General features: G+C 49.2%; 1 protein-coding gene, 1 long non-coding RNA gene and 1 other non-coding gene across 3 annotated transcripts; 2 read left to right on the top strand and 1 right to left on the bottom strand.

The window, feature by feature from the left end:
* The first annotated feature begins 9,666 nt into the window (after positions 1–9,666).
* On the top strand, positions 9,667–11,169 carry LOC120238737. Its single transcript, XR_005530301.1, has 2 exons — positions 9,667–9,852; positions 10,523–11,169. It is a non-coding gene; the product is annotated as an uncharacterized LOC120238737 (long non-coding RNA).
* Positions 11,170–23,656: 12,487 nt separating this feature from the next.
* On the bottom strand, positions 23,657–66,319 carry LRFN2 (leucine rich repeat and fibronectin type III domain containing 2). Its single transcript, XM_039242679.1, has 2 exons — positions 64,917–66,319; positions 23,657–24,947 (listed from the first exon to the last, which is right to left on the bottom strand). Exons 1-2 carry the CDS (start codon positions 66,317–66,319, stop codon positions 23,969–23,971), a joined length of 2,382 nt encoding a protein of 793 aa, XP_039098610.1. The 3' UTR covers positions 23,657–23,968.
* LOC120238745 lies at positions 38,811–38,915 on the top strand. Its single transcript, XR_005530305.1, has one exon. It is a non-coding gene; the product is annotated as a U6 spliceosomal RNA (small nuclear RNA).
* Positions 66,320–71,004: the final 4,685 nt, after the last annotated feature.

The raw sequence follows: 71,004 nt of genomic DNA, 5'->3' as shown, positions 1-71,004 counted from the left end.
CTCTCTGTCTCAAAAATAAATAAACTATAAAAAAAGAATTAAAAAAAAGAAGTGTGCTTCCTTAGACGCCACCTGTCAGCATCCATGTCCACACCCTCTGCTTTCTTGCCATTTGGAGTAAACAAACTATCTGCGCTCCCATCTCAAACCAGTCCTTCTACTTTTCTACTATGCCCCACCCCTTCTCGCATGTTCAAGAACAGTGGTATCCCTAAAAATTGGAGGGAACAATGAAATAGAACTAATTTTTTATTTTATTTTTTAACATTTATTTATTTTTGAGAGACAGAGAAGGAGTGGGAGACGGGCAGAGAGTGAGGGAGACACAGAATCTGAAACACCCTCCAGGCTGAGCTTTCAGCACAGAGCTCAGTGCAGGGCTTGAACTCACAAACCGTGAAGTCACGACCTGAGCTGAAGTCAGACACTCAACTGACTGGGCCACCTAGGCACCCCAAGAACTAATATTTTAAAAACAGAATTCAAGAACACTTTATGTAAATAGGAGAAAGCCTAAATTTATGTAAAGGTCAACCATGTGCCTCAACAAATTGAGAATGATCAACTCAGAAATATAGCCTACAGTTATTAGACTAGAAAGACAAAGAAGCAATACTCAAGGCCTCCAGACACAATAGTCATAATATCTCCGAGAGTATGAAAATTCTATTGGCATTAGGAAATTCGAGAGCAACCTGCAAAGCAAGGCAAGAATGGAGCATTATATTCATATGATCAACAGAAAGGAAATGAGTTGTGAGCCAAGGACTTTGTATGCAATATAGCTATCATTCAATTATCAAGGCTATTGAAAAATTATATATGCAAAGAGTGAGAGAATTCTGTACACGTGAGCCCTTTTAAGATAACCTGCTAGAGGATAAATTTTGTCTGATCATGACATGACTGGAGAGTGGGGGGAAAAGAGAATGATGGTGAGTATGTGCTGTATTTAAAGTATATTTAGAGCATGTAGATCTAGTAGTTAAGGACTGGGGACAAAGGTGGAAAATAATTTGTAAATGTCATAGGTTCTGACCAAGTAGAAAGCATGTAACTTAAAATTTGAGCCAAGAAAGAAGACAGAAAGATGACAGGTAGGAATCAAATGATAACATTTAGAATTCACAATCTAGACAGGGCAGATAGTTCATAGTTGAGAAAAAAGGTAAATAAGGGTATTTTATTTTATTTTTTTAAAGGTTGAACTTTTTTTTTTATGTTTTATTTATTTCTAGGAAAGAGAGAGAGAGACAGCGTGAGCAGGGGAGGGTCAGAGAGAGAGGGAGTCACAGACTGAAACAGGCTCCAGGCTCTGAGCTGGCAGTCAGCACAGAGCCCGACGAGGGGCCCGAACCCATGAACCGCGAGATCATGACCTAAGCGAAAGTTGGACGCTTAACCGACTAAGTCACCCAGGCACCCCAAATAAGGGTATTTTAAAAGATATCAGCCAAAGGTAACTAGTAGAGCAAAGATGTACACTTTTGTAAATATCAAAACAATTTTTATTTAAAAAACAAAGGGGACATATAGAGAAAGAAACAAAGTAAATGTAATGAAAAATTGACACCAATATATTAGTCATCTCAATAAATGTGAAGGAGAGGGGCACCTGGGTGGCTCAATTGGTTAAGAGTCTGACTCTCGGTTTCGGCTCAGGTAATGATCTCACAGTTCATGAAAATTGAGCCCCTTGCCAGGCTCCATGCTGACAGCACAGAGCCTGCTTGGGATTCTCTCTCTCCCTTTCTCCCTCTGCTCCTCCCTTCCCCGCCCCCCGCCGTCTCTCTCTAAATAAATAAAAAATAAATAAATAAATGCAAAGGAGATTAACTTGCCAATAAAAGAAATAGATTTTCAAAATACCTTACAAAGCAAAATTCCAGTCTCTTCTATACAGAGTAGAAACATTTAAAACAAAGTGATTCAAAGGCTAAAAAATAAAAGAGGACAGGAAAAGTTGTGCTAGTTAAATAGAACAACTCTAAAGAATGGTAGCAAGCTTAATATTAGATAATGCAGAATTTAGGCCAAAAAGCATCAAACAAGACAAATAAAAACATATAAGGCAAAAGCCACAGTCTACAATAAAATATATCAGTTATTAATATCTATGTGCCAGATTACGCAGAAACACTTATCTATGAAATAGAACTGACAGAAATGCAAGGAGAAATAGATAGAAATAATAATAAGATAGTTTTACACACCACTCTCAGGACAAGAAGGGCATGTGAACAAAAAATAAGTCTTAATGGAGAAGACTTAAACCAACATTAATGATAAATTAGATTAGATAAATATGTATTAAATGCTGTACACTTTAATAAAGAATATACTTTCTTCTCAAACAGACATGAAATATTCATCAAAATTGATCATATGCTATATCACAAAGGAAACATAAGTAGGTTCCACAGTAGGAAAAGTAGAATTCCTTGATTACAATGCAGTAAAATCAGAAATAAAAAGTGAAAATTTAAAAAGCCCTTCCAGGGGTGCTTGTGTGGCTCAGAGAGTTAAGCATGCAACTCTTGATTTGACTCAGGTCACGATCTTATGGTTTGTGAGATTAAGTCCCGTGTTGGGCTCTGCGCTGACAGCACGGAGCTTTCTTGGGATTCTCTCTCTCTCCTCCTCTCTTTGCCTCTCCCTCCCCACAAAATAAATAAACTTAAAAAAATAAATATATAAAAAGTCCTTCCAAAGATGGAGAAAAGGGGACTGACTTCATTCTCCCTCCTAAAACAATAACAAAATGTGTGAACAAAATATCTGAAACAATACCTGACATCAAACCATGAAGGTCAATGATCCTGAAGGCTTGGAAACAAATGAGATGAATTCTACAATTTTATCAGTTTAGTGCCTGGAGAGAGTTCCAGGCCCAGCTCAGGGAGCCCAGTGGACTGCCTGCCTGACTGAAGAAGTTGAGAGTCTGAGGAGATCAAGGTTGCTGCAGTTCACAGGATAGAGTCCAAGAGAGAGGAAAGCTGCAGAGGGTTCCTCTTGAGTATTCAACAGAGTGTTCATCAGCACATTTGTGTGAGGAAACTATCTATCTCAGTCCATTCAGGCTGCTATGACAAAATACCATTACTGGGCAGCTTATAAACAACAGACATTTATTTCTCACAGTTCTGGAGGCTGGAAGCCTAGGACCCAGGTGCTGGCATGGTTGGGTGAGGCCCTCTTTTGGTTGGTGGCAGACTTCTCACTACTGGAAGAGGCCAGACTGCTCTCTGGAGCTTCTTTTATAAGGCACCAATCCCATTATGAGAGTTCCATGCTCATGCCTTAAGTAGTCCCCAAAGGCCCCACCTACCAACCCATCATTTTCTGGGAGCTAGGATTTCAACATATGCATTTTGAGAGGAAACAAACATTCAGATCATAGCACTACCCCAAACCACAAAAAGAACCTCTTAAAAAGATAAGCAGAAACATTGCCAGATACTCACACAGGACCAAGAGTAGTGTCTGCTCCAAGCAGCTGAACTAGAAAAATGTCATAATTCATGCAGAATTGTGTAGAGTACTCAGAAGGATCTTGCCTCAAAGGTGGGACATAATTAGCCCTAGACTAAACACTGCACTGGCTCTATCTGACAAATCTTTAATGCAAAACCTGAAAAGAATGAACTCTTAACTCCATTTGAAAACAAAGTTCAGGAATAGTTATAGGTATACAAAAACAAATTAAAATTCATAAATGCAATAAAAAAACTACTTGGCATGTAGAAAAGCAGGAAAATATAACCTATAATGAGGAGGAAAATCAATTAATTAAAACAAACCAGAATGGAACCCATTGTTAGAAGTAGCAGACAACGACATTAAGACAGTTATTATAACTGTAATTCATCTGTTCAAAAGTTAGTATAGAGACAGAAGATTAAAAAAAAAAAAAAAGACCCAAATTGAACAGCTAGAGAGGAAAACTACAATGATTGATGTGAAAGTCACACTAGATGGGATTAACAACAGATCAGAAACTAAAGAAGAGAAGATTAGTGAATTTAAGACAGCAATAGAAACAATCTAAAATGAAATACACAGAAAACATCATAATAAAGGAAATGAAAAGAGCATCAGTGAACAGTAGTACAACTTCATGCTGCCTACTACATCTATAATTGGAATCCCCAAAAGAGAGGATAGAAAAGGGAGATACCAAAAAAAATCTGAAGAAATATTACCTTAAAATACTCAAAACATGATAAAAATTAACTCACATACTCAAGAAGGTTAACAAACTCTAAGCACCAGAAACACAAAGAAAACCACTCTAAGCCAAACCACAATAAAATTACTCAAAATCAGTGATAGAGAAACACTTAAAAGCAACCAGAGAAAAATACACCTTACATAAAGAAGTAAAAAAAAGACAAGTGTGCTAGCATATTTCTAGTAAGAAACAATGCAAGTAAGAAGACTGTGAAACAACGTCTTGAAAGTACTGAAAGAAATAAACTGTCAACCTAGATTTCAATACCTAGTGAAAACATCTTTCAAAAACTAATGCAAATAAATAATTTTTTTAGGCATGCAAAAAAAAAAAAAAGAATTTATGCTTGCAGAACCATGCTAAAGTCTTGTTAAAAGAAATCCTTTAGGAAGAGGGAAATGATACCAGATGAAAATATAAAAGTTCACAGAGGAATAAAGAGCACTGAAAATGGTAGGTTTATGGGTAAAAATATAAGATTTTACTCTTATTATTTAAATCTCTTTAAATTAGTTACATTTAAGAGAAAAACATTGTAGCATGGAGTTTATAATATATGTAAAATTGAGCTGTGTGGCATAGGTAGCATAAAGGTTACTAGGAGAATAATGGAAATACACTATGGAAAAGTTGATCCTTATGAAATATATGATGTAGTATAAAATCACTTAAAAGTAAATTGTAATAAGTTAATGATGTATACTATAAATCTTAAAACAACCACTAAAATGGCAAAACAAAGAATTGTAGATCATAAGCCAACAAAAGAGAAAATAGAGAAAAATGTTCAAATAATTTAAAAGAAAGCAAGATAAAGAGGAAAATAAAAGCCCAGCATATAGAATGGATCGAAATCAAACTGCAAGATGATATACTTATACCTAACCATATCAATAATCTCATTACATGTAAATGGCCTAAACACTCCAATAAAAAGGCTGAGATTGTTCAAATGGATAAAAAAAGAAATCCCTACTATTGCTGTCAACACAAAACTCACTTTAAATATAAAGATACAGATAAGTTAAGGCAAAGAAATAGGATAGGAAGGGGCATCTGGGTGGCTCAGTCAGCTAACTGTCTGACTCTTGGATTCTGCTTGGGTCATGATCTCATGGTTCGTGGGTTCAAGCCCTGCATCAAGCTCCACACTAATAGCTGTGGAGCCGGCTTGGGATTCTCTGTCTCCCCCTCTCTCTGCCCCTCTCCCACTCACTCTCTCTCTCTCTCTCTCTAAATAAATAAACATTAAAAGTGTTTTATTTTATTTTTTAAATGTTTATTTATTTTTGAGAGAGAGACAGAGTGTGAGCAGAGGAGGGTCAGAGAGAGAGGGAGACACAGAATTTGAAACAGGCTCCAGTCTTTGATCTGTCAGCACAGAGCCTGATGCAGGCTCGAACTCATGGACCATAAGATCATGACCTGAGCCGAAGTTGGCTGCCCAACTGACTGAGCCACCCAGGCACCCCTCAAAATTTTTAAAAAGGTAAAGAGGGGCGCCTGGGTGGCTTAGTCGGTTAAGCGTCCGACTTTCGCTTAGGTCATGATCTCGCGGTTCGTGGGTTCGAGCCCCGCGTCGGGCTCTGTGCTGACTGCCAGCTCAGAGCCTGGAGCCTGTTTCAGTCTGTGACTCCCTCTCTCTCTGACCCTCCCCTGCTCACACTGTCTCTCTCCTAGAAATAAATAAAACATTAAAAAAAAATTTTAAAAGGTAAAGAAATGGGGGAAGATAAACTGTGCTAAGACTAATCAAAAGGAAGCTGGAGTGCCTATGCCAATATGAAACTAAGTAGATTTCAGAACAAAGACTATTACCATGGATAAATAATATATATGAGAGGACTAAAAGTACATAACACCATTTAGACTCAGGATATAAGCTGCTGGTTATATAATAGTATAGATGTTAACTTTCCTAATTGATAACTATCCCATGCTTGTAGAAGAGAATTTCCTAATTCTCTTATAATAATTAATTATGAATAAGTAAACAGGCACAATGTAATACAACTTACTATGAAATGAGAGGGATAAAGCTAAGGTAGCAAAATGTTAACCATGAGTAGATCTGCTTTAGCATATATAGGAGTTCATGTACTATTACTGCAACTTTTCTATAAAATTTGCAATCAAGACAAAATAAATGTTGAAAAATTGTATACACACCACTCCCATAAATATAAAAATAATATCCTTATATAAAATAAATATCCCAACTTCTTTATTCCATAGCACTGCTGAAGTTCTAATATCAAGTCTCTATTAAATGTTTATTATGACTTTCCTTCCATAAGGGATATGAATCATTGATATTTTGTACTATGAGGTAATCTTGAATCTCTAGAATTATACCTAGCGCTTAGTAGATGTAGAATTAATATTCTTAAATGACTGAATAAATGTTACAATTGGATATAACAGACTCTAGAGTCAGATGATCTGTGTCCAAATCCTTATTCTTCGTGTTACTGCACACAACATGGGCAAGTTACTAAGCTTCTCAGGAACTTAGCTCCTAATGAGTAGCTACCTAAAAGGGATATAGGGAGGGTGATGTCAGTAAAAATGGTGGCGTATGGAGCTTCAAAAGTCTGTTCCTCCACCAAAGCAATGAATAATCTGGCAAAAACTGTGAGAATCAACATTTTTGGGACTCTGGAATCCAATCAATGTCATACAGCAAGTGCGGGAATGATTATTCAAGAAAAACACATAGGAGTCTCAATAAAATAAGACATTTTAACGTACCTGGCACTATCTCCCACCCCTCAGCTTGGAAGTGGCCTGAAGGCAACAGTTGGTATTTCCAGGATGTACCTGGCACCAGAGGGAACAGACCTTATTCTCAAACAATTGTGGGTTTTGTCTTGACCTGTCTGGTGGCTCCTGGAAGAGCTGTCTCAAAGAGCTGGCTGTATTTCACCTAACTCAGAACTATCCCAGGGTTGAAGCAGCCACCCAGGGAGAATGTGTCAAAAATACTTAAACTCAAATGTGTGAGCTGCTGCTTCCCCAGGCAAGGAATAACAGTTGGAGGAAACAATAGTCCAGCCAAAAGCCTGGAAAGGAAACACTAGGGAATGAGAATAAGGATTTTTGGAACGCTGCCGCATATTTCTGGGAATCTAGGAAGCCATGCAAATACCCCAGGCTCAGAAAAGACCTGAGAAGGCCCTAAGCTCTTATCTCTGACTAACCTTCAGGCACTGCACAAGCAGGAAGTGACGGCTAAGGTACAGTCGTAAGCTGTCTAGCTGAGTGTTGAATACCCAACACACACACATATGCACACACATGCCATCCATCAAGACTGGAAAGTTTTTGGTTTTGTTTTTTTAGTTCCAAGTATTTAAGGAAATTTCTGTGAAATCACTAGCTGACCATAAATCTAACAGAACAGACTTCAGTGACCACACATGGCAAACTGTCATAGGATACAAACTGTACAAAACTAGTTTGGAAAAGTCATGCAACAAATCAACAACAACAAAGGAAATGCAAATCAAAACCACAGTGCGATACCACTTCACACCTATTAGGATGGCTATAAGCTCTTTTAAAAAATGAAAATAACTAGCATCGATGAGGAGAAACCTGAACTTTCATACATTGCTGGCAGGAATTTAACATGGTATAGCCACTTTGGAAAGCATTTTGGCAACTCCTCAAAAAGTTAAACGCAGGATTGCCATATAACCCAGCAATTCCACTCCCAAGTGTATATCCAAAAATTTTGAAAATATACATTCAAACAAAAAAACATCTATACACAGATGTTTATAGCAGAGTTATTCGTGAAAACCAAAAACGTCCATCAACGTGAATGGATAAACAAAATAAGGTATATTCATGTAGTGGAATACTCTTTAGCCTTAAAAAGAATGAAGTACTGGTTCATGCTACAACATGGAGAAAACACTATACTAGGTAAAAGAAAGCCAGACACAAAAAATCATAGGTTGTGTGATCCTATGTCCGTGAAGTGTCCAGAAGAGGTAAATCCATCAAAACCAGAAAGTGGCTTAGCAGTTGCTCTGAGCCAAAGAAAAGGAAGAATAGGGAGTGATCGCTTAGCTTGGATGGGGCTTCTTTTGTGGGGAGTGACAAAATGCTCTGGAATTCAAAAGTGGTAATGGATGCACAGCATTGTGAAGGTAGTAAAAGTCATTGAATTGTATACATTAAAATGGCGACTTGTAGGGGCGCCTGGGTGGCTTAGTCGGTTAAGCGTCCGACTTTCGCTTGGGTCATGATCTCGCGGTTCGTGGGTTCGAGCCCCGCGTCGGGCTCTGTGCTGACAGCCAGCTCAGAGCCTGCAGCCTGTTTCAGAGTCTGTGACTCCCTCTCTCTCTGACCCTCCCCTGCTCATGCTGTCTCTATCTCTCTCCTAGAAATAAATAAAACATTTAAAAAAATTTTTAAAAAAAATTAAAAAATAAAAAAAAATGGCGACTTGTATGTGAATTCAGTTGATTTTTTAAAAAGGAATATGGGATGCTCAGGTATGATGATGCATGTTGAATTTTCCAGGAGGGAGTCTTTCAAAATAAGTGCCCAGGAAATATTAACAGATGACCCCCTCCAACTAGCCTCTGCGGGTGTGAGTGAGAAACTGGTTCCCCAGGCCTTGCAGCAGGGAGAGGGAGACAATGGCAAAGCTTTCTTCAGGGGTCCGAGGCCCCATGAGCTGGATGAGCCTGGTCAAGCATTTCTCTCTAGTAGAGGGTCTTTGGTCGGTTGGAAATGTCAGAAATGGCCGTAGTAGGGTCTGAAATGCAGCTGTGCCCCTAACTCTTGGGAGACCTCAGGCCAAGTGCCTTCTGGATGGTGCTTTCCTCTGAAATAAGATAAAAACCAAGGGGCGCCTGGGTGGCTTAGTCGGTTAAGCGTCCGACTTTCGCTTAGGTCATGATCCCGTGGTTCGTGGGTTCGAGCCCCGCGTCGGGCTCTGTGCTGACTGCCAGCTCAGAGCCTGGAGCCTGTTTCAGTCTGTGACTCCCTCTCTCTCTGACCCTCTCCTGCTCAACTGTCTCTCTCTCTCTCTCCTAAAAATAAATAAAACATTAAAAAAGAAAAACACAAGTGAGGACTCAGGAAGCAGGAAATCCTGTGATTCCAGGGCCTGGCAAATATAAAGCAGGAGACCCTGCCCAGAGAGGCCAGGCTGGGGCTGACCCCCGTTCCGGCGTGCCTGGGGCTCTGTCTCCTTCCACTTGCCACACCTGCCCCGAGGGCGGACGTTCCTAGGCAGCCCCCTCACCTCGCGGACTCCAAGCCCTCTTTTCACTCTCACGCTCAACTGCCAAATTCAGGACCGTTGTCAGGCTGCGGACTTTCTGCGGGCGGAGCGGGTAGTGGGAGGGGCTTGGCCTCTGATTGGACGAGGGCTTCGGGGGCTGGGAGATGGGCGTGGCCAACGGCCAGAGCCCAGGCAGGTGGCGGTTGATTTCGGGCAGCGTCTGGCTTAGTTACTCCGGGATGCATCAGAGTTGTCTCCCCTGACAACCCGGCTTATACGCACCCTCCCTGTCCAAGGAAGATCAGGACTGCCTTAAGGATGCAGGAAAAACCCCGAGGCCCAGGATGTGGGGAACTGGGCGCCCCCTCCCTTACCTCAGGTTGGTTGCAGAAGCTGCGGCCTTGGCGTCGCCAAAGCCACCGCTCTGCCCCGTCAGGGCGTGGCCCCCGCGTAGCAGGGCTGAGCCCCCTCCCCTCGCAACTCCGCCCCGCTTTTTCTCCCTTTACCTCTATGTTTGGTCTCCCGCGAAAGGATTCCATTCTCCCCTTTCCGAGGAGTCGCCCCCTGCAGGCGGTGGAGGAGCACAGGACTCCGAGGGCTGGGACTAGCCTGGCAGAACCGCGCCCTCCCCCCCCCCCCCCCCCCCCCCCCCCGGGGCCGGGCGAGGACCCCAGCAGCCCCTCTCATCTCATCTCGTAGACTGGCTCCCCCGGGGTTTGACGGACGTTCCTTCGTGGCTCCCTTCCCTATCCCGTTTCTCACCTCCTTTCCCAGCGTGAGGGGTGGAGGCTTGGGGTCTGGAGACCACCTGGGCAAGGTCAGGGGCTCCCATCTAAGCTGGGTGGGGGAAGGGGGGGAAGCCCTTGCAAACATTTGCTCTCACCTGAAACGCGACGGAATAGTAACTCCTAAGTCAGAACCTCCATGCGAATGGGAGTGTCTTTTGAAAGCAGGTGTTGCATGCACTGCTTGTAGTTTTAACTTGGCCGAGTTTTCCGCCCACCGGCCGCCTTTCTGTACATCAAGTTTATTTCCTTTTGCCTTCACAGGACTGGTCACTGTCGATGATCATCGGTCAAGCATAACCAAGAGCCTGGACTCTATTTGTGCACGCGGTCGTCTTCTAGGAACTAGAAAGTCACCTTTCAGGAGTCTGCATTCCCAGCGGGACCTTCCTCGCTCGTGCCTTCCCTGCCTTCACCCATGTGTTAGCTACCTGGAAGAGAGTCTGCTAGTAGGACCCGTTGCCGCACTCGTCTCCCCCTCAAGATGCTCAGTATTCTCCCTTCACTGCGGAGAGCGGAGCTTGGTCCAGGCAGCAGGAGAAGACAAAGACAAGGCCCTCATGGGTCAAGGTCCCTTCAAGGTCGAGGCCCACAGGATCCCTAAGTAGAGAGGGCTGGGCGTGAGCAGGAACCCCACTGCGGGCTCTTGTAGCAGTGAAGAGGATGGGTCCCGTGCCCTCCTCAAAGCTCACTGCGCACCCAAAGGCTCTTCCATTTACCATCAACGTGGAAACTTGGCTCTTCCCATGAGTATATTCTCCCTCTTTTTGTGCATTATCTTGTTCCTTAAAACTGCCCTTCCATGAAGAAGGCCTGTGGGGTTAAGGGGCCTGGCCAGTCACGCAGAGGTGACTGAGCCCCTCAGACCTCAGATTGGGTAGACAGATTTAATAAAGGCGTTATGACCTTGACTGCCAGGACTTGTGTGATTGGTGTGCAGGGTCAGGAGATTAGGATGGTCCTTTTTTTTCCTTCCATCCAAACCAGGTGCACAGTATTTGTGCCACAGACAAGTGGGCAATGAGGGGAGGCTGGGGTGGAAGGCGGGATTATAAGGGGTATCCCTGGCTCCCCCCCGTTCCCTCTTTGAAGAATGCTGCTCAGAATCTCAAGGAGGGACCTGACACCAGTCGGTTTGCTAGACACCTGGCAGGGCTTTCTCTGAGCTTCCACATGGGAATAGGGCAAGAACCAAAGGGACAAATTTACCCTCCAGAAGGTCAGGCCATTAGGGTGGGTGTGAAGGGGGGTAAATGATTCATATTGAGGTCCTGGGATCTCATTACTATTTTTGAAACTTGGTTCTCGTAGTCCTTGACGAAGGATAATGGGAAAATTAATAAGGAACAGATTACCGGTGGGAGGGGGTGGTTATCCTCAGAGTGGGGACCCAAGATTTCAGGTATCCTGTCACTAGGCTGGGCTGCGCAGCTGGCAGAGGGTGGGCAAATTTCCTGGATCTCACAGTTGGTAGTGAAAGTCCTTGAGGAAAAAACATTCACTTGTCGGGGCTCTGGAGGTTGCCCCATGCCCTGTCCCCTCTTCCTGTCTCATTTTGCCCATGTGCCATGGAGACCAGAACTGATCTGGCAAGAGAACAATCCCTAGGCCTCCCATGTTGGGGCCCTTGCTCTGTGCTTTTCTCCTCCAGTGAGGACCATGGAATATTCTGGGAGTTGTTTTCAGTAATGACTCTGGGGTCTCCTAAGGAGCAGGAATGGTAGAGCCTGTACAAAGCTAGAGCCATAATCATTAAGCACCGAGTTCATCGGGGCACAGGGAATGAGTTCATGTGTTCTTGTTCTTGGAGGACTTATAAATTAAAAGTATGGAATCATTTGTAATCAGAATAATAACCCCCTGGCAGGGATATTGATGAGCAGAGGAGGGCTTACTTGGAGACCTCTGATCTTTCCAGCCCCAAGACTCTGGGCCTAATACCTGCATAATCATTAGTGTTCTGTAATTTACAGCAGTGTTACCATTGATCCATGTCATTAATCATCATGAATTGGTGATTTCTCAAATGCTGTGGGTTGTTTGTGGAGCAACATAGAGCTCTGCGATTTACAAACATGGATATCCTTGGAGGTAGAGAGATGCCATGGCCATTTTACAGATGAGAATACTGAGGAAGACTCCACTCTCTTGAAGGAGAGGTATGCAGTGCGCTTGCCCTATTGGGCCTGCTGGCTTATTCCTCTCTCCAATCCCCACATTTGAGCAAGCAAAATCAAAAAAATTACGCCTCAGTTTGTCAGGATGTTTAAGGGCTTAGGGGGCAGCCTTCTACTTTTCATAATACAGACACTGAGACAGGCACAGAGAAGGCATTAAATATCTGTTCAATAGATTTCTCCATGTCTTCCATTTTTTAATGTTATGTGTCCTTTAACCCTCATAGCTTGCATGTTATGATTCCTTCCAGATAATTCACTGAGATTTTTTTTAATGTTTTATTCATTTTTGAGAGAGAGAGAGAGAGACAGCATGAGGAGGGGAGGGCCAGAGAGAGAGGGAGCTACAGAATCCGAAACAGGCTCCAAGCTCCGAGCTAGCCATCAGCACAGAGCCCGATGCGGGGCTCGAACCCACGAACCGTGAGATCATGACCTGAGCTGAAATCAGACACCTAACCGACTGAGCCACCCAGGCGCCCCTAATTCATTGAGATTCTAATGGCTGCTGCTGTTGTTAGGTAACTTTGGGCAACTCCAATGATTAGATTACCCAGCTCTTCCCCTAACTAGTTCTATGACTTGCAGCACATTGTTTATCCTCTCTGTGTCTCAGTTTTCTAGGTGGTAAAATGGGTGACCTAACCTTGTGTCATGGGTGAGGATTATGAAGAATAGCACATGGATGCTTACTGCTCTGTTTGGGAAATGACAGGAGTTTCCTCTTCCCTGCTTGGACAGTCCTTTGGATTCTTCAAAGAGCTTTGCTATCCATGGCGTCTCAACAGCCAACAGGGGAGAGCCCTGAGTCTGCTCTTCCCTAGCTACTTCAAGGCCAACTCAGATTCCGTAAACCTTCCTCAAAGACTTCTCCTCTTCTGTGCAACAGCTCTCCCCTCAATAAATTTGCCCTGGAATAATCTGGAGGGCCAGGGGCTCACCACCCTCAGTAATTCTCTACTCATTTGGTGTCCAGTCATCCCTACATGAAAACCTGTAAAAGACAAGTGGATTTGATGGTGGGGCTATGCCTTAGAGCCTCTAGTGCTCACGGAGAAGCCTGTCCTTTCCTCCTTCACTAAGTTTTGATATCCCAGCGAACCTCTCTTCCTCTATGGGGCCAGGTGCCTTTGCCTTCCCACAGGGAAGAATAAGAGCCTCAAAACATATACAGCACAAACACTCAAATCCTGAAAAGGACCTCAGAGTGTGGGGGCAGGGTGGGGAGCTGCTTGCCTCCTAGCTTCCCTAGGGAGAGGGCCCACAGGGACACTCCAGGTGGAGCCCCATCCCGGGCCTCTGCTCTTGTGCCCCCTTCTAGATGTGGATAGAAGATAGGCTGGACCCATACCCTGGACCCGTACAGCTTTGTCCCCCCAATTTTTCCTATGATTATGCCCCTCACCTCTTCCCTACTGGTGCTTGCCTGATCCCTCTCACCTCCCACTTCCTTTGTTTAACCAATAGCAGACTATGGTCTCTGACCCCTGTCCCACCTGGTCTGGCACTGGAGGGCTGATAGAGCCTTATACTCTCTCATGGAAAATTCCTGGCAAAGCCACCCTTCTCAGCCTCATGCTGCAACTCTCTAGAGCCCTATATCCTTTGTGTCTCTCCCAGACTTGACTGTTCTCTTGCTGTGTGGATATTTTCTTTCCCTCCTTGGCTATCTTCTCGGCCTCACTTCTATTTTGTACAGCAGGCAGGCATCACTGTAATGGCTGAGTGCGTGTGTGTCGAGGGGGTTTGGTATGATGGGAACATCAGTTCTGGGGTCTGAAGGTTTCATCTGAGATCCCCTTCTGCTCCATAAGTTTTATAAGAACTTGGAAAAAAGACCAAATAAACAACTTGCATCCTCAGGTTGGAAAATCTCTAAACTGGGGAAAGTTCTGTGTAAGTCTGAGTTTTTAGGTAAGGAATGGAAGGCATGAAATGCCTGGGTGGCTCAGTCGGTTAAGCATCTGGCTCTTGGTTTTGGCTCAGGTCATGATCTCACGGTTTGTGAGTTAGAGCCCCGAGTAGGGCTCCATGCTGGTAGTTCAGAGTCTGCTTGAGATTCTCTCTCTCTGCATCTCTTTCTCTCTCTCTCTCTCTCAAAATAAATAAATAAAACAACTTTAAAAAGAAATGGAATGGAAGTCAGGATAATCTATGCGAAAGAATTTACCTGAAACAGTGGGATGCTGTACAATGTCCCTGGACCTGCTGTGGACTGTATATATCTCAAATGATTCCACTTGCCTTTCTCTCCCACACTCTGCAGACAAAGCTGATGTAGGGAATAAAGCCCAGTTGGCCACCCCTGGAATCAGATACTCTGGTCTCAGACCCCTCTGTCTTGTTTTCTACCCCAAACCAAAGGTGGAGGGGCTCAGGCAAGAGTATCTTGTTTTCTCATACCTGGCACAGACCTCCACAAGAGAAAACGTCCCAGAAAAATCCCAACCTCTGCTTCCCTAATGATACTAGACAAGGCTGAACTAACCTAACCCTGTTTGCAAGATTCCTCAGAAGGCAGAGTCTCTTCAGAACCCCACAAAACATGTGAGGATCAAGGAAGAATTAGACTCCTTTACTCGATGGCAGTTAGGGTCCTCCACACATCCTCCCAGACCTCTGGAGTGACCCACAGTCCTCTCCATGTACTTTCATCATGGAAGCCAGGCTCTTTGCGTGGAGGTCACCCTATCCCCAGCCATGTGTTCTGTTGTACCTCACTTCTCCCTGAAGCAACTGTGAAGTGTCAGCTCTACCCAAGGGGCCTGCCCAGCCATGCACCGCCGGATGGAGTGGAACATTTCTCTAACATCCTTTCTTTATTTCAGCTGGGACTAATGTGAGAAGTAAAGACCAAACTGGGAGCCACTCCTCATCATGTTTGTGCTGGAGAAGACCTGGATGTTAAGGAAATATGGAGAGGGCTGGTCAATGGGCTGCCCCAAGTCCTCCTACCACCCCACTGGGAAGAGCTCACCCCTAACTCAAGTGATCCAGCCTGTCCCTGGGTGATTTACCTGGCATCTGGCAGAGTCTTCCCATGAGCATTTATATCCTAGAAGGGAAAATGTCTGTTAACCCCAAGAAATGGAGGAGATGGGTGGGAGGGCTTGGTGGTGGTATTTATGTCATTCCAGATCCCCCTTGTTAGATTTTGGCTTTTATGCCAGACCTGGAACAAGGATAAAGGGTGCGCAGGGATTGGGGAGATGATAAATGAGGGAGCCCGGGGTGAGGTCAGAGGTCAGAGGTTTTTCAGGTCCTCCTGGCTGCTGATGGGATTGAGGATCTTGGAACGTGAAGGAGCATTAGGGGCTACAGAAGCTCCCATGTGCTTCCTGCCCCTTTCCTGCCTCCTGCTTTTTCTCAGAGTCATGAAGACCAGGGCTTATTTGTCAAGGGAACAGCGTTCTCCCACTCTGAGATTTTCCCAGCCAAAGTCCCGGCTCTGTACCCAGTTTCCTACCACTATTCTGGCCACAGCTGCTTTCTGTCTGGCGTCTGGATTTCTTGTGAAGGCAGAAATGATGACTCCACAAGGGCCCTCCAGGAACACGGAACCATAACCATTGGGCCTTGATCTGATTGGAGTTCAGGGAGCCACTTCCTGCCTGGGGTGAATTCTGAAATTCATCATGCACCGTCTTGCTTATAATAAGATTAATAACAGTTTCCATGGATATTGAACAGGAGATTCTAATACCCATTGAGGGAGGCTCGAGTGGATGGCATCTGATAGCTCTGGCAGCCCTGAGATTCTCTGAGTCTGAGATGTCTAATATCATCACTAATTCTCTGTAATTTACACTAATGTTTTCAACGATGCATATCATTAATAATAATGACTATTATCACTCTGCCTTTTCCAGTCTGAGGTGTCATCTGTAGAACTACATGGTACTTCTTGGGCATACTTAGCAAAGTCCGCACTTACCATTGAGACTACCAGAAAGGAAATGGGAGCCAAGAAATGGCTGAGTCCAGTTCCTCCCACTGAATGGCCCCTCACCCACAGAAACAATTGTACTTGCCTTAAGTTACTCAGGACCTCTCCCCCCAAGTTCTCTGCAACTGCCCCTCTTTAGGGCCTGCTTTGTTCTCTCCATCCTGCTTCCCACCCTGCTTCAAAAGCTCCTGTGAGAGCCACTTGCTTCCTTCCACCCTTGCTTTACAAGAAACAGGATTTCATTCCTGACTTGGCACCTGTTTGGCCCAGTCGGTCACTCCCCATGTCAGGTTCCTTTGGAACTTACAATCTAGTTAATTCTTCCAGCCAGAGATGCCACTTTGGGCTTATGGCCCTGGCCAATCCATTCGTCCATTCATCCATCCATCTCCTCCTGGATAGCGGGTTCCTCAAAGCTATATATCATCTTAAAATAAATGAAAACAGACCCATCTTTGTAAAATCAGAGATCCAGAAACTAGCTCATGTCCTTGTCCCTCAGGGAAACATGGAAGGCCCTCAAGGGCATGCACAGTGTCCTGTCCTTTTATTTTTATTTATTTTAAAACCAGGCACAGTGTGGGGCACACAGCAGGTCAGCAAATGCATGTCGAATCCACGCAGTTCTGATTTATCCACCTCTCTCACTTTTTCTGCTGGATTCAGTCTTCTCAAATTCAAGGTTCACACACCAGGATTCAGGCCTTTGACATGGAATCCAGCAAACTGTGTTTCTGTTCACCTCTGCAGCTCTGCAGGTAACTTCAGTGCAAATCCATTTATTGAATGTTTATCCAACTCTGCCACTCACTTAACTATGTGATGTTGTGCAAGTTATTTAACCCCTCTCTACCTTAGCTTCTCCAATGGAAATGTTAATAATAATACCTACTTCACTGCATTGTTTTGATGGTAAATTGAGATTATAGAAAAAGCTCTTAGAACAGTGCATGGCACATAGGAAAATGTCAGTAATGTCAGTTATTGTTAGCAATTTAATTTTGCAGCTTAATATCCATTTGGAAAATGCTAACCTTGTATCAACCTAATGAAGGGATAAAACTTTCCCATAATTAGTCTGGGTAGGTAAGGCAAAAGGCCCATCCTCGGTAGATGGGCAGAAATGATGGGCAGAATTATAATCCTCCAGAGATCCCCAGAGGACTGGGTGGAAAGGGTGTAACAGAGAACCCAGGAGTAAACATTCAGGATCACTGGATGTAACTGAGATCTCAACCCCCTTCTTCTTCATAATACTCCTTCTCAGTCAGTGAACAAGATACTTCTTCATATCAGGACATGCCCAGTCAGTGATGGAGGTGTAAGGCTCTGAAGTTTTCCTTCATAAAGTGGGAACAGTATCAGGAAGTTCAGCTAACAGAGGTAACTACGGTTAAGGGCTATCTCCATTACAGCACAGGGGATGTCAAAGGGAAAAAAAAAAAGCTCACTTCTGCAACATGTATAAATGCTAGACTCGCTGCTGGGTGTGCCAGGGAGCACCCATAAACACATGGTACAGAGGAGGTGGTAAAAGAAGAGGGGGTGTGCTCATCATCACTTAACCAAATGGGCAGCTGGACAGAGCAGCCTGGGGCTGTGGGAGGCTGGTCAGTGGGCTGACTGGCGGTGGACCAGATGGGTTTGGGGATCCCATGGAGATGGGTGAAATTCCAGCTTCACCCCCTCATCACTAAGAAATGAAGTAGGTGCCTGCAAGATCCACTGACAGCTCAGAAAGGGATGAGAGAATGAAATCTCTCTTGCCCCAGCCCCACAGAGACTCCAGATGCTGGCAGAGAACCTTGGCTCTCGTTCACATTCGACTGCTGGCTGAAGGAACCAGAAACTCAAGGATCCCAACAAGACCAGGAAAATAGCCAGGCAGGAGCCTGCCACCTGGGGCCAATTGCCTAGAGTTGGTGAGCTGATGAAAGATGCCAAGCTTCCAAAATGAGGCCGCCGGGCAAGATGGCTGCACCCGTCAAAATATGCTAAATGGCCATGAGGGACATCACAGGGTAGCTTGAGACGTAAAGGCAGGCTCTGCTCTACGGTTCGTTGGGAAACATGGCAATTCCCTCTTCCAGAGGCTGCAAGGAAGAGAAACCCTGAGTCTTGTAGTAAAACACTGACCAGCTGTGAGGTGGGAAAACTTAAATAGATCACAGAAGGTCAGAAACTAAGATCTTGAGTTTAAGGCAAAAACAGTTACTTTTAAACTGTGAAGGGAGCTGGGTTCCTTTTAGGTGTTGGGAGAGCAACGTGGATGGGTCTGCTTCTATCATGCAAAGGTAGAAATCTCAGGTGTGTTCCCGTGAGAAGCCTTGTCACAACAAACTTCCTGCTGCCAACCGCATCGTAGGGAGCGGCTGGGTTTGAGGATCGAGGTGTGCTATTTAAAACCATGTGCTGGGTTTTCTTCCGATGTCTGCCAAGTCTCATCTTTTGAAGAAGGGTGTCGATTTTACAGCAGCAGTTTGTAGCGATCACAATGGCAGCAAGAACATAGGAAGCCCTTGCCTGGCTCAGACCCTCCCTGCAGACAGATAGACAACACAAAATAGAAGACACAGAAGGACTCAGGTCCTGCTTAGGAAAATTCAGTACCTACAGACTTTGGGAGAGAACTTATTACTGGTTTTCAAAGGGGTAAATCTGAGACAATGACCTTCCTTTTACCTGGCTGGAAATGATATCCCTTAAAAAAAAAAAAAGTATGTGTGTCATTTCTTTTGGAGTTTCAACAGTGTTTTGATGGAAAAATGAAAAGTGTCTCCTCTGAGGGGAAACTGATGAATGGAAGCTGAAGAATGTAGCATTATCACGAATTTGGGGAGGGGCACCTGGGTGGCTCAGTCAGTTAAGTGCCTGACTCTTGATTTCTGCTTAGGTCATGATCGCTGGGTTGCTGAGATCGAGCCCCACATCAGGCTCTATGCTGACAGCTCAGAGCCTGCTTGGGATTCTCTCTCTCCCTCTTTCTCTGCCCCTCCTCTGCTCGTGCATGAGCACATTCTCTCTCTCACTCTCAAAATAAATAAACATTTCATTCTATTTTGTTTTATTTTATTATTTTTAATGTTTTATTTATTTTTGAGAGAGAGTGAGCACGAATGAGGGAAGGGTAGAGAGAGGGGAACGTGGGATAGGAAGTGAGCTCTGCACTGACAGCAGCAAGACCAATACAGGATTTGAACTCACAAACTGTGAGATCATGACCTGAGCCAAAGTCAGACACTCAACCAACTGATCCACCTAGGCACCCCAATAAACAAACATTGAACAAAAAAGAATTTGGGGAAATGGGGGTTGGACTATTGGTCAGAAATCTTAATAATTTGGTTGGGCTGAGAGTGTATCAGCTACCTTTTCTTTGCAAAACATCCAAGAACTGAAGTTTTTCTCTATGAGAAAAAAGGACCTGGGTGGGTAAGCCCTTCTCCTGGTAAGGACTAGAGTTTAGGAAGAGGAAGAGGTGGAAAGATAGGTGTGGTCATTTGAGTGAGCTGGTGTGAGGCTTTCTGTCTTAGGAGGATGAAGTTACAGATTTTCATGGCAGAGGGGACTAGGTGACACTGGAGGTGGGAAGTTGTTAAACAAGGGGCCTCCTGGAAGTCACCAGGTCAGGAAAAGGGGTGATCACCAGGGTGGTCTGAGCAGGACCTCTGAAGCCTGGGGAAATCTTCCTGGCCAGTGGAGGGAATGTGTCATAGGCCGAGAAGGGCCCGAAAGGCCAGTGCAAATTCAGTGGAAACCTCTTAACAAAGGGGCCCTTGCCTGGAGTCAACATTCTGAGAATTTTACCGGATGTGGAGGCCAAACCAAGAGCTTCCAGATTAGGCTGTAAATCTGAGTACTTCCATCATTCTAAAATACAACCTATAATGGATTGAAGGGAGGAAAAGAGAACATCGCTATGTTATGGAAAGAGCGAAGGCTTTTCAGCCAGACTTAACTGTGTAACCTTGGACAAGTTACTTAATCCTTCTGTTAAATCAGCATCATAACATCTACTTGGAGAGGCTTCAGTGAGGCCTCAGTGAGAAATGCTGTCAAGTACCCCCTACAGTACCTGGAAACCGTAGGTGCTCAATAACTTGTTAGTTTCCTTCCCCTTCCCAAAGACGCACTTGAAAGTCAATCATTACATGTCTAGAGTCACACTTTTCAATACGGTGACCAGTACCAGCCACCTGTGGCTCTTAAGCACTTTACATGTGGCTAGTCTGAACTAAGATTTATTCTGAGTGTAAAAAACACACTAGATTTCCAAAACTTTGCTTGGGGGGCGGGGTGGGTGTGGGAACCAAACGTAAATGTCATATTTATAATTTTATAGTGATTACACATTGAAATAATAATATTTTGGATATACTGGATTAGCTAAAATATATTATGACAATTGATTTCACCTGTTTCTCTATACTTGCTTTAGTGCAGCTACTGGAAAATTCAAAATGACTGTGGATCACACTTTATTCCTAGCTGACGGTGCTGATCTGGCCATTAGATGTAGCTAAGGTTGGGAAGCTCTCTTCCAGAAGTTCATTCATTTCTATACTTTGAGTTGATGCTTTGGTTTATGGTCCCAGTTTCCCAGTAAAAGACCCTTTTGAAAAAGTGTCATTCAGGGCTCCACCAAAATGGGTGGGAGGGATCCGTGCGCCCCTAGTGGCTAAGTGTGGTGGTGGCCACAGTTAGGAAAAAAGAGGCAGGGTATTTGAGGTCCGGAGAGGTACCAGGTGGGACAGTCAGAATAGCTGAGGATGGACCATTCCTTCTTCTCCTGGAGCTTCACTCCAGATCCCTCAACCATTCTTTAATTCAGAAGGACGACCCCATTCTTTCTTATTTCAGAAGACTCCCATCATATACATGAACTTGGGAAGCAGGCTCCCACCAGGCAGTAACAGACACAGGTGCAAAGAGAAAATGCCACTTCAAAACCACCTTCAGAAAACCCCAGTTTCCAGAGAAATGAACAGCAGACATTCACAGATATGAGAATGTTCTTTTTTTTCTCTCTCTCTCCCAAGAAGTGTAGTTGGTTTTGTTTTTTTAAACTGTACATTTTACTGTACATTTTTTATAAGCAAAGAAAGTTGGCATTTGTATTCTGACCACAGGGATGTTGCTTTCCAAAAAGCCCGAGTCAGAAACATGACAAACAGAAGTGCAAGTACATATCATGTCACGACAGAGCTTGGGGTCACTGACCAGAGTAGACAGTTGGTTCCTCCCCTTCCGGTGCCCACCATTTTCCCTCTGGGTGTCTGAACCCAAAGGCAAAAAGCAAAGGTGGTATTTGGAGTCATGTCCTCAATGGCTACATTTAGAAAGACTGAAGGAGGAAGGTACAGAGAGAAAAAGGAGAGGAGAGAAATTCGGGCAGGGAAAGAGGGAGGGACGGAAAGACTTCCTTTCAAGTCACCCAATTTTGTGGTTGCCACCGTGATGGGGGAAGGCATGTGCTCTGGCCCCGGGACTGGCCTGGAAAATTAACTTGTCTTGGGAAGAGACTGGTCTGGTCTGTTAATGACTTTTTCAGGACCAGAAAGGGACTGGGGAAGGCAGAGAGTCGCAGGGAGAACAAGAATGGAGACAAGAGAGTAGAGGGAAGAGAGAGGAGGCAGGAGGCATCTGGGTTGGGGGAGAAGGACAAAGACAAGGGATTTGGAGGCTCCTGGGATGGAGCCAGAAGGCAATCCTGCATAGACAGTTCCCCACCAGCTCCTTGTGTGTTCCAGGTGGGGTTGGGGGCCGCCAGCTCAGCTCCAGGTCTGAGTCCATTGGAACTCTTCAGCAGAAGTGGACTCACCTGGATGTTGTACGTGGTGTGGTTGGCAAGTGGAAGAAGGGAGAAGAATAAGATAGAGGCTAGAGATCAATGGCAGAGACTCAGAAGAGCAAAGAATGGGTTGGGGAGACGGAGGGAGAGGTAGTATGTTGGCAGTGAGGAGAGACCTGGAAGAGATGGAGACCAGGAGAGACAGAGATGCAGGGGAAAGCCCTCCAGATGCTTCTAATGCCTGGCCACATCTCCTCTGCCCCCTCTTGACATGGTCTGTGGTGTGGGGGTTAATCCCCTTGTGGAAAGGAGCCCATGTGCCCTTCCCATCGCCATCTATCATTTCCATGGATGGAGGAGGCTCAAGGGTGTCATCTAGGAAAGGCGTCCTCCATGTCCCACCCTGAGCCACCTTCCTCAGGAACACACAAGGGATGGACTTTGGACACAGAAATGCCTGAGCCAGGGTGTAGATGCATAATAAATCCCAAACAGCATCCTAGGAAGTGGCCTTGGCCCCCTCCCTGACTTGGTCACTAACTCACTGTGTGACCTTGGGCAAGTCCTTCATACTCTGGGGGAAAGGGAGAGAGGGCTAAGGATGAGATGATTGCAAACATCTCTTCAAACTTCAAAACCCTACCATCCTAAAAAGATTCAGATCCTGTCCCCGCCCCCCCCCCAAAACCTCCAGTAGACTCCCTCTGTGTCCAGTAGGAAGGACAGGGACACTTGACCAGCTCATGCTACTGGTACTGCTGATCTGGAAACCATAACATCTAGAGGCATGGAAGAGTTCATTGGTCCTTAGAACTTAAAGGAATCCCAAGAGCTGATACAATCTAGTGTTTTGTGAATTAAGAGACTGAGGTCCAAAGAGGAAAAGGGTCTTGCCCAGTGTGATCAGCTGGTTATCTGGTGGTGGCTCCAGAGCCCAAAGGGAGAGCACTGGACTTGGAGTCCAGTGCTCCTCTGGCCACCCCACTATGGTTTCCTCAGAAACCTTCTTGGCCTATCACATGCCCGTGGGGACTTTCTGTCCCAGCTTACCCCCAAGAGGTAAAAATCCTAAGGCAATTCCACAAGTTAACATTCTTTATGCCCTTCTCCCTTTCCCACATGTAAGAAAGTCCTGGCAGTTACCCTTCTGGATTGAGCTGATGTGATGGATGTGGGGCATCATGTTTGAGAGAGGAAGCTGGGTCGGACATGGCGGTGAGTGCCCAGCCCTCCCAAATACATGGCTGGTTGGGAATAATGAGGCATCTGGGCAAGGGACACTCTAGTCTTCCCTGCAAACAAGTGTGGGACTGGAATTGCTTCCTTCCCTTGTCAACTGACAGTAGATGGTCTCCCACTACTGGGGTCGCTGGGAACCTACTCTTGTTTGAAGAGTAAATTCTCCGTGATCTGTGGGAATGAAGAGGAGGAGTCTAGGAAGTGGGAAAAATAAATTAAGGAATAAAAACAACACTGAAACCATAAGCAATCCACAGCCGCTTGCTTATACGCTACATTCGTGATTAGAAAGGAGGGAGTCCGCCTTTCCAAACACTCAGGGCTCAGTCCGGCATTGTAGTGATTGAGTCCGCTTTCCCTGAGCCCACCCCGGCTGGGTGGTGGGGGACAGGCCTGGAGGGGGGTGTGGGTGGTGATGGGGGGGGCATTGACAGGGAGACGAGACTGTCCCTGGATGTAAACATCACCATGGAAACTCCACAAAGACTTGCCAGTACAGATTCTTTCCCCTTCATCCACCCTGCAGTGGTGAGAGGGAGGAGCCCCCCACCCCAGGCTTACACGGTGCTCTCCATCACCCACTCGGAGCTTCCAAAAGTTCCCCGGGCCCCCACCAGGTCACTCTCCTCAAAGGGCAAGAGCATGCCGTTGACAGAGAGGCTGCGCTTTGTCCAGATGTTCGAGACCCTCCGAGGGGGGCTGTAGCCCCCTGGGGCGACTCCTCCGGCTGCCGCAGCCGCAGCGGCAAAGTCCCCCATGTCAAAGGAGTGGCTGCGCTTAGCCTTGCCCTCCAGGGGCAAGGGGAGCAGGCTCCTGGCCCGGGTCGCAGGCGGCCCCAGCAGTGGCTCTCGGTCCGAGTGGTGGCCCCTGGCCGAAGTCCCAGACCCTCTCCCGCCTGGAGTCCTGGAGTCCAGCAGCTCCTCCTTTCTCTGACTCTTGAGGTCCAGGGAGGCAAAGGCCCCCATCAGGCGGTCAAGGTTGGGCTTGGGGCGAGGGGCAGGGGGCGGGAGCCTCCAGGGGCCCCGTCCCAGCCCTGCGGCTTCCCCGCTGCCCAGGGAGCTGGAGGAAGAGGAGTCGCTGCCTCGAGCCAGGCTGGCACTGAAGTGAACGAGCTCATTGCGCACCACCACCTTGGGTGGCCCCGGCACGGGCGCCCCACTGGGTGCGCTGGCCAGAGGGGGCGGTGGGGCCCCGTTGGTCTGCGAGTGCACGTTGCTGACGGTGGCGGCCGCCAGCTTGCCCGGAGCCTCCTGGTTGCAGACCTTGTAGCGCACCATGAGGATGACGATGAAGACCAGCAGCGTGGCCACGATGATGCCGCCGATGACCAGGATCATGGTGCCTCCCAGGATCTGGCTGTGCATCGACTGGCACTGCGGGTAGTCGGCCTTGGTGAAGAACTGGGCGCAGCCCACGATGTTGGTGGCCGTGAGCGTCGTGGCCGTGTCGTCCCACATGGCCAGCACGCACAGGTCATAGCCGGTTCCTGACACCAGGTTGTTGACCACAAAGGCCTTGTTGGAGGCTGGGATCATCCTGGGGTGGGTGGACGCAGAGGGGAGGACGGTGAGGGTTGGTAGAGGAGGTAATAGAGAGAGTGATGGAGACAGGAGAGTTGGGGGGAGGGAGAGACAGACACAGGGACACAGAGGGAGTGAGGTGGAGCAGAGAAGAGAGGGACAGGTGAAGAGACAGGAAAAGGAGTGGAGGAGAGACGAGAGGGGAGGGAAGAGAGGAAGGGAAGGGACGGCAGGTGACAGTAAGTGGTGGACAGGAAGTGGACAGGAAGTGGTGAAGGAGTCAGGTGGGAGGAGAAGGGTGCAGATAAGGAGCCAGAGGGGGACAGGTGGGGTGAAAAAGGCAGTGACAGAGATTCAGGGGGTAGAGGGGTCAGTGAGACATGCACATGCAGACCAGGTGCAGAAATACAAAGGCCAGGAGTGTGGAGGGTGGTAAGAGACGGAGGTACAGAGAAGAAGGGGGATGCCTCGGGCAGAGATGGGAGAGGAAACACGGGAGGAGCAGAGGGAGAGACACGGAGAGGCAGAGAAGTTAAAGGCTGCAGAAGCAGAGACTAAACAAAGGGACCCTCCCCCCACCATGTCTCCCTCAGATTCTGGGAGGTGATGGGAGCCAGGCCCACCCTGGCCCTGCTCCAGCCCGCCAAAGACTCCGTCCACCCCTTTTTGTGTCCTGGAGATTTGTCCACACTGCCTGAGCCCCTCCCTGGGCCCTGCGCTGTGCAGGGTCACAGTCAAGGTCCTGCCCTCAGGAGCCCATGTCATCCTCTCTCCTGCAAATGGCGTTCTCATGCCTGGCAGGGAGAGCGTTAGCTGCTACAAACTGGGTGGGAGGGGCTAAGCAGAAGAGAACTAGAAGCAGGGAGAGGGTGCGGATGGAGGTGCAGGGGGCAGCGCGATGTCGAAGATGGGAGGGGGGTTCTGCTTCCCAGAGAGAAGGGGTGGTTCCTCCGTCGTGGACATGGCGGGCCAGCCTCATTCAGAGAGCTGGGGGAAGAGATTCTCTGCTTGGGGAGGCCTGGGCTGGTCCCTCGGCCTCAGGGGAGGCTCTGGTGAGGCAGCAGTCCCCACGCTGGGGCCTGTCCACTCTCCTGGGCCTCTCCTGCCTGGCCCCTCAAGCAGCCTGGACACACACCCTGATCTCCGAGGCCCTGTCTGGGTATCATGCCTTGTGGTATCTCGGGAGACCATGCCTGTGTCCCCCCCCCCCCCACTCTGACTCATGCAGAGACAGTCACCTCGGCCTGGAGGGGCCAGGTCCCTCTCTGCCTTCCCCACCACCCCTCCTCCCAAAGAGCCCTCTGTGCTCCAGTCCCCTACTACTCAAGGGCTCCACCAGCGCCCGTCAACCCCTCAAAGCCGGAGCTGGGCAGCTTAATTGAGTTCTCAAATATGAAATACCGGAGCCTGAAAACTTCCACCAACGAACTCCGCGTGCAGGATTGGAGCTGACAGGCATTTATTGACATCCTGTCAGTGGGCAGCCCCTGAGGCCGTTGCCTTCTTCCTCACCCTCCCAGCCTGCTCTGCTGATGAGAAAGTCACAGGGGAGGAAACTTTGCCCCCTGCCCCACCCCCAGCCCATAGTTACAAGAGGTAGAGCCGTGGGGCTGGCGCTGGGGCTGGGGGGTGGGGGGATCTGCCAGGGCCTGCAGGCCAGCCCCTTGGGTCTGTCTGTTTCAGCTGGGCATCACGGTAACCCTGTGCTCTCATGACACAGAGGAGGAATGGCCAAGACACAGAGAGGTGTAGCGACTGGCCTTAAGTCACACAGCTAGGATGGCTAGGATGGGCCACTGGCCTTTAACACTAGTTTCTAGGTCCATAGTCTGGGCTTGCTCCTCACCATGTGATAAACATGAGGGCGTTTTTCCTCAGGTCACTGAAAAACCCGCCCCTGTCCGTGGCCTGTGAGCTACCCCTTCCCTGGAGCAATGCCCAGCACACCACCGCTGCTCATACTCCTCCTGCAGCAGGGTCTCTGGTGTGCTGCCCCCCCCCCGCCCCCTGGGCAGAGCCCAAGGAGTCCTATGTGGCCAGCACCACGTGGGGCCCACTTCATTTCCTTTCGGAGCTAATGACGTAAGTTGGAGAGGCAAGAGCGATCCACACCCAGAACAGAGACAACAGTAAGAGCAAACGCCACGTGTCAACTGTAAGCCAGGCCCTATTTTATGTCTATTAACTCCCTTAGTCCTGCAGCAACTCTCTGAGGTGGCCACTACCATGATCCTTACTCTGCAGACACGGAGGCAAAGGTGCGGAGGTAAGAGGCAAACACATAACAGCTAGCATTCGGCTCCAAATCGGCGCTGCCCAGTACCTTGCTGGGACCTGAGTCATATAAGAGCACATCCATTCGAGGAGGGGATAGCGCTGCTTGTTTACTGAACTCCTATTGTGTGACCAGGTTTCCACATTCGGGTTTGCATTTAATCTTTGCAACAATCCCAGGACACAGAGGCTGGACCATGAGCCTAGAAAGCCTATTAGTCTTTGGCTGTCTTCTCCTGAAAAGCAGACACTACCACTACTGCTAATTAATAATAAAGAAGAGGAGCTAACGTCAAGTGCAGGGTTACTATGTGCCAGGCACTGTTCTGAGATCTTTAAGGGGATTAATACTCCTAATAACAATTGTCATCTCCATTGGACGGACAAGAATTAGAAGCACAGAAAGGTTAAGCTGCCTCCCCAAGGGCACCCAGGTAGTAATTGACAGCACTGGGATCTGACCCAGGCAGTCCGGCCTTAGGGCCTCCACTCCTGACTACTGAACCATCATGTTTCTCAGACACTGGTCCTTTTCCTGAAGCCTCAGGGCAACTTTATTTGTGCAGGACCCTGCCTGGCCCCTTCCCCCTTGCTTCCCAAATCGGGGAAGATTACAATGTGATGAAGCCCCAAAGGGCTGTGTTGTTGAGAGAGACGCAATAGAGCGAGGCTGATCCCTGGCACCAGGGATCAGAGGTCAGGCTGGGAAAAGCTTTGCACCTTCACTGGCCCATCAGAAACAAGGCTGGAGGAAGGGAAGCAGCTCCTGGTTCCTGTGTGTGTGTGTGTGTGTGTGTGTGTGTGTGTGTGAGAGAGAGAGAGAGAGAGAGAGAGAGAGAGAGTCCTTACAGGAGAGCCAAAGCCAGCTGGCTCTAAATAGCTTTGGCAGTCAAGTCTGCCTTTGCCAAAAAAAACACAAAAAACAAGAAACCCCAAAAAACAGTAATAGCCGAGCACTAACCTTGTGCCTGGAAGTCTGCGCATATTTTCTCACTTTACCTTAAAGGCAGGCCCTGGAGGGAGTCATTACCATCATTCCCAATTTAGGGGAGGGGGACACTAAGCAGTTGTAGCTTTCCCTTGGGGGAGAGGCGGAACTGAGACCAGATCTGGATCTGCTGGGACTCAGCGCCCACACTTCTACGCAAGACTGCTTCCCACCCCAGGCAATCAAGGAGACAGACCGCGCGAGAAAGTCATGTGAAATGGGCACTATTCAAACTCTAGTGACAGAACCAAACTCATCTCTGGCCCTGGTGGCCCTGCCCACCTACTCTCACTCCGCCAGGCAACCAACTGCTGACCCTCCAGGCAACATGTGGAGAGCCTGTGTCCCCCTCACTCCTGTCCACACCCTACAGGCAGCGTGGTGGCAGTTTCTCCCTCTAGACTTCCCCCTGTCTCCTCTCTCTACACCCACACTATTGCTTAGGTCCTACTGTCTCTGGTATGCCTGAATGCAGCAGCCTCCTAACAGCCTCCCTGCCTCCACCTGTGCTCCCTTAAAGTCCATGCTCAGCACTGCCATCTCCAGAGGGCTCCTCTGAAACAACTCCGGTCATGCCCCTTGCCCACTGAAACACTCTTCAAGGGCTGGCCATGACCTACAGGAGACAGGGCTAAGCTCCCGAGCTGGGCTCCCAAACAGGGCTGCCCATCACACTCCTGTCCTTCTGTTCACACACCCTCTGATTCTGCCCACAGTCTTTAGGAAAACACCTCAGAATCAGCTGGGCTCTTTAGGGGCAGAAGGCCCTCTCTACAGAGAGACCCATTACAAGGACCTCATTACAAAGGGGTAGATTTGGGGACGGGGGACCTCAAGGGAATGAGTCATTACCCAGGGTTGATAGCAGCCAAGCTGTTACCCGATCTAGCCCTGAGCATATCAGGGGAGGTCACCAGGCTCAGGAAGGAGAAAGACCCGTGCAGCTCTTTCCACACTCTGAGTGTGGCCCACAGGTGGGTGCTGGTCCATGAAGAGACAGTACAGAAATTCAGAGCAAGCATTATGAAAGTTTTCTAGCAATTTGACATTGGCGTGACACCCTAGTGTGTGATCATTTTTTTGGTGATAATTTACTTCCATTATATTCTTATAAAAGCACTGGTCTGCAACAGATAGGGAAACAGCGCAAATCCCTCACTATGGCCAGCTTGCGAGGTACTGATCCAGGGTAGGGATTCTCAGCCTCAGCACTGATGACACTTTGGGTTGAAAATTCTTTGCTATCGGGCTGTCCCGGGCACTGGAGGATGTTTGCAGCACCCCTGGCCTCTACTGATCGGACGTGAGTAGAATCTCCAGTTGTGATGACTAAAGATGTCTTCAGCCATTGCCAGATGCCTTCTGGGGCCGACACACCCCCATAGAAAATTTGGTTGAGGGACAGAGGCACCCGGGGGCAACTTATAGCATGGGGACCAGCCAAATAAATACTCTCTTCTCCTTCCCTCCTCCCCATCTTCTGCTGTTGCTCTCCTTGCCTGACCCCAACCAAAAGCTGTGACTCATGGCTGCACACTGATCAGCCTTCCAGGGCACACAGCAGCATAGAAGAGGGGATCTGGAGAGGCCAAGGGCTATATCTGGTACAGCTGTCAGGTCACAGCCCTCCTTGTGAAAGACACATGGTGAAATCCTCATAGGTTTTTCTCCATCGTGTAAACCAGCGACATCTCTGTTTGCAGAAAGCATGAATTGCTATTTTAAGTTAAGTTGCTCCAACATGTTAAATGTAATTAAGCTCATGTCTTCTAAAGCACAATTTAAGGCTGCAACCCCAAGCACTTACCCAGGAAAAACAAAACAAGCGTAAGTGGCTGCTCCTGAGTTGTTTTTTTTCTTTTTCCCTATTAATATTCACTTGGCATTTGTTCATTCAGCTTACTACTACCCAACTCATCTACAGCTGTTGTCTACAGCTGATGCTGGAGGTTTAGGAGGAAATCACAGGAGCATGCTGGTTACCCGACTATCAGCTCTCAGGTCTGTCTTCCCTTATACCCGCCCCCACTCTGTGTGGCAAGGAACTACATTTCCCAGTCTCCCTTGCCTGTTCCTAGGCTCCTTAGTCTGGGGCTTCCAGACAGTTGGTCAATGGGGCCAAGGAAGTTGGATGGCAGGCAGAACAGGAGAAGCCAGCTGTTTCTTCCTCTTTTTCTACCTGTAGTGGTGGCTTCCCATCAGCTCCTGAGCCCCTGGGGTTCTGGTTCCTGCCAGATGGATTTGGATCTTAGGCTCTGGTCATTCCATCTCCTGTGCTTCCCACCACTGGGTGGTGGTGGGCGGGTGGTAGTGGCTTCCTGCTGTAGCTAATCTCTGGATGCCTCACTGTGCCCAGTGGTTGATGCCCCCCACCCAGTGATTCCATCCCTGTGTAGCCCAACCCCTGTACTGAATCCCCTCTTACATCTAAAGCGTGCTTCTATTCTTCTGAATAAACCCTGACTGAATCCTAAGTGGCACAGGAGGTAACCTTTCCATGACGCGAATGTTCTGCCTGTTACCATTTTCCCCTTGCACTTTGGGAAAAGACCGTCATGGCTTCCTGCCAGCGGCGGCACATCTTGGCCTAACTGGGTGGAACTCCAGCTTCGGGAAGCAGTTTGCCACCTTCCCTGAATGACTCCCCACACCCCCACATAAGCCACCTTGACCCCTTTGCATCTAGTAGCTCCTCTTCCTGGAAATCTCCTATCTTTCTCCACCTGCTGACCATGTCCTGGAGGCCTGACCCAGACGTCATGTCCAACCCCACCCCCACAGGGCACTCCTCTGCCCTCCTCTCCCAGGGCACTCTCTGCATTCCTCCCTTAGAGCCCCTCTCTGTTTATGGGCTGGCTTCCTTGAGGACAGGGGCCACGCCTCATGTCTTACTTCTATCCCCACTGTCAATCATGGCTTCTGGCCCAGAGTCACTGCGGAGTAAATATTTACCCTATGGTTGCATGAATGAAAGAGAGCTATGTTAAATGTTAAGGCCTAGACAAATACGAGAGAGAATCTTATTTAAATAGGACAGCTGGCTAATGGTGACTCTCAGACACCATTGGTCCTGAGGAGATCTTTCCGGAGAGGCATTTTACTCTACCCTTGAAGCTCACCTCATGGCCTCCTGGCAACCTTTATTGATGAGCATGAGTATGTCAGTGCGAGCGTGGTGGTGCACGTGTGTGTGTGTGTGTGTGTGTGTGTGAAACAGTGTGTGGGACATGTCTGTGTGTCTCACTTCCATCTGAGAGCTGTGTGTGTGTGTGCGTATGAGTAAGTGTTCACATATACACAGTACGTAAGGGCTCTGCCCTCTGACGCCCAATTCTCACCCCCTTCAGACACCCTTGCATGCTCCCTGACACTTCTGAGGTGACTCCCATGCTACCCTTCCCAGAGACGCTTGCAGGTCAGGCCTGCTTTTTCCTAACTGCTCCCATTAAAGGCACTGGGGCATCAGGGAATGGGGACAAACTGGATAGATCTTGAGTCTCTGTGTGGGCCTCAGGGCAAAGCCTGCGGCGAACTGACTACCAGAGACCACTCCCCACTCCCTGGGCTCGCTCCGGGCTACATTCCCCAATCTCCCTTGTGGTTAGAGGAGTCCAAGTTGCATGTTCCGGCAAACAAGATGTGTGCCACCCCTGGGCCAGGCCTTCAAAGAGAGGAACTGCCTACTCCACCTCTCTTTCCCTTCCGCGGTTGACCTGCCCTGACCGTGCAAGTGACCGCAAGGCCCGAAGGGTGACAGAAGCCAGGGCCTGCATCTCCAGGTGAAGAAGGCCTCCTGACTAACCCGGTTTACTGTCCTAGACTCTTAGGAGAGTGAGGAATCAAATTTGACTGCATTGGAGACTTTCTGTTTGCAGCCATATGCAATAGCATTAGCTTCTCCTGATTAGTACAGGCCCTGCAGATCGGACAGGGAGGGCCTGGGGGGCCTTCTACCCATACACAGGTGATGGCCAGAGGACTGAGTGTGCATCTGTGTAAGAGGAAGACATTGGTGTTGGTCTGGACACAAGAAACACAATCTGCTCTCCTGGAGCTGTCAGCAAATTCACCTCTTTTGTCTCCAGCCCCTCAGCTCCCCCAGCTCTGCCAGCACCACTGCTTTGCCTAGGTGCATGTCCCCCTCATCCATGATGCACCACGGCTGCCCGCTGAGCCCCGACACTAATTTGGAGAAGCCATGTCAAGCTGCCTTACTCCACTTCCCCAGCTCTGCACTCTCATTACCAGCTCTTCAGAGAACCTCCAGCCTGCCAACCTCTCTGGCCGGCTGAGAGATCTCGGGGCACATAAAAGAGCCTCATTAAACCGAGGCAAGCGGCCCCAGCTCCCCAGCCTCTCCATCTTCCCACAAGCCCCCAAAGGGGCCTGTCTGCATCCTGCACAAACTGCAAGGTGGAAAGGAGTCATGGCTGCTTCCATCCAGCACACAACTTACGGAGTACTTACCACGTGCTGGGCACTTGACAGGCACGGTCTCTTTGATTCCATGCATGGACGCTCTAGGTGGGAATAATTCTCCCCACATAACAGATGAAGAGACTGAGGCTCAGGCAGGTGGGTCACCTGCTCAAGTGCACACCGCCGGAACATGGCTGTCAGGCCACGGAGCATGATCCTCCCTATACTGAATTACCTTGAACTGAACTGTGTAGAATCCGATTTGGGCAAGAAGCAAGTCTTAAGAGTCAGGCTAACTGACAGCAATAAAAAATATCGTGTATTGCTACCATGACAGCTACTATTTATTGAACACTCACTGTAGGTCAACCACTGTTCTGAGTATGCTACATATACTAATTTAATCCTAATGGTAACTCTGCGAGGGAGGTATGCTATGAGTATCCTCCATTTACAGATAAATAAATTGAAGCTCAGAGAAGCGACTTGCCCAAGGTCTCATAGAGAGAACGTCTGCACCTAGCCAAGGCTTGAACTTGTGCTCTCACATTATCTCAATCAATGCTGTGACAGCCCTGAGATGTACCTTTTATAATTATGCTCCCATTTAAAAAAAACCTTTTTTAATGTTTATTTATTTTTGAGAGAGAGAGAGAGAGAGAGAGAGCGAGAGCACGAGTGCGAGTGGGGAAGGGGCAGAGAGAGAGGAAGACACAGAATCCAAAACAGGCTCCAGGCTCTGAGCTGTCAGCACAGAGCCTGACATGGGGCTCAAACCCACAGACCGTAAGATCGTGACCTGAGCCGAAGTTGGATGCCCACTCGCCCCAATGCTCTCATTTTAGAGAGGTAACTGAATTTCCCCAGGTTTGCATAGCTAATTAGAGGTGGAGATGGGCTTTCAAAGAGGGATGAGGGTTGTCTGGCTGCTTCCTTATGCTCCTGAGAGGTCGAAAGACTGTGAGGGAGGCACGTGGATATCTCTGGGCAGTTTCCTCACAGGGGGAGCTGCCAGTACAAAGAAGACCCTGAGGGAGGAAGAGTGAGGAAGCTGGTATGGCTGGAATAGAGTGACAGGAGGGAAGAGTGATAGGAAATGGGGTCATCAAAGGAGTAGCCGGGAGCCAGGCTCTGGAAGGCTTGTGGGTACGTTCAGTGCTGTGTTCCAGTCCTGAGTACTGGCTGGGTGCTGGGGTTGAGAAGGATCCGGAGGCTATGTTCAAATTCCGTGGGACAGAGCAGGGTCAGGAAGAACCTGTGTCTTGTATTTGTTGTTTACGGTCTAGGGATCAGAGAACAGTTACGGAGAATTACTGGAAGTACCAATACAAGTGGTAGCATCCCTTCTTCTGACATCTCTTCCTAAATGCCTGGCCCTGAGTGGTAACAGGAGAAGGCACAGGGCCGCTCTTTAGGATGGGATTACCATGGAGCTGGCGTGACTGAGTGAGGGCTCCAAGAATCAGAAGCCTCTTAACTAACTTCTGACAAGGGCCAGGGGCCAGGAACCAGGCTTTGTCTCTGCCTTTCTGCCTTTGCCCTGCTGAGAACGCAGCCTCCCCCGGTGCCCTGAGGCCCTCTGCAAGTAAAGAAGCCACATTCAAGGTCACTAAGATTCTGAGGCAAAGCCCCCCACTATCCATTCCCACCACACTTGTCCTCAGGTGAGCAGGCAGGGTTGGAGACCAAAGCCCTTGTTTGATTGGCCTCTGGGTGAACTCCCTTGCCTTCCTCCCCCTGCCTCTTCTGTGACAGCAGCCAGAGGATCTTTTTAAAAGCCAGTCAGATCAAGCCCTTCCTCTGCTCATTGCCCCCAGTGAGGCCTGTCTCATGTGTCAAAGTCCTTGCATGGCCCACAGGCTCCATGTAGTCTGCACTTCACCTCTCTAATTTCCTCTCTTCCTACTCACCCTGATCACTCTGCACCAGGGCCTGGCCTCCCTGTGATTCCTCAAATGTGCCAAGGGTGTCCTGCCTCAGGGTCTTTGGACTGGCCTTTGGCCTTACCTCAGTGCTCTTCCTCCAGATGTCCATATGCCCACTACCTCACCTCCTTCGATTCTGCTCTAATGTTACCTTCTCTGATCACCCATTTAACACTGTGGGCTTCCCTTCATCTCTATCTTGGGTCCCCCCATGCCCCTTACTCTGCTCCATTCCCCCCCCCCATTCCACTTGTATTGCCCGAAAGATGCTATCATTTGCTTAGTCACTGTGCTTACTAATTTTTAGTGTTTACTTATTTATTTATTTATTTTGAGAGACAGAGAAAGCACCCATCAGCAGGCGAGGGGAACAGAGAGAGGGAGAGAGAGAAAATCCCAAGCAGGTTCCACGCTGTTGGTGCAGAGCCTAACGTGGGGCTCTATCTCATAAACCATGAGATCATGACCTGAACCAAAATCAAGAGTCGAACGCTTAACCAACTGAGTCACCCAGGCGCCCCTTTCCTACGCTTATTATTAATTATCTTTTCTCTCCTTCCACTAGAATCTCAGCTCCTCTTCTGGAGATCAAGGTTTTTTGGGGGTTTTTTTCTGCTTCTTTTGTTCACTCATATCTCCGCAGCCTTTAGAACAACACTTGTCACAATGTCAGCCCTTAAAACATTTGTTGGGCAGGTGAAGGAAATGTATGCTCTGTATCTGCACCAGCTAACAGTAGCTACATGTGGCTATTTAAAGTTAACTCCAAATCAGTTAAAATGGAATCAAAGAAAAGTTCAAGTCCGCAGTCATACTAGTCACATGGGGCTAGAGGCTACCACACTGGACAGGGCAGTTGGATGGTGCTCTTCTAGAGTGTTCTGGGCAGCCTTGCTACATGCTCCAGGAGGGGACAGGTGTTTTCCTGTGTGAGCCCGGCACCCCAAATGCATGGGGCCGGCCAGGGGACACTGTCCGGCTCAGAGTCTGCTCCTAAAGGTCTGTGCTTCTCTTTCTCCCCACAAGGTCTCTCAGCGACTTTAGAGACTTTATCCTTTCTTTCTGGTTCTTCCAGCTTTTCTTGGCTCCTTGGACCTCAGGGTTTAGTGGGGGTCCTTCTGGGGTTCTCCTGGGCCTGGCTCAAACTCATCTGCCCCGAGTGCTCGCTTTGCCTCGCCAAACTGAAGCTTGGGGCCCCCACTCTGGTCCTCTGTTTCTACATCATTGTTCCTGTTTTCTCACTTTGTGCTTGTTAGTTACAGTTCTGTTGCATAAGTCTCTATTAAGACAAATCCAATCCCAGTGATCAATGTCACCCCTCCCTGGAATACCTGTCATTAGAAAGAAAGAGAAGTTTCACAGACAGCTGGATGCAGTGGTGACAAGCAGACCCCAGAGCCAGCCTCCTGAGTTCAAATGCTGGCTCGGCCGTTTCCCAGCTATAATGACTTACCATGGGCAATTTCTTAACCTGTCTGTGCTTTGGTTTCCTAAAAATACCCCATTACTGTAAAATGGGGGATTTATAAGCTCTGCTTTATAGGGTCTCTGTAAGGTTTAAACGAGTCATGATTCACAAAGAACCTAGGTCGGTGTACGGCACGGAGTAAGCTCCTCTTGAGGGCCTGTTATATAAAGGAGTTGGTGATGCCTTGGGGATCCATGGCTAGCAAACCTCACACAAGCTAGAAAGCTGGGGACCTGGACTGGGCCTGGGTCCTGGCTGGGTCGGCAGGGAGGCATCATGCCTGCAACACTCACTGCAGGACACGTGCCCCCCCAGTCATGTGACTCCAAGAGTCTTTTCCAGAAGACATGTGGTGACAAGTGTTCATTAAACCCTGGCTGAGTGACTGCAGAGATTACTGGAAATCAGGCCAGAGGGAGCCAAGCCCCAGCAGGTTGCCTCTGTACTCCCCTCCCTAGAGACAGGGCTTACCTGGTGACAGGTGAGGGGAGACCCTTCCTTCGCTCCCTGCCTCGAGAAGCGTGGCAGATCCTGCTGCCCAGCAGGGTATGAGAAAGCGCCCAGCCCCGGGTTTGGCTGAGACTACAGTGTCAGTGAGGGAGGCTGGCCCTGGTCCACGGTGCTCTTCTTCATGAAGGGGTTACAGTGCTGGTACTGGGTCATCAGGGTTCCAAGCCAAGCACCACCACTCACAGACTGTGTGACCTTGGGCAAGCAGCTCAACCTCTCTGTAAAGGGGGAGGGATTATAGGGCTTTCCTCACAGGGTTGCTATGACGACCAAAGAGTCAGCACCTATAGTCCACCGGTGCTTGGCTCACAGAGAGCACTCCGCACGTGCTAGTTGGTAACTGAGCAGTCCTCTGGTCTCAAGGGGGACAGAGAGATCAGGTGCCAGCCAGCAAGGCAGGCACACGGCCAAGCTCAGAGGTGGCCGTCTGAGACCCGGGGGTCTGTCCGTGCGGCTGCTGGCCCAGCCTGGTGCTTCTCTAACTCACTCCCCCGTGTCGGCTGGCCTTTGCAGCATCCCCTGCCATCTCCACAAACAGACCTCGGGAATGCTGCTTGTGAGGGGCCCCGTTCCTCTGCAACAGGCTCCTCTGGGTGTCAGCACTGTGCTTGCCAACATGGACCGGCCAGGCAGCCCATCCAGCTTCTCACAACCTCAGTGGAGGAGAGTCCCGGTCCACGTGGGTTCTTCCCTCAACGGTCTCCAAGCCACGCCCCCCCCATTATTTTCTGTTGACACATCGGTGCTTCTCAGACCGTGCTTTGCTCTTCCATCCCACCTCGAGGTTTTGCTTCTCCAGAATTCACATTCCCACGCCTCCTGACTTCCCCGGGGCCCCAGTTTCCACGTGCAACCCAGCCCCTCCCCTCTAGTCACATGCCAGTACGTGTTTGGCCCTTCTCTCTGGGGCGGTCTGAGCATAGAGAACAGAGTCAGACCCCACCTTCCCCCAGTCGGACATCCCCCATCTCCTGAGCCTCTCCCCATTCCCACCCAAGACCCCATCGGACTTTCTGGAAGCGGCATCCCACGTGTGGTGGCTCACACCGGAGTGTGCATTCAATGGAAAACACCCTGTGATTTCCCCCGGGCTGCTTGTAGGCCATGTTGTTCCCATTCTGTTACCCAGAAGCAGCGTTTCTACCAAGGCAGCTCGTTTCTACGACTGCAGCGACCAGGCAAGCTCCCGCCCACGTCAGACCTCTCTCTGTGTGTCTTTAACTTTCTCTCCATCTCCTTCATCCAAGTCTCTGTGGATGGGGGACCTTCTCCTTTGCTCCCAGCCCCCAAGGACTGGCTTGGCGTGTCTCAGAGGAACAAGAGTGGGTTTCAGAATCAGACAGAAATCTCTCTTTGAAGGCCGTGGGACTCCAGATCACTTTCTCCCTCAGAACCTCTTTGCTCACGTGTGAAATGGAGATGGCAGGAAAGCCTCCTGGGTGAGTATGAAAATGAAATGCAATGGAGATACTCATGGCCACCCTCTCCCCGGGCCACTGGTTACCCCAGTGAAGATGACGACGGTAGCTGCCTTTCATCTCCTTGAGGAGCTGAGAAAAGCTTGCTCGCTAACAATTCATCAGTTACAGAAAACACGCAGAAGGTGTCAGACCAATTACACCTCACTGTAAACACAGGAGTGCTCAAACCGAAGATTCCCCACCAGCTGCGTCCAAAATGCACCAGAGCAGCTAACTGGCAGATCCGAGGTCAGTGCCACCCAGTGATGTCTCTGATTAGACAGTTCCTGAGTTGGCAGATCCAAAATTTCATGGGGGCGCCACTCAGGGGCAAAGTCACCTGTGGCACCAGACTTCTTAAAAATGTTATCACACGGGGTACCTGGGTGACTCAGTTGGTTAAACGTCAGACTTCGGCTCAGGTCATGATCTTTAGGTTTGTGGGTTTGAACCCCGCATCAGGCTCTGTGCTGACAGCTCAGAGCCTGGAGCCTGCTTCAGGTTTTGTGTCTCCCTCTCTCTCTCTCCCCTCCTCTGCTCAAGCACTCTCTCTCTCTCTCTCTCTCTCTCTCAAAAATAAACAAACATTTAAAAAAAATTTTTAATGTTATCACAGGGATGCCTGGGTAGCTCAGTTGGTTAAGCATCCAACTTGGCTCAGGTCATGATCTCAGGGTTCACGGGTTCGAGCCCCATGTCAGGCTCTGTGCTGACAGTTCAGAGCCTGGAGCCTGCTTTAGATTCTGTGTCTCCCTCTCCCTCTGCCCCATCCCTGCTCATACTCTGTTTCTCTCTCTAAAAAATAAATAAATAAACATTTAAAAATATTATCACAGTACTCACTTCAACTGCACATATACCAAAGTTGAAATGATACACAGATTAGTAAGGCCCTTGCACAAGGATGAACATGATAATTCATGACACATTCCATATTTTTCTGAAATTTTGCTCCATGCTACCCCATGGGTGAACTTTGAGGACGTTCACTCAGGGCAATAAGCCAGATATGAAAGGACCAAAATGGCACAATTTTACTTATATGAAGTTCTGAGAGTGGTCAGGATCATACAGACAGGAATTAGAAGGGTGGCTTGGGGAGGGGAAAGGGGAGCTGGTGTTTAATAGGTGCGGAGTTTCCATCTGGGAATAAGGAAAGTTGGGGGATGGGTGGCGGTGGCACAAGTGTGGATGTATTTCGTGCCACAGAATTGCACACTGAAAAATGGCTAAAATAGTCAATTTCATGTTATGTATATTTTGGCACAATGAAATAAATGCCCTCCCCACCCCCCTCTGAAAAATGCCATCACAAAGTGAATTCTGCCAGGAGGGTAGGAGGGAGAGAGGTTGTTGATGACATAGATGCCATGTCAGTGTGGCTGATGCACACTTGGGTGGCAGTCATCATTGGCAGGGCTGTCTTGGCTCGGGTGTCCATGGGCTTGGTTGCCCTGACAGATCAGGGATAGTAGGTAGCATTTTGGGGAGAGGGGCCTGGGGCCATCTGTTGGCACCTCTATATCCATCCTAATGGTTGAAGAACAGCGAAGTTCTAGAACAGTACGTGGCATCAATCAGATGTGTGAAAGAGGCTGCAGAAGGAAACACACAGTGGTCCACAGTATCTGCTGTGGGGCCAGCTGGGTGTGGGTTCAAGTCCCACTCTGCCACTGATTAGCCGTGTGACTCTAGGCAGAATATGTGGCCCTCTCTGCCTTGGTTAAATAGGAATGCAAGTACCTGCTTTGTAGGAATACTGTCAGGATGAAATGAAGTAAAGTGTGTCCAATGCTGGGCAGGATGCCTGAAGAGTAAACACGAGGTTTTCTTTCAACAACAGTGCTAAAATTAACACTGACCCCTGATGCAAGAGATCAAGATGACATGAAGTCCTCAATCATTTCATGGGTGAGTTTTGGGGCCCTGCCTTTTCCCCCAGGAGTAATCTCCTCTCTCTGTCAGAGGAGAAGCTCTTTGAGGAAGGGAACTGAATCAACCCCTCGGTCAAATCTGTGCTATGTGGAAGAAAGCTCACTGACCGTGCAGTGGAGATGAGTCACTTCACAGCACGTCTCCGGACCTCACTTGGTTTTCTTGGTTGCAAAATGGGTTAATAAGAGTGATCGTATGGTATCTTTGTGAGAATTAAATATGATACTTGCTCAGTACTGAGGACAGCGCTCGGAACTCCAGTGTGTAATAATAAAAAGCAGCCATGATGATGCTTGGATTTGCTCTCAGAAGATCAGGTTCATTTTTGGCCTGGCCATCGGCTAGCTGAGCCATTGTGAACAAGGGGATCTCACTCCTGAGAATCTCAGCTTTCTTGTCTGTCAAATGGGGACGATAATACTGATGGGAAAACCTAGGAAGATGTGAGTCTCCTTGGGACACAGCATACTAAGTGGTAAGGTGGTCACAAATGTGAGGTGGTGTTTTTTTTTTTATTATGGGGACACTCGGCACCGGTGCGCCAATCAGTGATCTAGAGACTGCTTGGTGCTTCCTTAAGGGCTGCTCCAAGCTGCATGCCTGGGGGCCAGACCCCACAACCAAGTGGCGTACTGGACACCTGGCTGGCCAGGCATCATTCTGCTGCCACCTCGCCCCGTGGAGAGATGTTCTTTCCAGCAAATGGGTGGGAGGAGCCCACTCAGCACTTCTCCCGGCTGTGTTTCTGCTGATCCTCCCCTGGACACCTCTGTCTCACACAAGCAGGCTAGCCAGGAAGGAATTAAACAGGGGTAGGGAGAGAATGACATTTGCAGTGAGACCTTTGTGCAGTGCGGAGGCTACTCTGCCCAGCTGATTCGGAGCGGGGGCGGGGGGGAAGAGCTGCCCCCCGCTGTCAAACAGCCTCAGGTCCAGGCTGGATGGACAAGGCTCTAACCCTGGCTTGGTCACAGATTTGCTGTGTGGCCTTGGGCAAGGCACTTTTCTTCTCTGTGCTTCCATGTCCAATGCTGACATTCTAGAACTCTACAAGAATATCACCAGAAGAGGGTGACAGGAGCCAGGCGGAGCAGGAGGAGGCAGGTGGGGTACAGCCAGCAAGAGGGGCGGGAGCTCGGGAGCCACGTTCCCAGCTGTGAGTGCACAGAGGATTTGGCACGGAGTGACCTGGGCTATGAGCTCACATTCTGACTCCCCAACTTACCGGCTGCCTAATCTTGACCCTGTTACTTCACTTCCCAGAACTTCAGTCTTCTTGCTTATAAAGGCAGTTTGCAAATCTAATTTGCAGAGTCATACAAGGATTACTAATAACATGTGCAAAACACTGGCATGTAATATACACTCAGTCATGTATAAATATAGTGAATGCTTACCTGCTTTATCATGTCTCTCATCTCTCTGTCTCTCTATCATCTCTATCTCTGTCTCTGTCTCTGTCTACTGATCTTCAGCAAGAGCAGCATCTTTTTCATAGAGAACAGTAACACCATCTAACCTATCTCCAGGCAGGAGCTCTTGAAGTGGCAGAAAGTGCACTGTCTGGGGGCACTGGTGGGCTATCTCAGGGGTCAAGGTCTCAGCGCTGAGAAGATGAGCCTTACTGTGGAATTTATTCATTAGCCAGAAGCTCTCAGGTGAGGCCGGCCTGGTCTAGAGGTGCCCTGTCCTGGTTCTAACTGGGAATATCCAAAAGTAGAAGTATATATATTTTTAAGTTTATTTATTTATTTTGAGAAAGAGAGGGAGAGAGAGAGCATGAGCGAGTGGGATAGAGCAGAGAGAGAGAATCCCAAGCAGGCTCCATGCTCAGCGCTGAGCCCAAAGCAGGGCTCAATCTCATGACCCTGAGATCAGGAATTGAGCTGAAATCAAGAGTCAGCTGCTTAACCGACTGAGCCACTCCGGTGCCCTTAAAACCAGCAATATTATTACCCTCTCTGTCCCCACCCTCCCCAGGCCCCTGGACAGCAGTTCCTGTGCGGACAGTGAGCACAGAACGGAGCCTCTAAATGCACTTCGGTGACCCGCAGGATGCCCATGTGGGTCTGATCTTATATGGAAGTAACCATGTGAGTAAATTGTGTGTGAGCACATCACAGACTTGACGTCTGTAATTTTCTGTGCATCTCTCCAGCACTGTCTACTGGGGCGTATGGGTCTGAAGGCCCAGGAACTGGCTTGCCTTCCTCCCTCACCTGGCCTGACTGTGGAGAGGCCCAGGCTGGGCTGCCGACGGGGCAAGGCTGATGAGGGCCCCTCCTGCCCTTCTTCTGCACACACAGGTAGGATGGAGAATGAAGCTCCCCACGGGGTAGCTGTGTAAGTGTGTGTCTGTTGGTCAGTGTATGTGCGAGTGTGTGTGTCCGCTGGACAGTGTGAGCATGTATGTGTCCATTGGCTGGCTTGTGTGTGTGTCCACTGGCCAGTGCGTGCGTCTAAGTGTGTGTCTCCTGGCCAGTGTGGAAGCACCCTCAGTGTGTGAGCAGAGAGGAGAGGAGGGTGCTGGCTTGAGGCTGCGAGCACATGTGAGCTTTTATGTATGTATGTATGTATGTATTTTTATTTTTGAGAGAAAGAAAGAGACAGAGACGGAGAGACAGCGCAAGCAGAGGAGGGGCAGAGAGAGGGGGAGCACAGAATCTGAGCAGGCTCTAGACTCTGAGCTGTCAGCACAGAGCCCAACGAACCTGTGAATCCTGAGATCATGACCTGAGCCAAAGTTGGACGTTCAACCAACTGAGCCACCCAGACGCCCCTGTGATAACATTCAAAAAAATTTTTTTAATGTTTATTTACTTTTGAGAAAGAGAGAGAGAGAGAGAGCAAGTGGGGAAGGAGTAGAGAGAGAGGAAGACACAAAATCCAAAGCAGATCCCAGGCTCGGAGCCTCTTGTCAACACAGAGCCCGATATGGGGCTCGAACTCATGAACCTTGAGATGGTGACCTAAGCTGAAGTCGGACTCTTAACTAACTGAACTACACAGATGCCCCACCTGTGAGCTTTTAAGTGAGGCGAGGATGTGAATGAGTCAGAGCATTTGAGAAGGGTCCTTGAGGGGGCCTGTAAGGCCCCCGTCATCTGACCCCACTCCCTCCCTGCCTCATCTCCTAGACTCTGCTCCTCACTCTCCCACTACAGTCACCCAGGCCCCTCACTGTTCCTCAGACGTGCTCTGGGCTGCGGCCTGGCCCTGGCTGTCCCCTCTGCCTGGAACTCACTCCCTGCACACCTCCGCTTGGCTCACCTCCTTCAAGCCTCTGTCAGGAGCCCTGCTCGGGCCACCCGAGGCCTGCAACTCGGCCACTGCCGCGAGCCCCTCACCTTGCTCTGCTCTACCTGCACAGCATGCATTGCCTCCCCACACCTATATAATTTACCCGTGTATCGTGCTTGTGAGGACAAGGATCTTTCGTTGTTTGGTTCCCTGATGCCTCCCAAGCACCCAGAATGGAAGCATTTATATCCTGGCATATTGCCTCTGGTTTCTCATTTGTGACGTGTGGACGATAATAGAAAGCTCTCCACGCCATAGGGCTGCCGGGCAGATTAAAGGAATGAATACCGAAAAGCACTGAGAACAGTGCTTGGCACACAGTTCAGTGAATGTTGGCTATTATTATTACACTCCTTCACGGCGTGGGGTCAGAACGGGACCAGCGGTCCACGGAAGGAGCCGGCACGCTGCTGGCCACCAGGTGAAAGTGTTTCGTAAACACCTCTCACTGTACGCCCAGCCACCTTGTAAGAGTTCCCTGACCTCCCGCACTCACGGAACCCATGTTATCGGACCCCCTCTGGGTCAGGAAGTCAGTTATCAATATATCCATTACCTTTGTTTTAAAGTAAAAAAACCGGGGCACCTGGGTGGCTTAGTCGGTTAAGCGTCCGACTTCGGCTCAGGTCATGATCTCACGGTTTGTGGGTTCAAGCCCCGCGTCGGGCTCTGTGCTGACAGCTCAGAGCCTGGAGCCTGTTTCAGATTCTGTGACTCCCTCTCTTTCTGACCCTCCCCTGCTCGCCCTGTCTCTCTCTCTCTCTCTCCTGGAAATAAATAAAACATTAAAAAAAATTTAAAGTAAAAAAACCTTTTTAAGTTTATTTATCAGAAAGAGAGAGAGCGAGAGCGCACATGCATGCACAAGTGGGGGAGGGGCAGAGAGAGAGAAAGAGATCCCAGCAGTCTCTGCACTGCCAGTACAGAGCCCTATTCAGGGCTCAAACTAATGAACCTCAAGATTCTGACCTGAGCCGGAGTCAGATGCTCAACCGACTGAGCCACCCAGGTGCCTCCTCCGCCCCTGCTTTTTAAAAAAAAATCAAGACGGGGGCGGGGGGCGCCTGGGTGGCTCAGTCGGTTGAGCGTCCGACTTTCGCTGAGGTCATGATCTCCCGGTTCGTGGGTTCAAGCCCCGTGTCGGGCTCTGTGCTGACTGCCAGCTCGGAGCCTGGAGCCTATTTCAGAGTCTGTGTCTCCCTCTCTCTCTGACCCTCCCCTGCTCACGCTGTCTCTCTCTCTCTCTCTCTCTCTCTCTCCTAGAAATAAAAATAAAAATATTAAAAAAAAAAATCAAGACCGGAAGCAAGGAAGCCTCAGCCCATCCAGCTCCTGATCCCACAGGCAGTTAACAGAATGTGGCGGGCAAGCACATCCTCCGATGGATGTCAGTGCAGATCAGACCATGCAGAACCCCAGCTCTGGCCCAGCGGGTGGATGCCTGGATTCTTCCTCCAGTCCTGCAACTCCTAACGGCCATATGACCCCAGGGCAAGTCCCGAGCCCCGGCTGGGTCTCTGGTCTTCCTGGGCACAGAGAGGGGTTGGGATCAGACCATTTCTAAGGTCTTTTCAGCCTGGTCCATTCGCCCAAGAAATGTCTGCAGAACACCGGGGACAGCAAGTCCCTGCCTCGTGGAGTTGACATTCTGAGCAGCGTGAGGGCAGAAAATAAATATTACACATAACTGGTTAATGATTGAATATGTTATAAAGCGGAACATGCTATGGCAAAAAGGAAAAGCCTAGCAGGTTAAAAGAAGGTAAGGGTCGCCTGGGTGCCTCAGTCGGTTAAGTGTCCAGCATCAGCTCAGGTCATGATCTCACAGTTCGTGAGTTCAAGCCCTGAGTCAGGTTCTGTGCTGACAGCTCAGAGCCTGGAGCCTACTTTGGATTCTGTGTCTCCCTCTCTCTCTGCCCCTCCCCTGCTCATGCTCTGTCTCTGTCTCTCTCTCCGAAATAAATAAACATTAAAAATTTTAATAGAAAAAAGAAGGTAAAAGTGTTGGTGTGGGGAGGTGGTCAGAAAAACCTCCTTAAGAAGGTCATGTTTGCAGTGAGGGACATCTTATAATCTAGGAACCTATGAACCTCAGTGATTCTTGGCGCTTCTGTGTTCCAGAGAGAGCACCGTTTGGGATCCCCTGGAGACCCCATCTCTGAGCACACTGACTCCCAGTTTGCCCAGTGTGTGATGGGGCCAGAAGACAGATCGGCCAAGTTCCCAAGAGTAATGAGTGATTTACCACCGTCTTGATTCACATTCGGATATTTTATAGCTCCTGCAGCTCTGATGGAATAAATATGACCTTTTATTCTTCACTTTGCTTAAGACTCAAGGTCAACAGACCAGCTGTGATCCATCGGCTGCTCCCTCCACCGGACATCCACGAGCCAGGGAGCCCCGTGGCTGTCAGAGATTCACGGCACCATCCTCCAGCCCCACACCCCCACCTGCCCCTTGGCACTGGTTCTGGGCTTCACCCGGCTGGGAAGGCAGTGCCCGCGGTGGCTCTGGGGGATGATGGCTCATTAAGGGGAGAGACCAAGCCATAAATCTCCTCCCTCTCTCCTGAGTACACCCTATCACCAGGGTTGAACCCATGACCCGCGTTTCATTTCAGTCCCGGGAGGAGGCAGCCATGGAGGCCGAGCGGCCACGGTTCAAATGGCAAGTTATAAATTAAAACGCCCCAGGGCACGGCCATCACTTTCCTCAGTGTGGAGAAGAGGCGGAAGGCCTGCACATGTCAGCTCGCTGGCCTCGCATGGAATCTTCCAGGCCCCGGATGCAGCGCGGGCCTCCTTCTGCTTTCAGAGAAGCTAGGGTTTTGTTTGTTACACATCACCAGCACTGCCTGGGAGTTCTCCTACTTGTCTAGCCGAGACCCCTCCCTCAGGCACCCACTTGCTTTCCCTTGTTTCCCCTGTGTTTGGATGGGTGGGATGTGTTGGCCTGGCTCAGGCTTCCCCTTTCTCTTCACGGTGGTTCTGGGAGAGAGCGGGCTGGTGGTTCTGGGTTTGTTAACAGAGTAGGTGGCTGGGAAAGGGATGATCTGGAAGGAAAATGGGGTCACTGGTCTCTGTTTTTTCTTATTTATTTATTTATTTATTTATTTATTTATTCATTTATTTAATGTATGTATGTATGTATTTATTTAAAGTAAGCTTGAAGGAAGGAAGGAAAGAAGGAAAGAAGGAAAGAAGGAAAGAAGGAAAGAAGGAAAGAAAGAAAGAAAGAAAGAAAGAAAGAAAGAAAGAAAGAAAGAAAGAAGTTAGTTAGTTTTAAAGCCCCAGCATGGGGCTTAAACTCACAACCCTGAGATCACGAGTTGCGCGTTCTACTCACTAAGCCAGCAAGTTGCCCTAATTTTAAAAAAATTTTTGAACATATATTTATTATCAGGAAACAGAGAGAGACAGAGCATGAGCAGGGGCGGGTCAGAGAGAGAGGGAGACACAGAATCTGAAGCAGCTCCAGGCTCTGAGCTGTCAGCACAGAGCCCCACGCGGGGCTCGAACCCAACAAACTGTGAGATCATGACCTGAGCTGAAGTTGGACGCTTAACCGATTGAGCCATCCAGGTGCCCCCAGATGCCCTAATTTTGAACATACCACCTAAGACTCCAAGACATCCATCCATGTCACTCCTCTCCACCCTAACTCATGCCCTGGGAGGAAGAAGAACGATCAGGAACTCTCTGGAGTATGGCAGGCCTGGGTTTGAATTCTGGCCCTGCCACTTCCAAGATGGGAGGCCTCGTGCAGCTTACCTACCTTCTCTGATCCTGGAGATCTCTACCCTGTGAAGTGGGCATAATAGTCAGGACTGCCTCTTGGGTCACGGTGTGTGTGCCTGGTGCAGTGGGGAGCATACAGCAAGCACTCACATGCTAGCTGTGGATTATCAAGGCATCGAGGTGCAGACCCTGGAGCCAGCATACCTGGGTTCAAATCCCAGACAGAGCACCTCAGGAAAGCTACTTAACCTTTCTGCGTCTGAGTTTCCTCATCTGTAAAAAAAACAAGATAACAGTACCTTGGTCATCGATGTGTTGAAAGAATTAAATAAGCTAATACATGGAAGCCACTGGAATCGTAACTGGAACACAGTACCTTCTCAGAAAGGTTGACTCTTGGGGTGTCTGGGGGGCTCAGTCGGTTAAGCATCCAGCTTCAGCTCAGGTCATGATCTCACAGTCCATGAGTTTGAGCCCTGCATCCGGCTCTGTGCTGACAGCTCAGAGCCTGGAGCTGCTTCAGATTTTGTATCTCCCTCCTCTCTCTGCCCCTCCCACACTCCACACTCATGCTCTGCCTCTCTCTCTCTCTCTCTCAAAAATAAATTAAAAAAGAAAGGTTTGCTCTCACTGTCATCATCATTACTGGAGGGAAAAAAAACCCTGCATTTACTTGGCACTTTTGACCTAATCTCCATCAATTGGTTTTGTGATTTATAATCCACTTAATTTCCATCCAAAGATCTAAGATGACTTGCCACACAAAAGCACATAAAATAAGACAAGTAAATTAAAAAAATATATATTTCATGGCAGATCAGAAGAGGAGGAAGGTTTGAGCTAGAGACCCGGGGACCCCAGGGTGGTTGGTGGTGCCCACAAACAGCCACGCAGCCCTGGGTCATTCTGTCTTGGAAAGAGCCTAGTGTGGAGGAGGGGCTGAGGTGGTCTCAGACGATGGGGCCTCTAGTCTGTGTGGGACTTGGACCACAGGAACCAAGGCTGCCTTCAGATGAGGGCTACCCCCAGCCCAGGAGGGGCTGCCTCAGTCCACTTCACCCTGGCCAGGCCACATCCAGCCCACTGCTCACTGGACCCCACACATGTAGAGGGTGGGCACAACCTGGCACACTTCCAAGGCAGGGGAGCAGGAGACGCAGCACAGAACGTACTCCAGGTCCCTTCCTGCTCCAGGGACAAGCATGGCAGCCCTTTACTTGAATCACCTCCTGTGTCTCTTTACTGGCTGAGCTCCTATTTGGCCTTCTGGGTCACCTCCTCTGGGAAGACTTCCCTGACTTTCCCAGGACCCGCTCTGATGTATGCTTACGCAGCACTTATCCTAGCTGTAGTAACTGAATCAGTTACTACTCAAGTAATGACTCCTTACATGTCTGTCTCCCTAGGAAACACGAGCTGCAGGAGGGCAGGGCCGCCCTGCTCATGGCTGTTTGCCCTGTGAGTGGCCCAGACCTGACCGTAGAAGCATAAACTAAATACCTCTTCAATGACTAAAGGTGCAAGGCAAGAACAGAGGAAGTCAGGGAAGGAGGATATTGAATCTGAAAAAAAATAGCATTAGGCAGGCAAGCCGGGAGAATTATCTACAAATGTCACATGGACATATTTTGAAACAAGAATTCCTATTATTCCTGATGTGGGTGAAGGCAGAATGTAAGGGCAGGAGGCGGAGGCAGATGGATTTGGGGGGCCTGTAATAAGACCTTTTTAGCTAGAGCTCCCAACAGTAGTCGGGGCTCTTGGGGGAAAAAAGAGGGGGTAGTTTCTTGTATGTGGGAGTTCTTCCCCTATGCGGCCAGGTAGCATCCTAAGGTGTGCTGGGAGGTGGGGTGATAGGTGGGAGAAGGGGTGGGCATCGTGAGGATTCACGAAGAAAGGGGAGGCCTGGCCTGGATGACCTTGAACTATCCCTTCCTAATTCTGGACCTTTTTCAATCTGTGAAAGTAACAAGAACAAGGCTCATTTAAAGAAAGAAGAAGAGAGTCCAAGACAGTTGTGACAGATAAATAGCTGGAACCATCTCAAGACCGTGGCTTTCCCTCCGTCTCCCTCGGCCTTCTCAAGCCCTTGAAAATATGTCCATACGGGGGAACTGGGCTCTGAGGTTGCCTATGATCGCACCCTGACCCCGTCCCTCCTCCTGCTGCCAGGACCTCCGCTGTGCCCTCCATCATGTCCATATCCTTTGTTGACCAGTCCCGGAGGAAGCTGCTTCAGCATCACCCAGGCTTTGCCTGTGATAAGTACAAAGAAATGCATCTCTAACAGTAGAATTTCAGGCTCTCTGATCTTCCATGAAGGAGGGGCCTCTAGATAGAATGGAAGAGAGTGGGGTTTTGGTCTAAATCTTGGCACTTATGCCCTGGGAAGGCAACTCCCACCCACTCACTTTTGCTGTTGGACAGAAGCTTCCTTCCAGCCCCTGCTGGAGAGAACAGACTGCTGGGCACCAGCCTACCCAACCCGGGAATTTTCAAAGTCTCTCCGTTTCACTCAGACCTTCCTTTGAGCGACAATCAAAGGCTGGGGGAGGAGGGCAAAGCAGCCTTGGGAGGCAGCCCTTGGCACTGGCTCACACACGGCGGCATTTTGACGGGTGGTAAAAATATCTCTCTGGCGTTCAGTGCCGGCTGCTGCCACCGCCTCAGCTTCCAAGATCCTGTCTTCATGCCCGGGGCCTCGGCAGCCTCTCCACCTGTCCGCAAGCTCCAGGGGACAGAACGCAGGTCACCCAGCCCCCACCGCCGGCTACCCCCACATCTGCAACTGCAGCGTCCATCACTGCGGCCAGGCACCAGCAGAAACGCACTTAAGAGCCACTAGAGGAGATTTATTATCAGGAATACTGCAGCACATGCCTAATGAGCTAATTAAACAAGAACATAAATAATTACTCCCCATCAGAGTGAGAGGGCTGGGGTCGGAGAGGGTGGGGGACGGGGTGCTGAGCGCAGAGCTGGGACAGTGATGTGAGAGATGTCTGCTCTGCGGGTGGACACAGGACCCCCTCTCCACTCCAGGCTTGTGCTTGTCCACCAGCCGGGAAGGTTCAGGCCCACGGATTCCACCAGAAAAATCACTCCTTAATTTCCCTGCCTGAGTATTTCTACTCACTTGCCCACACCCTGATCTCCTTCTGCTCTCATACAGAGCCTGAGAGCAAGAGACGGACGGGATGCTTCTCCCATTTTCTGGATGTGAACATTAAGGAGCAGGAAGGTCTCAAGACATAGCTAAAACCTCGGCAACCATCTTGCAACTGGTCTCCCAGCTTCCACCCCAACCCCCTGAGGTCTATTCTTCACCTAGCAGCCAGAATCTTTTTTCTTTTTTTAATTTTTAATGTTTATTTATTTCTGAGAGAGAGAGAGAGAGAGAGAGAGAGAGAGACAGCATGAGCAGGGGAGGGTCAGAGAGAGAGGGAGACACAGAATTGGAAGCAGGCTCCAGGCTCTGAGCTGTCAGCACAGAGCCCAACATGGGGCTTGAACTCATGACCTGTGAGATTATGACCTGAGCCCAAGTTGGACACTCAACCAACTGAGCCACCCCAGTGCTCCCAGAATCTTCTTTCTTAATCACAGCACTCTCCCATGTTCAATACCTAGTGGCTCCCATCTCTTTCAGCATAAAATCCAAGGCCTTACCTTGTTCTGTGGGGCCCGCCAGGACCCAGCCCTGTCCAGTCCTCTGATCTCATTTACTATTACTCTTCCTCCAGATGCCCTGGAGTCCTTGCTGCTCCTCCAACAAGGCAAGTTGTGCCTACCCCAGGGCCTTTGCACATGCTATTTCCCTTGCTGGACTCTTTTCCTCCTCCACTGAGGTCTCTCTTCCAATGTTACTCCTTAGAGGGGCCATCCCTGACCACCCATATCAAACAGTAGCCCCTCAGTCTGTGTCTCCTCATAATAATCATCTTCCTGGTACACATTAAATTTTTTGTCCCCTTCTCTCATAAGAATGCAAGGACTTTGCCTGCCTTGTTCTAACCCTGGGGTCTTGACAGAATCTACCCCAAAACAAACAATATTCATTGACTGAATAAATTAAAATTTAGCTATCAAACATCAAAGTGTGGTTTGTGCCTAGACCAGCCAGTTCCAAATCCAGACTTTTCTCTACCACAGGTCATTCCTTCTCTTAGAACTTGACTTGACTCCCCATTGTCAACTGGTGAAAGGCTGACTTTCAGGACAGGACAGAGCACTGGCTACAAGCTCCATCTCCACCCTTTCCAAGCTGTGGGGCCTTGTCAGTCACATCACCCACCATGGCTCCGTGTCCTCATCTGTCAAATGGGAATATCACACTTCACATGATTAATGTACCCATGAAGAGAACACACAGCAGGTTTTTAGGACAGTAACTGGAAGGCAGTAAGTGTTCAGTCAATATAGCCATTTTGTGTGGCATTCAAGGCCACCCACAGGCTGACCTCTCCCATCCTCTCTCCACAAACCTCCTGTTATTTTCCTAGACCAGATCTTCTTGAAGTGTGGTCCCCAGGCTGACAGTATTGGCAGCCCTGGGAGAATGTATTAGAACGGCAGATTGCCAGACTCCGCTCCAGACCAGCCGAGTGAGAAACCCAGTCGGGTCCCGCATCTGGGTGCTGACGAGTGTGCTAGGTGACTCAGATGCACGCTCAGGTTTGAGAACCTGCCCAGGGACAGCGCACTTCCACGAGGCAGCCCATGCGTGCTGGACTGAGCTGCCCGCCCTGTTCCATCACTTCCCTGTGATAACCTAATACCTCTGTGGCCTTGCTGGCCATGGCCTGATGGTGGGCGAAGTGCAAGCCTTGCCCCTTGACTTTGGGCTTGGCCAGGCAACTCTCTTTGGCCAATAGGATTTAGTGCATGTGATGCCACCAGCGGCTTGGCATGTGGTTCTTCTGTTGGGCTGGGCCTCCTGCATTTCTGCTCTCATCAAAAGAAGAAAGAAGAATATCCTCTGAACAGCTCCCACCCCTAGCTGGGCTGCAGAATGAGGTAGGAACCATCTAAACTGCAGCCCAGCTCAGCCCAGCCCAGCCCAGGCAGGCCAAGACCAGCTGAACTGCAACAAACCTGCAGACACAGGAGTGGGAAAAGGAAATGTTAATGGCTGTAAGCCGCCTAGATTTCGAGGTTCTTTGTCATGCAGCACTACCATGGCAGCAGCTGACTAATACACTAGCAGCCCTTATAGGTCCTTGACCAGGACTTGCCTCTGCATCTGTCTTTACTCCTTCCACCTAAAACAGTTTGCCTTCCCCTCTTCCCTTGAATCCCACCTATTTTCTAGGATACACCTAATACTCCATTCCACTTGTTCCCAGAAGCCCCCCCACCCCCCACTGCCCCAGAACACACCCTCCTGACCCAGGCATGCAAATTCACTTCAGTTAGCTCATGAAAAAGCTCAAGTGGACAAATTTCATGAAGCAATTCATTTATACTTTAACCTTTTAGGTGGCTAATTACTACCCTGAAAGGCCTCTTAACTTAGTACCATCGCTAACTAATTACCATGTTACAAGGTTAAGTGTTTAATTGTTCCCTGTGGTGTTTAACTCCTGAACACTCATCTCCTTTCCGATGCAACAGAAGTTAGTTCCCACATCTGGATCAGTACTCCACCCAAGCACTGGCCCCGCAGCCACAGAAGGAGTCGGAGCCCATCTCGGGAGCCCACCCCAGCTAGAAAAAGCTCTCCTTCCTGAATACTGAATGAGCTCGCTCACCCATGTTGCAAAGTCTCGGTGACCCTGCCTTCGCCCTAGACTGGCACATCGCAGTCTGCGGTGCATGTGACCCTGCCCACTCGCCACGGCCCCCCACCCCACCCCGCCCCTACCACCTTGGCAACTTTGAGGATGATGGGCGTTAATTTGGCTTCGTGTCCCGAGCCCTCCTGTCACCCACAGGGCGCCCACTCCCATCACACACGCACATGCCAGACCACAGGCCTAATTGGCAGGAACTAAGACATCCCTCTTTGCTGCTCTCCATCTCACTGTCTCCAAAGATGAGAAAAGAGCACTCACAGAGCAGCAGAAAAACAGCCTGGATCATCTTCTTTCCCAGGCTGGCCTCAGCTACATGTTGGCTACTGGGTTCTGGGATTGCGTGGGAAGGTGCCAAGAGGCGTTAATGACACCAAAGCTCTCACCCATAGAGCTTTGCAGCGGCTGTACGCCTCCCCGTGAGCCTCTCCCCTCCCCCAGCTTCCCGGCAGAGGCCTGGTTTTGTTTGGGGAGGCGACATGTCTCACAAACCACTAGCTTTCTCAGCCTCCGGCAGAGTCACTGGGAGGGACTTCTGGGGGCTCCTTGCACTCTTTACAGGGGCTGACCCGTCGAGGAGAAGGTGTCTGTTTAAGTTTCGGTTGGCCAGAAGCAGGAGATGAGGATTTAAACATGAGTCGTTTGGGGTGCCTGGGTGGCTCTGTTGGTTAAGCGTCCGACTTCGGCTCAGGTCATGATCTCGTGGTTCGTGGGTTCGAGCCCCGTGCTGGGCTCTGTGCTGACAGCTCAGGGCCTGGAGCCTGTTTCAGATTCTGTGTCTCCCTCTCTCTCTGCCCCTCCCCTGTTCACACTGTGTCTCTCTCAGAAATAAACAAAACATTAAAAAAGACAAAAAGAATGAACACAAGTCGTTTATCTGGGAGGTGGGCCCAGGACACTGTGAGGAAATGGGGAAGAAAGTCCGTACACGGGGTTCCACTAAGCAGGTTACCCCCGTGGGCAATTGGGGCTCAGTCCTAGGGGGACACTCTCGGAGGCGGTGCGCGCTCTGCCGGTGGGCTGGGCAGGCCAGGGAGTCCCGGGGTAAGTGTCAGCAAGCACAGGAGACATGCACCACATGTTAAGAATTACGTCATTGACCTGCAGAAGCTTGGAGCTTCAGTCCTTGAAGGCCAGGGGACTCCCATACCAGCCTTGAACTACCTCCTGCTGGGATTCTGTTACATAAAAACCCTCCACATTTGAAATTGATTAATCCATTGTAGTCCCATCTCTGCCACTAGAAGCACTTGGCACTTTATGAAGATGCTCTTCATTCGTGTCCTGACATCTCCTTCCATATCGCTACCACCTAGTGAGGGGGGCAGGACGGTTATTATTATTCCCATTCTGCAGATGGGAAGCCTGAGGCCCAGAGAGGGGAGATAACAAGAGCCCATGTGTGGGGCCCCGGATTCCATCCTTGTATTCATCACTCAGGCTCCACCGAGGGGACAAGACAGTTACCCCAGCAACTAAAGAGTGCAAGGTGTTTGAGTTTCTGTGCGTTTCACATACTTTATCTCTCGGGAGATGACCCCATTCTCAGGGATTGTTATCTCCATGTTAAAGATGAAGCAAAGTCTCCGAGAAGTGAGATGACCAGGGCTTCGGGCTTCTCCCCTCACCGGAAGTTCAGAGGCCACCCTAGCCGCGGGATGCACAGTGGCTCCGCCCATCCATGCTACCCACACACCTGATTTCCCAGGCAGGTGGCATGATGCTGGATGCGCGTTAGAGTCCCCGGGGAGCCTTAAAAACACTGATGCCTGCGCACCACCCCAAGCTGACTCAGAGTCTCTTAGGGAGAATACAACTCCCCAAAAGATTCCAGGGTGCAGCCAGGGTCAGGGACCACTGGGGAGGTAGGAACCTGGGGCTTGGGGTCGGGACGCCTGGGTTTCACTCGCTCCCCACCCCTGGTTCTTCCTAAAAGGAGCCGGCTGCTCTGAACCCACCTGGGCAAAGTCTTGTTGTCAGATGAGGTTTGGTGGCATTCTAATGGCCATCATCACCAGCACTGACCCCCAGCACCAGACACTCCTTCTGACATAGCCCCTCCCTCTGTGAGTCTCCTTTGGCATTTTCCTGGTATGAAATAAATGATATCTCCACTTCCACCCACTGACTAACCAAAGGTATAGAAAATTAACAAGGACCTGGTTTTCTGGTTCTTTCTTACCAGTGGAGGGAAAAGACATATTTCAGAAGCAAGGCAGACTGAATAATCCCTTTACTCCTGCTAATTATTTCTATCTTCGGAGATGTCTCCAGCCAAAGCTTTTTGAGAATGAAGAAGGAATGACAAGTAGAAAAAGTAGTCACCTCTAAGCAGATGCCCTGAAGGTTTTTGAATCTGAATGGTGTCTTCTTCTTGTGCAGAGCAAGAAAGAAAGGATGAGACGGTAGTGATATGACTTGAAATACTCTTGGAAGGCACACTTGAAAAATGTCTTCCCTATGCACAAGTCTGCCGTGGGTTTTGAAATTCCACCATTAGAGATTCATTCCTTTGGGGTCTTTCAGACTTCCCAATTGAACTGCAAAAATTTGTGAAAGGGTTTACATCTTGTACCTTGATCTTTTAAAACCCTATTAGATCATTTTCTAAGTTTACAGTTCTCTTGGAATGAGGTTTTGAAGACTGGAGCCACAAAAGGCAGCCTGCTGGAGGGGTGCTTGGGTGGCTCGGTTAAACATCCTACTTCGGCTCAGGTGATGATCTCATGGTTTTTGAGTTTGAACCCCACATCAGGCTCTGTGCTGACAGCTCATAGCCTGGAGCCTGCTTCAGATTCCGTGTCTCCTTCTCTCTCTGGCCCTCCTCCACTCATGCTCTGTCTCTCTGTCTCTCAAAAATAAATAAATGTAAAAAAAAAATCTAAGGAAAAAAAAGAGGTAGCCTGGAGGAAAGGACCAAGAAGAGGGGCAAGGGAAAGTAGGGAGGTTCCAAATAACAGTATGTACTTAGATGTGTCCAGCACTGCACAGTAGACTATGAAAGATATATTTTCAAATACATTATCTCATTCAGTCTGTGCCACAATCCCAGGAAATATGCAGAGAGGAATCTCTGTTCCCAAGTACAGGTGAGAAAATGCAGACAGAGGGCAATGAAATGATTTGCTCCCGGTTCCAGGGCTAGTGGGGTACAAACTGAACTTCTGGAAGTGCTAGCTGCCTCCCTATCTTCTCTATATTAATGGGAGTACATTGTGCCTACATGTACTACATTTCCCAGCTTCCTTTGCAGACAGGTGTGACCAAGTTATTGGCAGGGGCTTCTGCAACCTTCCTCCCCTTTACCCTCTTGCTGTCTGGCTTTCATCTTTCCTGCTGTGTGTAGAATGGAGATGTGGGGGCGTGTAGGTGGTGATTCAGTCAGTTGAGTGTCCAACTCTTGATTTCAGTTCAGGTCATAATCCCAGGATTGTAGGGTCAAGCCCCAGGTTAGGCTCCTCATGGAGCATGGAGCCTGCTTGGGCTTCTCTCTCTCTCTCTCTCTCTCTCTCTCTCTCACTGTCTCCCCACCTCTCCCCTGCTTGCATGCTCTATGTCTCTCTAAAATAAAAATAAAATAAATTTTTAAAAAGGGAGATGTGATAGCTATAGCTTCAGCAGCCATTTTTGCACCATGAGGTGACCTTAGGAACAGAAACCATGTGTTGAGGATGACAGAGCAGAAAGCTAGAAGGAGCTGGGTCCCTGGTAGCCATGCTACCCATAAGACCAGACATAAACTCTCTTCTATTGGACTTCTTTTACACAAGAGACATATAAACCCTAATGAGTTTAAGTCATGGTTTTCTTTTCATCCTAATTGCCACCCCAGACTCCTGATTCCAGACTCATTTTTCTCTGGGATGCCTCTAGCAACTAAGTTACTCCACAGTGGCTCATCTGGTGAGGGATAGAACCCAGAAATCCTCATCTTGCCTTTATTTTCTGCTCGCTGGTCCTAGGTGGCTATTTCTGAATGGGACCCAAGGTTCTTACCGACACTCTTGTCATTTTCCCTCAACCCTTCTAGGTCTTGAAAATGTGGGGGGAATGGGGCACCTGGGTGGCTCAGTAGGTTAAGCATTCGACTCTGGCTCAGGTCATGATCTCACAGCTTCGAGCCCCACATCAGGCTCTGTGCTGACAGCTCAGAGCCTGGAGCTTGCTTCAGATTCTGTGTCTCCCTCTCTCTCTCTGTCTCTGTTCTGCTCATACCCTGTCTCTCTCTCTCAAAAATAAAAATAAGCATTTTTTTAAAGTGTGGGGGGACCAACTAAGCTGAAAGAAACAATTCCAACAGACTCCCATTGAGTTACCCCATCCTTCCCAGAAAGAGAAGTTACAGGTGGTACTCGTCAGCCCGTCTATAGTCTTAACCAAAACTCATGTGCTATTAGTGAGACGTGCCCCACAGCATGGTACCTAGTCCCATGTTGCCTAGGACAAGAAAGGAGACCACATTTCTAGTCTATTTTTTTGCCACCTTGAGAAATCTACTCAATTCCTTTGACAATTAGTTTCAGTATCTATAAAACGAGTATGATATTTGTCCTGTCCATCCCTCCCTTGTGGATGTCGAGTTTCAAAAATTTAATAGTGTGAATGAAGTTTAGAAAACTATAAAATACAAGGCGGGCTGGTTTTGAGAGCTGCTGGGGAACTTCCCCCTACCCATCCACCCCTGTTTCTTCCTTTACACCTTTTTCTTCTTTCGCCTGTGGGAGCTCGATCAAAACTTTCAGTAGAAGCTGGGTATCTGGGAAAGCGGATGAGTCAAAGAATCTCCCTCTATCCAGGGAGGGGAGTAGACCTGGGCTCCCTCTCTGGGTAGGGAACACTTGTCCTTACCAGTTTCTCCCCCTATCCACAAGGTCTCGGCTTCATTAGTAAATTTCCCTCCATCCCGTGGTGAAGATGGCTGTATTTTCATGGGGAGGGAACAGACCTCCATTCAAGTGTTGGTTGATAAGATCCTGATGGGGTGGGACCTGATAGAATCGGCCCTCTTCTCCTTTGCCTGGATGGAAGGCAGAACACCAATAGATGCCCCCCAGCCCCAGCCCCAGCACTGCAAAACTCAGTAGGATGGCACAGTCTCCCCAGGACGGGGGTGTGGGGTCATGTCTGACATTCATGGAAGAAGACGGCATGGAAGGGGGGGGGGGGCGCTGCAGATGGAGCGGGGTTGGGGCATTGAATGGCTGCTTTCTTGCCCCAGCTTTGGTGTCTCTCTTCCCATCATTCCCTGCTCGCCTTCCATGTTGATGACCATGGACGGCATAATAAACAGCAGGGAGGCACGGCTGCGTCCTGGCTCATTCCACACTGTGCTTTGGAAGCAGGCTCGCTGTTCCCCTGGCCCTCCTGGGGACGGTTCCAACATCATGCCTGGTGACAGATGTTCTTGATGACTCTTGGAGACAAGTGTTTGTGAATGTCACTTGGGCTGATAATGACACGCAGGGCACTTAACTTTCCGTGTCATATTGGGGATGAGGCTGAGCTGGGATGGGCTGCTGCCTTCTCTGGCGGGAAGGGGGTCTTCCCTCTTTCCAACTCCTCTCCTACCACCCTGCCTCTCCCTCTTGCGACCTTTCCTGGCTCTGACACAGTCCTCGTTACTGCTGGCCACTCCTGAAAGGGCAGGCCCTGGGGCAGACAGATGGGAGAGTCGCGCTCCCCAGCCACATGGGAAACAAGCCAGGCCACTGAGGGGGTCGGCCGTGTGTACGCAGCAAACACAAAATGCCTTGGGAGGTCAGTGGGAGCTAATTATCTGATAAAAGAGCAAGACCCTATCTCATAGTCAAATTCAAATTCTGAGTTACCCGTGTTTTGGGATTACCCACGGCTTCTCCCCCTTCCTGGTATGTGGAATAGAACCTGATGTTTTCAGCCATTGCTCACAGTCTCCAGGGCTTCTGTGGGCCCTTGGTGTGGGTCAGTGGTGACCCATTGATGACATGTGGCCAGTTCTTGTTGGATAGTCTGAGTCTCTGCCCAAGTGCCTATCTGTGACTGCAGGCCCTGGGGCTTAAACCCCTATGATAGAGGACACCCTGACCCTGGGAGGTAAGATGCCATAGTGGCCCCAACTGGCAAAAGCAGGTGTATGTAGCAAGAGTGATAACCATACTGCCTCAATCATGGGATTATAGAGATCCTTTTTAAAAAAAAATTTTTTTTAAATGTTTACTCATTTTTTGAGAGAGAGAGAGACAGAGCACTAGTAGGGGAGGGGCAGAGAGAGAGACACACACAGAATCTGAAGCAGGCTCCAGGCTCTGAACTGTCAGCACAGAGCCTAATGTGGGGCTTGAACTCGAACCATGAGATCACAACCTGAGTTGAAGTCAAACGTTTAACCAACATAGCCACCCAGGTGCCTGTAAGCCACCCAGACACCCCTATAGAGATCTTAAACAGAGTCATAGACCATCAGGATTGAGGTCATTTAAGTCAAATATTTCCATATTCACCTGAAGTCGGGCTGCCCACCCAGTGTCCCTGGCATAAAATCAACAAGGTTCTGGTTGAACCTTTCTGGCATGGGCAGCTCGCTGCTTTGTGGCAGCTTTTACGTTCTCTTCTATTGGGAAGCTCTGATGTTCATTTCCATTCTGTTCAGTTCACTGAAGGTTGATTCAGTAGCTGCGGTGGGCCAGGAGTTACTAGGAGCTGGGGGGCGGGGGTGCGCGGTATGGTACAGAGACAAGTACACATGAAATGCACATGCTAGAGAGGAAGGATACAATACCAAATTTCACAGCCAGATGGAGAGTAATGAGAGAGGCACATCAAGCTGTTGCTTTTGGGCTTTTTTCTTGTAATGGGCTGATGCCTACCTTTATAAGTGTGTGTGCGTGTGTGTGCGTGTGTTTTCCGATCTTCTACTCCTGAGTTCTTTGAATAAGTTCAGGGAGCTATGGCTTCTTTTCTAAGTCCTCTCATCTCCAAGGTAACTTTCCTCCATCTCACACGAGCTTCTAGGATCCCACTCTCATCAGTTGAGCCCTGGACACATTGCAGTTGCTAAAATGACCCTTAAGACTGCTCCATCCTGTGCCAAACATTCTACATCTCTGCTCTGACATGTGAATGATTCCGTGGTTAGAATCGTAATCTCCCCCAGGCTGAGCGTTTTCCTTCTGTTAACACGCTCAAAAACCATAGGCATCTTAGCGGCTCCATCACTTTGGGGCCATAATGTCCCTGAGATCAACTAAAACTCCAGAGCGCGTGCCACACAGAGTTCCAGTTGGGCTAGATTTTCCCCACCTTGTGCTTGTTCAGTTGAATCCTTGAACCAAAGGGAAGACACATTTTCCGCGTCGTTATCCATGACAAGAGGGGAATGTACCAAGGAATGAAATGGGGGAAGAAATTGAGGCAGAAGGTAGAGGCTTTGTTGCACGTTCACATCAACTTATCAGTCAGTCTGGTTATTTGATCAGTTTCAAGCCCATTTCACCACCATGTGTGTCTCCATTTTGTCCCAAACACAGTGTGAGATTTTGTCAAATGTCCTATAAAATTGTGAGAAGCTTTGTTTACGGTAGTGAGTCATAGCCAATGGAAGCTCCTAGGACATTTTCCAAGGACACTCAGCACCCCAGAGATTCGGCTCCTCTTCCCTGTGGGGCTGCACTGGGGTGCGGTCCAGCAGAGAACTGCCCGTGCAAGGAGGTCAACCAAGGAGCTCACCCTCGGGAATGGCTTGCAGGCATGCGGGTCTGAGGCTGCGGGTCCCCAATATCTCCTGAAGACACATCAATAATTAGGCAGGATTTTCCCCTGTGAATCCATACTGGGGCCTGGCAATCAGCATTCTTTTCTGAGGGCTTGCCGCCATCTGTTGTGAAATCCTTTCTAGAACTTGGCAGGGACTCCGTGCCCAGCCTAGCATCCTATGATTTACGCGGTCTATTCTTGGAAAAGCGGAATATCCGCCCTTTTCCCATCTGAGGCACTTCTCTTTCTGTCCATGCTGCCTCAGGACCACTCCCGCAGTTTGGGTACCTCGTCTAGTGTTCCTTTAGTCTAGATGTGGCCCTCAAGGCCTGAGAACCAGCACTCATGTTCTTTGCTTCCTTCTCCCGAGTATAGGGCTCTTCCTGTCCAGATGGATGGGATCCCAATTCTGTCTCTGCTATTTACCCCTGTGAAACACCTTGGGCAAGTTTCTTATATGCAAAGTGGAATAATCGTAGCTCTCACCTCCCAAGGATCATGAAGACTAAATAAGCTGGTGCACATATAGCCCTTAGAATACAGTGCACAGCTTAAGTAAGCTCGTAGCCCAGATTCGTGCTGTTGCTGCTGCTGTTCTTTTTTTTTTTTTTTAATATATTTTTTTATTTCTAGGAGAGAGAGACAGCGTGAGCAGGGGAGGGTCAGAGAGAGAGGGAGACACAGACTCTGAAACAGGCTCCAGGCTCTGAGCTGGCAGTCAGCACAGAGACCGACGCGGGGCTCGAACCCACGAACCGCGAGATCATGACCTAAGCGAAAGTCGGACGCTTAACCGACTAAGCCACCAGGCGCCCCGCTGCTGCTGTTCTTGCTGGGGAGGGTAGGGGCAAATCCCAAATGGCCAGCCTGGCCTGCAGCCTCTGGTCCAATCTTCCTGCAACTTCCTTCCCCACCAGCAGGCTGTCATTTCTCCTTCTTGCTGGGAACAGGGCTTAGAAAGCCCTGTTCGACTGTCTTTAGCTCTCTCCACACGGCGCCTGCTCCTCCTCATCTTCGGAGATAGGCCTTTCTTCCCTTCTTTTGTATACTTTCCGGTGCCCATCAGAGGCCACTGTGCAGCCACCGGTGTCTTTTCTTTCTTATGGGGACAGTTCATTTTCTAAAAATTCAGTTTCCTTCCTGGAGTCCCCTTCTTTCTCTCAAGCCAGAGTCGCTGTGAGGATGCCGGGCGGCGTAACTCCAGAACGGGCCTCTGTTCAAGTCAGTCCTGCTTCTTTCTGGCCACGTGAGCCTGGGAGAGTTTCCTAATTCTCTGGGCCCTTTCTGCATCTCAGTGTGCCTGGGGAGCCCCCCAATGTGACACTGCTTGTAAAGCCACGTGTCAGACACAGAGTGGGCAGACAGCGGTGGTGATCATCTGACTACAGACTCACTCTTAACCTTTTGTCTCCAATTTTGGAAATCTGTCTTGTTACAAACTGAAGTGTGTATCCGGCCCTCACCATCTTTTTCCTCCCCCAAGAGTGGCAGACAAGCTAATGGTCTTCCTCTTACCATTACTATTACTTTTACTAACAAGGACAATGACGCGTGTACCTTGAACACCTACTATGTGCACACACTATCTGGAAAGCTTTCCAAGCTCTGTCTCCTCCTCCCATCCCCGTGATTGTGCTCAGAGGAAGTCAGCAATTTTTGTTGTTGTTTTTATTCCAAGTCTTCTTTCTTTTTTTTTTTTTAATGATTATTTATTTTTAAGAAAGAGAGAGAGAATGAAGGCAGGGAGGGACAGAAAGAGGGTGACAGAGCTCTGAAGCCCTGACAGCAGAGAGCCTGATGCAGGGCTCCAACTCCCGAACCATGAGATCATGACCTGAGCCAACCGACTGGACCTCCCAGGTGCCCTTCCAAGGTTTCTGATGCTTTCATTTTACTTATTTTTATGAATTTAGTGTCTCTGGGTTCTCAATCACCAAATGCAAGCAGTTTGAACTCGCATCTTGAGTGACCGCAGGAGCAGAGCCCCAACCCCGCCCGTGCCCCTACCTGGGTTTCTGGGGCCCCCAGGGAGGGGACACGATAGGGGCATGCTGCCTGAGCAACCCCGGGCCTGTGCAGGACTCAGAGCCGGTAGCCTTTCACCTTGCCACTTTCCTTCAAAGTCAAGACCATATAATAAATTCACCAGTGAAGAAATGTACTTATTTTCCAAAGGTCAGCCTCACAAGTTATCAAGAGATGCAAATTAAAACAAGTTCCATTTCTTACTCATAAAATTGGCAAAGATGAAAGTAATTATATATTCAATCGTTGGTGAGGGTGTGGTCGAAATGGGCGCTGTCCCCTTCCTCTGGGGAGGGGGTCGATAAATATTTACATGCAATGTGTAAAGATTAGAATTTACTCATGACACTAGTCATTCAGCCCCAAGAAAAATATACGGAGCACAGCACCTAAGCTGCACAAATATATTTCTGTACAAAGAGCCATCACAACACTGCTTCTCATGCTGCAAATGGGAAACCTAAACGTTAGTTGAAGAAATTGTGGTATAGGCAAATGAAAAATATTTTTACTAAGCAAGTAGAATGGTGGGTGCAAAGAATTAAGAAGTACAAACCAGACTGACCATAAATCTTGTTTTGAACTGAAATAAAAACATAGAGAAAACTGGTTAACTTTAGGTGGTGAGACTACAGGCAACTCTTATTTCTCTTTGTCATTGTCTCTATTTTTCAAATTTACTACAGATGATTACTTTTGTAATTAGAAAATTACATGTGTGTGTTGTCAGGCTTAACGATATATCTATAGATCTCTCTATATGTGCTCACATGTATATATTTAATAGGATCTAATGCTGCCTTCTGCACATCCTGAGGGGAGGTGCTGTCCAGACCAGCCAAGCATGGGCCAGTCAGAGATTCAGCAACTGAGATGGGGCCAGAAGAATTCCCAGTGCTCTTGACCTCTCCTGCACCTGGACCTTGGGTGTCTATGAAGCCTCTGGGCTTCGTATTCCCTTCTCAGAATAATCATTTTAAATGCATGCGACGAAACACACAGGCTTTCAGGAGAAACCAGGCATTCATTGGGCAGTGAGATTCTAGGCCATGTGCTTCTCATAACGCAAACCGGGGACTCATCTGCGGTCAGAGCCAGGATCCTCTGGCCTCGATCTGTCCTTCTGTAAACTCCTCCCTCCCTCCCTCCCTCTGAATGACTGAGGGGGGATTCAAGGGCAGCTTTTTAGTCTTAACCTCCCTTTCTACCAACCCCAGGAAGTGATCTCCTTGATCCTCACTGTAAACTTACAAGGTCAATTTCATTGTCTCCATTTCCAGTTATAGGAGCTCATGCCCAGAGATGTCAACACAGGCCGGCAAGATGGCCCCCCCTCTAATAGCCAGGGGGGCCCCGTGACCTGCTCTTACCAATCTGAGCTCATCCAGGGCTTCGGTGCAACCAACTGGGAGAGGGGCAGAGGGAAGCTACCCTCCCTCTAGGGCTGCTCAGACTGCTTGGGGCAGGGTGGAGTCAAACCAGAAGAAAATGGAACTTAGGGAAGGTAAGAAACTCTGGGAATACAGGATGTTGGTGGGGGCCTTCGATCTAGCTGAGCCCAAAGCAGCTTCCCAACTTGTACATTACCTGAGGCAAACACACAACCTCTCCCTTCCCCCTATTCCTTTTTTCAGCCGGTTTGAATTGGGTTCAATCACCTGCCATCAAATATCCAGCCTAAGTCAGGTATGGCTTCTCTCCATTTTACAGATAAGGAAAACTGAGGCAGGCCAGGAGAATTAAATGAGCAGCAAATGGCAGGGCCATAATGGGAATTCTACTCCTTCTGACCTCAAAGCCTCAATTAGGCATGACTGCATTCCAGTCCAGGTGAAGGCCAGATGCACTCCTCCTTGGAGGAGTCAGATCCTTTGGCCAAGAGCTCCCCTCCTTGTTCTTGGGTGTCCTCCACCCGGGGCTAAAACCCAGAAAGTTCAGGGGCGCCTGGTTGGCTCAGTTGGTTGGGCATCCGACTTCAGCTCAGGTCATGATCTCGCAGTTTGTGGGTTCGAGCCCCGTGTCGGGCTCTGTGCTGACAGCTCAGAGCCTGGAGCCTGCTTCAGATTCTGTGTCTCCCTCTCTCTCTGCCCCTCCCCTATTCATGCTCTGTTTCTCTCTGTCTCAATAATAAACCCCAGAAAGTTCAGAGGCTCACAGCCACATTCCCACCTACCACAGCCACGCCCCGGGAGGCTTGGTCCTTCTGACATATCTCTTGGGGATGCCCATGGGGGTCCCTTTCTTCCTAAACATGGAAGTAGTGGAAGTTCCTTCGATGGCCTCTTACCTGCACAGAGGACGCAGTTTACCCCAAGAACCCCACAGTCACCTCTGGGGAGAAGGGGCGTAGGCGGGAACCGTTCAGCACGCGCCCCATCACCCCCTCCCTCCCTGCCTTTGTGGCGGCCCCAGGCTCACCTGTAAATCAGTACCTCATCGTCGGAGCAGTTGTACTGCAGCTGGTACATCTTTACGCGCGGCGCCGACTTGCTCACCGACCACTTGACCAGGGCCGAGGTGGTAGTCACATCGGACACCAGCACAGCCCGCTCCGGGGGGCTTTTGGGGGGTTCCCCGCCTCCGCTGCCTCCGCCTCCCCCGCGGCCCGTCTTGCTGGAGCCGGTGATGTCCGAGAGGCGGGACTTGGGGGGCGCCGTGCGGCTGGTGCTGTTGCTGAGGTGCGGCAGCTGGACGATGGAGACCTCCACCGTGGCCGTGGCCTCCCCGGCCGCGTTGGCGGCGATGCAGGTGAAGGCACCGCTGTCCTGGGACGTGGTGATGAGGATGTCCAGGGTGCCGTTGTCGTACACGGCGGTCCGTGAGGAGTTCCCCACCAGGCGGTCATCGGGGGCCACCCAGTGGATGAGGGGCCCGGGGTCCCCGATGGCCTTGCACTTGAGCGTGGCCGCCTGGCCCTCCAGGACCAGCAGCTTGTGCGTGTGCTGGGTGATGAGAGGCGGCTCGCACACAAACTCCTCCTCGCGCACGTGCCAGAAGTAGCGGCCCTTGAGGCCGCCGGGGGAGCCGCAGGTCTCCAGGTCGTCATCCCGCTGGAGCCTCCGCAGCCAGAGCAGCTCGCAGTTGCAGTGCAGCGGGTTCCCCCCAAAACTAAAGGACAAGGGCGGAGCAAAAGGTGTGGCGGTCTGGGCGGAAGCTTGGGAGCGCGCGAAGATGGGGTCCGGGGGCAGCTTCTGCAGCCGGTTGGAGGTGAGGTCGAGGCGAGCCAGTTTCTGCAGGTCGGCGAACGTGCCCTCGGCGATGTGGTCTAGCAGGTTGTGGTCCAGGCTCAGCTGGTGTAGGTTGACCATGCGCCGCACGGAGCCCCAGGGCAGGCCGTGCAGGTTGTTGTAGGAGAGGTCCAGGTCCTCCAGCGTCAGCAGGAAGTCCTCGAAGGCCGCGTCTGCGATGCCGCCCAGCTGGTTGTTGTTGACGATGAGGTGCTGCAGGTTGACCAGGCCGCGCAGCGTGTCCTCCCCGAGGCTGGGCAGCCGGTTGCTGTCCAAGTGCAAGGAGCGGAGGCTCTCGAGGTCCAGGAAGGAGAAGGGCTGGATGTGGCTGATGGTGTTCCTGGACAGGGTCAGGTCCACCAGCCCTGTCATGTTGGCGAAGTCCTGGCGGCCGATGTGGATGATGAAGTTGCCACCCAGACGCAGCTCCACCGTCCGCCGGTCGATGTCGGGGGGCACGAAGAGCAGCCCCTTGGAAGGGCAGAGGGTCCCTAGTGACTCAGACAGGTTCTGGCAGACACAGTACTTGGGGCAGGCGTCGACCACGGCAAACGCCATGCCAAACGCCAGCAGGCCACCAAGCAGGGTCTCCATGATCTGGTCACTCAGGCCGTGGCGCCTGGAAGAGAGGGACGCAAGGTCAGGGTCAAGAGCCGCTTCCCAGTGCTCCATCAGAGCTTCATCTGTCACTGCTACCCCTGCCTTAGGGGGGCAGCAGAGAAGAGAATGGTCTCTGCTGGTGGGAGGTCTAATCTCTTCTACCAACTAATCCCTTTCATACAGTTCTACTCTCCTCCCCTTAGTTCTTATCACCTTCTAACAGGCTATTTAACTTACTTACTAATTATATTTATGGACTATTTCCTATCTCCCCCATGAGAATGTCAGCTCCACAGGGGAAGATTACTTTGATCTGTTTTGTTAATTGCTGTATCCCACACATCGAGCACAGTGCCTGGAACACAGTAGGTGCTCCATAAATGTGTGGAATGAATGGAGAGACAATTCCATACCAGTGGTTCATCTAATAATCATCAGATTTGAGAATGTGTTATGGATGTATCTTGAAGCAGTTTTACCTTCTTAATTGGTTTAGACTTGGCATTCCTTAGGAATAAGGACATGGACAAGGAGAGAGCTGGCCCCTGCAGATGCCAGGGTTATTGGGGAACTGGTTTAGATAAGTATCACCACGGAGAGTACACACAGTGGGCGAATCTTTGGGAAGAGCAGGGGGTGGGGGTGTGATGGGAAGCAAAGGCAAGAACTTCTTTTTCTAAGCATCCTAGTATGCAATGGGTCCTTTGCCCAGAACTTCATGTACATCATCTCATTTGGGCTTTGGGAACACCCTTCACAAGGAAGGGCGTATCTGTGTAGATAGATGAAGACTTGTCCACTGCTGAACAGCCTCCTCCAGGTGTTCACTCAAAAGTCACCTTCCCTCCCGAGGCCCCACCCTGACTTGCACATCCCTTTTCCATACTTTGTGTTTTCTCCTTGGAACTGATCATGATCTAACTTCCTGTCTATTTATTTTACCTACTTGTCTTGTTTATTGTTTGTCTTCTGCACTGGCAGCAGAGCCCCAGGACATAGGGACTTGTTTTTATTCACCACTACAAACTCAAAGCCTAAAGCACGGCCTAGCACATAGTCGGTGCTTTTGCATGAACATTTTATCTAGGGAAGGAAGAAATGGCCTTTGGCTCAGGTCTTCGTGGCTCCAAATCTTAAGAATTTTCTATTCCATGTTGCACTGGCTGTGGTTTCATTATGTAGTGCTGAAAACATCAGTGGAGTTGGACTTTTGAAATTCCCCTCACACTGGTTGTGTAGCCTTACACAGACCAGCGTTCTCAGACTGCCTTCTAGCAGTGCAGGCTAGGCTTCTGCAAGAAAGGCTTTCTAAGGCCACTAAGCTGGGGACACATTGCTTGCTCTCTCTTGCTCTAGCAAAAGCTCGATATGCATTAGCAAGTGCAGAAGGGTTGAGAAATCCTGCTGCAGTAAAGAAAATGGATTAATGTTTAATTCTACATTGCTTCCCCTTTTTAAGCTAAAGATATTCTTTTCTGGGAGCAATGATCATTAATATCTTGAGGAAGTAGGGCTCCATAGCTCCTAGTTTGAGAGGCCTAGATGCAGAAAAAACAGCCAGCTGATCTAAAAGGATGTAGAGTAAATTTTAAAACCTACTCCAATTAGATATTACTTTATTGTGAAAATATGAATTCTATTATCATGTCTCTCTGAGTAAATCTCCCACCTAAGACCCTTCAAGGGCCAAAGGCTTAATCTATATTCCATCTGGAGAGTAGTTTTTTTTTTTGATCAGCATTGTCCAATAGAAATCTAATTGACTAGCCATAAATGTAATTTAAATTTTCTAGTGGCTGTGTAACGAGTAAAAAGAAAAAGGTGAAATAAATGATGATAATAATAATTTATTTAAACCACTATATCCAAAATATTATTTCACATGTAATCAATACATACAGTTATTAACAAGATATTTAACATTCTTTGATTTGTACTAAGTCTTTAAAATTGGGTGTGTATTTAATACTTAGAGCACATTTCAAGTGCTCACTAGCCATATGTGGCTATTGGCTGCCATATTGGACAGTGTTGTTGGAGCAGGTGTTGGCTAACTATAGCCAAGGGCCGAATCCAGCCTGCCACCTGTTTATGGAAATAAAGTTTTATTAGAACATGGCCATGTTCAATTCATTTGCATATCATCTATGGGTATGTCCTGTGTGCGTGTGTGTGTGTGTGTGTGTGCGCACTACAATGGCAAAGGTGAGTAGCTGCAGCAGGTACAATGTAACCAGCAAAGCCTGGAATATTTATTGTCTTGCCCTTTACAGAAAAAATTCGCCAATCTCTGTTGTAGAGGATTTCCCCCCTCTCCATCTTCTTCATTATGCTCACCCTCATCAAGCCTTTGCCAACATGCCTAATTCCACACAGTTTTGCTCTGGGTTCCCATCAGCAGCCATCCACCGTGCCAGTCCCTGCTTTATAGACCTGAGGGGTACCAGCCAACCCTGACCCAGGTCCCGCCAGGGACATCCAACCCAGAGATGTCTACATGTAAAAGATTTCCAACTGCTACCTTCCCTGTGCTCAAATATGCTCAGGCTTTCTAGGTTCATACTTAGCTGGGGCCTGATAAAACAAACAGGAGTCTTCTCCATCTGCACTGACCCTCTTCTTATATTTTTAGCACAAGAACAAATTTTTGCAAGGGATGATTCTGGCCACTACCCTAGTTTATCTCTTACCACCCTCTGTTCCATCGCTCTTCTCTTCCCAGCTAGGCTCAACGTCTCTCACTTATAAATGCCATGCTTGATCTTCCTCCAGGACTTCCAAGATGCTCTGGTTTCTTCCTGGGCTCTCTCCCTAACTCCACTCCTGCCTGGCCAAGTTCCTATTCTACCTGCGGGTCTCAGCTTCAACACCACCTACTCCAGGAAGCCTCTCCACAACCTCAGTCACATTAAACCTTTCTGCTATGTGTTTCTTATTCTATACTTGTCCTACATACATGCTCACTGCACTTTTCATTACAATGCCTTAATTGTTTACCTATCTATCTGCCTTTGTAGACTGTAAACTCCAAAAGGCGGAGACTTTACCCATCTTGTCCTCCAGTGCCTATCTCCGTACCCAATGCATCATAAGTGCCCTGTAAATTTCAATTAAATGAATGAAGTATGATGCTGAGCAAAGTCAAGTTTCTGGCATTGTCACTGAGGTTCTGACAGCATTCAGGGTTCATTTGATTAGTCAGGGTTCATTTGGAAGACTATCTTTATGGAGACGTGAGATCATGGCAGAAACTTCAGAAGCATCTTCTGCTGCCCAAAAGCTGCACTTCCCAGCATGACTCGCCATGGCCATGGACTCCAGGAGTCCATATTTCTCTGGCTTCTGTATCTGCTCAAGTAGAGGTGAGTGGTATCCCTGATACCCAATGGGGATCCAGGGACAGCCACACCCCAGGATGTCCCTCCCTAGTTCAGCTAGAGGTATCTGTGTGCATGTGTAGAGAGGGGGTAGCGTGCTGAAAGCCTATGGTCCTAAGAGAAAGGCATCCTCTTTATAAGTTCTTGTCAGTAAACGCTGAAGTGACCCGAGGCTAAGCAGCACTTCCAACATTTACACATCACGGCGCACATAGGAAATGGTAATGCTTGTCATGTTCCTATGAGTCCAGGGCCGAGCCTGCTGGTGGCCCGGGCTAGATCTCTTTGGTTGCCCCTCCAGATCCTCCCCGTACCCTCTCTGACCCTGCCTTGTGCCCTGGAAGGCTTGCTGTCTGGGCTGCATCAGCACAATGTGGACACACTGCCCCATCCTACGGCATCCTCTGGACCTGCCCATCCTTAGTCCTGTCACCTGCGCTCTGATAGAGGGCGACGGTGGCTGCAAACCAGGAAGACCCGGGCACTTTGGGACGTACACCCTGCACAGGGCCCATTGTTTCAGACAGTTTTGCCTTTGTAAATTATGTTAACCAAACCCTATTTTTAAAAAGTTTGTTAAGGATTAACAAGTGTCTAATGAATTCAAATCTGTGACATAATAGTGCTGGGTAAATATATTTTAAGGAGTCAGCACGGAAGATTACTGACAGAGAAGGTGACTATTGAATCTTAATTAAAATTGCATTCTGAGAACTGTCACTTAATATATTACTCCCATAGCCCAACAAAAAGTAGCTTAGATCTCAGATTGGGAGGGACACAAGGGGAGCATGTGGATGCACGTAATTAGCGCGCTCCCAGAGTGGGGTCTCCCTCTCCTGAGGGGGCATTTGAGCTGAAACAGGAGCCCCTAGGTCCCTCTAAGAGTGGCTGGATGGGGGAGGTGGCAGAGGGGAGCTAGGAGAGGGAGAGATTAGGATAGACGTCTGGTTTCAGGAACAAAGGAGCAGATGAAAGCAGGCGAGAGGGACTATGGGATTATTTGTAGGCAAAGCTGAGAGAGGTGCATGGGGATCAGAAGACAGGCAGTGAAATAGATGCTGGTATCAAATGTCAGCATCAGCCTTCATTCAGAGGAATCTATCTGCAAAGGAGCAAGAGAGCTCGTCTGCTCAGAATGTCTATGAGCCTGGACCCTGGGAGGGGAGGGGAAGGAGGGGCGGGGCAGGGGCTGCCTGGAAAGGCAGACAGAGGACCCAGGAGAGGAGGAGAAACACTCTGCCCCGGACCGGCAGTGCCCACAAGAATCTGCACAACTCTAAGTGGGAACAATGTCTCCTT

Source organism: Hyaena hyaena, unplaced genomic scaffold, assembly GCF_003009895.1.
Source record: "Hyaena hyaena isolate Hyena2069 unplaced genomic scaffold, ASM300989v1 scaffold_211, whole genome shotgun sequence".
Lineage (NCBI taxonomy): Eukaryota > Metazoa > Chordata > Mammalia > Carnivora > Hyaenidae > Hyaena > Hyaena hyaena.
Note: the sequence above shows the minus strand (reverse complement) of the source record. Positions and strands in the feature narration are given on the sequence as shown.

Bases quoted from the DNA above. Each gene is read 5' to 3' on its own strand.
- LRFN2 (XM_039242679.1), bottom strand. From the start codon at position 66,319: ATGGAGACCCTGCTTGGTGGCCTGCTGGCGTTTGGCATGGCGTTTGCC. The intron at 24,948-64,916 runs GTGAGCCTGGGG...CACCCACCCCAG, and splicing joins GATGAGGTACTGATTTACAG to GATGATCCCAGCCTCCAACA.